General features: G+C 37.9%; 4 protein-coding genes and 1 non-coding gene across 9 annotated transcripts in view; all 5 read left to right on the forward strand.

The window, feature by feature from the left end:
* Nucleotides 1-1,135, forward strand: part of LOC145062107 (uncharacterized) — a 3,071-nt gene extending 1,936 nt beyond the window's left edge. The window contains exons 8-12 of the mRNA XM_079009742.1: nt 1-75; nt 254-373; nt 520-564; nt 698-796; nt 909-1,135. Coding sequence (XP_078865868.1) covers nt 1-75; nt 254-373; nt 520-564; nt 698-796; nt 909-932 — 363 coding nt within the window. The 3' untranslated portion in view covers nt 933-1,135. The remainder of the gene's footprint in view (nt 76-253; nt 374-519; nt 565-697; nt 797-908) is intronic.
* Nucleotides 1,136-3,993: 2,858 nt separating this feature from the next.
* TRNAQ-UUG (transfer RNA glutamine (anticodon UUG)) lies at nt 3,994-4,065 on the forward strand. Its single transcript has one exon. It is a non-coding gene; the product is annotated as a tRNA-Gln (tRNA).
* A 6,515-nt stretch (nt 4,066-10,580) lies between these two features.
* LOC145062985 (CBS domain-containing protein CBSX5-like) lies at nt 10,581-12,982 on the forward strand. Its single transcript, XM_079010580.1, has 2 exons — nt 10,581-10,976; nt 12,000-12,982. Exons 1-2 carry the CDS (start codon nt 10,633-10,635, stop codon nt 12,820-12,822), a joined length of 1,167 nt encoding a protein of 388 aa, XP_078866706.1. The 5' UTR covers nt 10,581-10,632; the 3' UTR covers nt 12,823-12,982.
* Nucleotides 12,983-18,326: 5,344 nt separating this feature from the next.
* Nucleotides 18,327-20,493, forward strand: LOC145063492 (E3 ubiquitin-protein ligase AIRP2-like). Its single transcript, XM_079011083.1, has 5 exons — nt 18,327-18,605; nt 19,063-19,213; nt 19,341-19,407; nt 19,629-19,866; nt 20,099-20,493. Exons 1-5 carry the CDS (start codon nt 18,523-18,525, stop codon nt 20,307-20,309), a joined length of 750 nt encoding a protein of 249 aa, XP_078867209.1. The 5' UTR covers nt 18,327-18,522; the 3' UTR covers nt 20,310-20,493.
* Nucleotides 20,494-24,295: 3,802 nt separating this feature from the next.
* Nucleotides 24,296-55,505, forward strand: ALN (allantoinase). 5 transcript variants are annotated; one of them, XR_013687091.1, is made up of 16 exons: nt 24,296-24,570; nt 25,940-26,033; nt 26,543-26,663; nt 26,796-26,869; nt 26,995-27,071; nt 27,228-27,264; nt 27,708-27,793; nt 27,917-27,976; nt 28,144-28,280; nt 28,479-28,605; nt 28,684-28,839; nt 28,924-29,034; nt 29,163-29,273; nt 29,372-29,470; nt 29,588-29,796; nt 55,339-55,505. XR_013687091.1 is itself a non-coding variant. In XM_079008381.1 (15 exons), exons 1-15 carry the CDS (start codon nt 24,478-24,480, stop codon nt 29,711-29,713), a joined length of 1,509 nt encoding a protein of 502 aa, XP_078864507.1. In that variant the 5' UTR covers nt 24,296-24,477; the 3' UTR covers nt 29,714-29,956. The 5 variants fall into 5 exon arrangements, 1 of the variants encoding a protein (XP_078864507.1); XR_013687093.1 differs by having other exon boundaries at nt 29,588-29,771; XR_013687092.1 differs by lacking the exon at nt 55,339-55,505 and adding an exon at nt 30,253-30,404 and having other exon boundaries at nt 29,588-29,771.
* The last annotated feature ends 16,584 nt before the right edge of the window (nt 55,506-72,089 follow it).

Below are 72,089 nucleotides of genomic sequence, written 5' to 3' on the forward strand. Positions count from 1 at the left end.
GCCACCATGCGCAAAGAGATCGATTTAAGAGCAGTTCAAGTGCCACCTGTCATCATGTTAGAAAAACCCTTTACTGTAAGTGTTAATTTTTATTCATTTCAATCCAGAAGTTGACGATGTTTTTGCCATTTTAAACTTCCGATTAGAACATCTGTCAAAGTCAAACCATCATTTTTCATCAAACAATAATGAGAGAGAGAGAGAGGGTAAAATGGTCATTTACCACCATTCAGACGTTTTAATTCATTTATAGGTACACTTGAGCCTCACAAACCTGATTGGGAAGAAGCTTGGGCCCTTTGAAGTTTCAATATTATCACTAAATGGTTCAAAAGAAGAAAAGGATGTTATGATTAGCGGACTTCAAATGATGGTTACATAGCTACACCTTGACTTTACCTTTATTGCAACTAAACCCTTTTACTTTTTCCCAACTTCTTATACTTAAACTGCTACACATATATTAGGCATCATTCTTGATCTCATCGACTAATAATCATATTTTAATTCATCATGCAGAATTTACCTGAGGTGGAGGCATTTGAATCCCTCGAGTTTCAACTGGTAAATATCATTTAAACATTATTTATTTATACAGACTAATAAAAAAAAGAAAAAGAAACAGAGTCTCGAGTTTATGATACATATGCACCATTTTGTTAAATCTGATTCTTGGAGTCACTTGTTTTTTGTGCAGAATCTGATATGTGCCAAACATGGAGTGCAGAAAATTAGTGGCATTACAGTATTTGATACGATTGAGAAGAAAACTCATGAACCAATGGCGGATGTAGAGGTCAGTTTAATAGTTAATGTATTATCAATAAAATATCTATGCACATTGTCGATTTGATTTGACAATGACATATGACAATCCTTCTGATTACACCTTTTTTAATGTGTTTCAGATATTCGTTGATTCGGATCTTTAAGATGGGTTATGACGCGTAAGATTATTAACCACTATGAAATAAATGTCGAAGCTTTGTATTGTGCAACCTTATGACATTGACGTTCATAAAACTTTTGGTAGTACTTTCATTTTTTTTTTGGAAAAAAGATGAACACTATCAATATTGGTAATATTTGTATTGGGTTAAATGCTCGTGCTTATCACCACCTTTCTTTCTTTTTACCTAATGTATGCAATTAAGTGTTTTTTAGACGAAATATGCAACCATGTTGTACTCTAGAAGATTTTAAATATAACTGGTTTAGCAGGTTAAAATGTGGTTGCATAATTTGTATCAGTTGTATAAATCGTTAAAGTCTCTAAAACATTGTTGTATATGAATACACAATATAATTATTTATAAATTGTTAAAGTATCTAAAACATTGAGATTTATATTTTGTAGTCGATCTATATCCTATTTTTTGGGCTTTTCTCTGGCAATACAAAGAAAGTCAGTTGTGATTTTTGACATCTAATTATAACACAAGACAGAAAATAACAATCAACTTACTCAATACTAATGAAATAAAACTTGAAGAGAAAAATTACATTTTGACATCATATTTATTATTATCATGCCTCTTATGGTAATTTTAGTTTGGTTATATGAATGTGCCCTTCCATTTTTTTATGGGTGAATTTCTTGTACGGGCAAACAACGATACTTTATATCGGAGACCAACATATATGGTCTGCCACTGGGGTGCAGTAAGGTGGCCCCTTGGGCCCTCTTCTTTTTGCTCTCGTTTTGCACCCGCTTGTGCACAAGATTAGAGACAATTATAAGCTCATTCTCCATGCTTGGTATCTAGATGATGGGACTGTTATTCGGGATTCAGAGGAGGTGGCTAGAGTGTTGAACATTATTCGGTTGCATGGTCCATGTTTGGGTCTTGAGTTGAACATCAAGAAAACAGAGATTTTTTGGCCCTCCTGTGATGGTAGGAAGCTTTGTGCCGATTTATTCCCAACGGATATAAGGAGACCTTCTTTGGGGGTGAAGCTCCTTGGGGGGCTGTTAACAGAGACGCATGGTTTATTAGCGGGCTGGCCATGAAGAGAGCGGCCAATGTTGTTGATTTGATGGGCCTTCTTCCACAACTATGTGACCTGCCGAGTGAGCTCCTTTTGGTTCAATTATGTATGAGCATTGCAAAACTTTTCTTTGGTTTAAGGACATGCTAGCTGGTACACATAAAAGAGGTAGCTTTGTTCTTTGACAAAAGATTGCGCAGGTCTATTGAGGATATAGTGGTATGTGGAGGCTCCTCTTTGGAGACATTAAGTGGCGCCTAGCTTCCTTACCTATTCGTTTCGGTGGTTTGGGTTTGTACTCGGCATAAGAGGTTTCCTCCTACGGATTTGTAGCCTCGAGGGCCCAATCTTGGGCATTACAAGACCACATTTTACGTGATAGTGACGTATGTGGTATGGACTCGGATTACCTATGTGCTAGACTCGTCTTCAGGATACGATTCCGGGATTTGACTGTAGCGGTTTCACTAATAAGGACACCGCCCCTCCTAAATCCCAAAAAGCTTTGGCGTGTGCCCTTTTTAGCAACACCGTCCAAGATATTGAAGTCGACTTCGACATGACTGTCAGACAGAAAGCAGTCTTTGAGTGTCTGCGGGCACCTCATGCTCAAGATTTTCTACTAACTGGAGTACCAAACTATCCTTCTCATGATTCTCATATTCCTAATTGATGAGATATGTCCAGTTTGCCGAAAGGCATGTTTGGATACCTTTAGGGAACACGCGGTTCATTGTAAAGAGTTACCTGGTTTCAAGTACATACATGATGTGGTTCAAGATGTTCTCTTTGATGCTTGCCGGCGTGCTGGTATTTTTGTGAAGAAAGAAGCGTCGATGAACTTTTTGACGGACCCGCAGGATGGATGGTCCACACTTAGACTGACTGACATTTTGGTCTTTGGATGGATAGGAGGGAAGCATGTGTGCGTGGATCTTACTGGGGTCTCTCCTCTCGTTGGTTTGGGGAGCGGGGATTTCACAGTTGGGCATGCCGCTTTAAAAGTCGCTGCGTGTAAAGTGGTAAAGCATGAGAATGATGTATAGAAAACCAACATGTGTTTGTACCTTTTGCATTCAATACATTTGGATTTCTCGCACCAAGGCGGTGGAGCTCCTCAATAGAGTCCAATGGGTCATACATTCTAATGTCATATCTCCTAGATCCACAAATGTTGTTTTCAAAAAAATTGATTTTGCCATCCAGAAAGGGCTAACGTCGCAGCTTGTTGCCCGTTTGCCTACAATCGATATGTATTAATCTTAATCGTAGTTCTAAACACGAAGAACTAGTCTATAATACAATGAACTACCCGAAGTACTACTTCCATAATTATTTATGATAACATTTTTTTTTCCTTTTAACTTATTTACAAGAAGTTATATGAATTCATCATTAAAAAAAAAATTAGTTAAACTAATTGCACAAGGCTTATAATAATTTAGCAACGAAAGTGTATGTCTAATTCTTGACGGTTAGGGGAGTAAATTTTAATTTCGGTAAAATAAAAACAGATTAACTTAGATTTTATATATATATATATATATATATATATATATATATATATATATATATATATATATATATATATATATATATATATATATATATATATTAGGTTTAATCCAATTGATTCAAACAAGGTTAAGTACCTTAATTATTTCTTTCTCATGTATTCTTATGATCAATTACACTATTAGCTACATATATGTACACCTGTGCTTTAGAAACTACCCCGTTTTACACCCTAACATGCACATTTATTAATCCATGAAAACACTTTGAATCAAACTTCTTTTACCTCCCTCCATTTTGACATAACAATTTCTCATGCGGTTAAACTGATTATATATAATCTGAAAAAATAACTCTTTATATTTTTTAGATAAAAAACATATTTTTCGTAAATTGGGATTTGATAATAATAAATTGAAATCGAAGTTCATACTACATTTTCAACAAGTATTATATATATATGTTATATTTACAGTTATTGCAAGCCAAGGTTCTATGGTGTAGTGGTTAGCACTCTGGACTTTGAATCCAGCGACCTGGGTTCGACTCCCGGTAGGACCTCCTTTTTACTAAATAAGTAAATTACACGAATGGTGCCTATAGTTTGGGGTAATTTAGGTGTTTTGTCCCTGACTTATTTCTTTTAACTCGGAAGGGTCTCTAATATTTGTTTTTGTTATGCGATTGGTTATTGTCTTATCTAAATACACTATTATGCCCTTATTTAAATCAATTAAAAGTCTTTTTAGGTAGGATAAGGTGAGGGGGTGGGGTTGAGGTATGTTGATTTAAATAAATTAAAGGCAAAATAGTATTTTTAGGTAAAATAGAGACGCGCAACAAAAATAAACAATGAGACCTTACGAATTAAAAAATAAGTTAGAGAGCAGTTGTGCACATTACCCCAAACCATAGGGACCGTTCATGTAATTTACTCTCTAAATAAAAACTACGTCCGCTCCATAATACCAACCAAGTATCAACCACTCTTTTACTATGATCGGGTCAACCCCCCGTGACCCACTTTAATTTTGGTCCCTTTTTCCGTGAGATTGGCAATATTACAATTAACTACCCTTTACAAGATAAAGCGCAATATTTACCCTCACTGTTACATAAATGCTCAAATTTCTCCCTTTTATATATATATATATATATATATATATATATATATATATATATATATATATATATATATATATATAAAAGGGAGAAATTTGAGCATTTATGTAACAGTGAGGGTATATATATATATATATATATATATATATATATATATATATATATATATATATATATACACTCCATTATTCACCCCAACTATATTATAGTAAAACGTAAAAGCTAGTCAATTTAGAGACGATAAACGTAAAAAAAATGAATTTCTGATGGAAGATTATTTAGAATGAATAATCTTAAATAAGTTGTAGTATATGTTACAAGGATTTCGTACATATAAAGAATGTCGGAATCCGAGTTATAACGAAGAAGTTATTACCTGTCGAAGTTTCATGACAAAACCGGCACGACACAACGCAACGTAAAAAGTGAATTTACGTTAGAATGATATTTAGCCTTAGTGATCTAAACAAAAGTCGTAGAATACGTTAAACCGTGAGCATGCATAAAAAGAACGTCCAAATTTGACTTCGTATGAGGAAGTTATGATTTTTCTAAGTTTCGACTTAGCGGTTTGCAACTCGAATACTCGATTTGAGATCGAGCGGTTTTTAGCCGAAACAATATAAACAAGAATCGAAGATCTCGTTATTATTAGTGAAACGATAAAAAGATAGGCGAAAACGGACGTCGGATGAAAAAGTTATGAATTTATAACGGAGTTTTCTTGTCCCGATCTACTAAAAATAAATAATAAAAATAAAGTCAAAATTAGCCGACGGATTCTAAATGAAAGTTGTAGAGTATGGTCTGACCTATGCGTGGATATAAAGAACGTCGAAAACGAAACTCGTATGCGAAAGTTACGCAATTTAGAAGTTTGACGAGTCAAATTACGTCGAGCGTACTTTGAGTACGCCCAGCGTACTCAGAGGGGTGCAAGTTGTCTGATCAATACTCGAGTGCCACCAAGTGACGCATGCAGTGACATTTAGTACGCCCATCGTAAGGCTTGGTACGCCCAGCGTAATCCCAGACCCAGCAGCCTATAAATAGAACCCGAGATCAGCCATTTTCCTTGCTAATTTTCTTCCTTTCTCTCTAAGTTTTGCATCGTTTTACGTGCCAAATATATCCCGAATCCCAATATCATTACTGAGTCCCGAAGCAAGTTCCGAAGTCCCGAAGATCCCGATGAGCGTTATTCCCGAGCTGAATGTAACACCCCAAATTCTGGTATGTTATTTAAATATTTATTTTTCAAGTTTTCAAGAGGAACTCGACGAGTCAGTAGCCAGACTCGTCGAGTAGAGTCGGGATTTTGAGCACGTTTAAGTTGGCTACTCGACAAGTCTGCCAATCTAGATGAAACCAAAATTTCAAGGGCTTGCACCCTATTTAAACAACTTTTTGGGACCCCAAGTCAGCCCCCATCACCCCCAGAGCATCCTTCTCGAAACCCTAGAACTCTCTTCGTTTTTTGTGTGTTTTGGTGTGATTCTTTGAAGATCTTGTGAGAAGAAGGAAGGTAGATCAAGGGGAGAAGAAGGAGATCCAAGATCTTTATGGCATTTCAGAGTATAGTGAGGTATAACTCGACCCTTTTCTGTTTCTATGCTTTAATCTCCTTTGGAAAGTCGTTAAACCTATTCTTGAACCATTTCTTGGCTTGGTAGTAGCATAGAGGACTCATTGAGATGAATAGCCTTCAGATCTAACTAGGTTTGAGTTCCAGAAGCTTAGATCTAGTACCTTTATGGAGCCATTTTGCATGAAAGCTCTAGATATACTCTTATAGTGCGCTTTGAGCCTTAAAACCTTCATTTGATGTTATTTACACGTAAAGTTGGGAACTTTACGTGTTAATCAAGCCCCAAGAACCCAGATCTATGAATGGAATGAACTGGTTCAAGCAGAATCGAGTATATAGTGATTGCATGTATACGACTCGGCGAGTTGAGTCGCGAGTCCCCTGTTTTCCCCTTTTCGAGTTATGCTGAGTGGAACCAGTGAGTGACAGATGGACTCAGTGAGCTAGAGGTTAGACTCATTCGTGGAAGAACTTGGCGAGTCAATGCCCTGACTCGGCGAGTCCAAGGCAATCTTCATGCCTCAAGAACAGACTCGACGAGTTGTTCGTACAACTCGGCGAGTCATAGTCAGAGTGTTCATATGTTGAAGGAGAACTCGACGAGTTGTTCATACAACTTGGCGAGTCGGATGCAGATTGAGTGAGTGTTAGTTCGAAGAGGAACTCGTCGAGTCTATGCCGAACTCGACGAGTAGTATCGGGCTGAGGAAAGAAAGTGAGCGTAAGGACTCGACGAGTTGGTGACCTAACTCGACGAGTCAGGTCAACTGAATGTTGACTTTGACTGATAGGTTGACTTTGACCAAGGGTAAGATAGTCTTTTTACCCTCAGTATTATTATCAGTATTTGATTGAGGGTACTTATGGAAATTGTAGCCGGGGTGAAGCCGGAGCCGCAACAGACAGATTTCGGAGCATTTCTTTCAGCAACTAGGCTACGAGGTGAGTTTCCTTCCAGTAGGAACGGGTCTAAGGCCACAATGCCGACCCGTTTAATTAGTAGTAGTTTCCGGACTTTGGTCCGTTGCAGTAGTTAGAATGTTTGATGACTTCGTGGCTCAGACAGGTTTTGCGTGTTATGTGTTTCGGGTATGGACCAACTCAGTATGCAGTCTATGTTGTTATGCTAGTTGATATGTGCATGCTATGTTATGTTCAGTAGTTCCGGACTTCGGTCCGATGCAGTCAGTTCCGGGCTTAGGCTTGATGCAGTTAGTTCCGGACTTCGATCCGATGCAGTTGGTTCCGGACTTGGTCCGAGGCAGTTGGTTCCGGACTTCGGTTTGATGCAGAGGGCATGGCCCTGGTTAGTTCCGGACTTCGGTCCGATGCAGTTTCCGGGCTTCGGTCCGATGTAGTGGGCGGTGGCCCAGTAGTTGTTTATATGTTTGTTTGTTATGAGGTAGTTTGGGGGAGCTCACTATGCTTCGTGCTTACAGTTTTAGTTTTGGTTCCAGGTACTTCTGCAAGTAAAGGGAAGAGCTCGGGATGATGGCATCGCACACACCACAGCTTCAGCTTTATTCCTGGGAGTTTTGTTCAGATACTTAGACATGATTTGATACAGTTTTTGACATGACATTTTATTATGTCTTTTGAGACACCCGACATATGATTTTTATTATATGACACTTAGCGTTATGACGTTTATTATATGTAAAAACAAAAAATTTTGGGTCGTGTTTTTGGGATGTTTCACCGAAGCCCTGTCCGCGAGGAGCCCGGTTTTTGTGAAGATCTTCCAGATCTACCGAAGAATACTACTTCTACAAGTCGTAGTGCTGTCCGAGCATCGTCTAATCAGGTGAGTGTGTAGTTACTTTCTTCTAACACATAAATATGAAGTATTTGCTTTGAAATACGTGCTATGTGTTTTAATATTATTTTTCTATTTGAGATGGGCGTGGAATTGATGTTTTATACAGGTGTTAATGATTTAAACTGTGTAAGTATTTATATCTACGAAAATATTAGATAGAACATGGGTAGATGGGATAGTTGGTGACTATGGAGTTAGCGCCTATTGTATAAACCTTGGTGACGATGTAACTTCGTGCCTATTTGATGAACCTTGGCGACTATGGAGTTAGCGCTTGTTGAGTAAACCTTGACGACTATGGAGTTGGCGCGTGTTAAGTGAACCTTGGTGACTATGGAGTTAGCGCCTGATAGTTATGGATTTAGTACCTGATAAATAAACTTTGGCAGCAATGGACTTCGTGCCAATTCCTTAGGTAAAACCTTAGGAATAAATGAATGAAGGATGGTTGGTTCTTAGGGTAAAACTTTAAGAAATAAAGAAGATAATGAGGATGGGTAATTGGGTTGATTGTTTGCTGATTAAATATAATAATTATATTATTGTTGGTTGAAAACCCTATATGCTCACCAGGCTCCCAAGCCTGACCCACTCAGTTTTCTTTGTATCACAGGTATCAATACGAAGACATATTTCACTGAGAGATTAAAGGAGACGTAAATCATTAATGTAAATAAATGTGAGTTCTATTTATGCTTATGTGTTTGTATTGGAACATGACATCCCGAGATTTTTTTATATAATGAAAATACTTTTCTTTAAGAAATGCTTTGATAAATTCTTATCATATTTTGCTTTGGGAACAAATTCCGCAACAATTTTCTTTAAACGATTACTCTGATTTTAAAAACAAAGCATAAACAAATCAGTCTTTTCTGGCCGAGAAATTGGGGATGTCACAAGTATGTTCTTTTACCGGTTGAAGATGAACGGTGGTGGCTGATGGTGTTTGGTGGCGGCTGATGATGTTGTCGGCAAAGGGGCAAGCTTCAGCCCTGTTGTCTTCTTCAATCCTCGACAACTAGGGTTAATAAATAAGAATGATGTGTGAATTAAAATTAATTTTTCATTTAAAGGGGTTATTAATTTATTTAACAATTACCATATATAACTATAGCTAACATTACCAAATTATCTTTTTGGAATGATTGACCCACAATCATTTGAATGTTCACACAATACTTAGTTAGAATACTTGAACCTATATATATATATATATATATATATATATATATATATATATATATATATATATATATATATATATATATATAGTCATCAAAGCGGGGGTGGGGCGAGTTGGGGATTGTTATACCTGGCCCCGATCCTATCCCCGATTTTAGCATAATAGGGATCTCCAGCCCCGTACCTGGTACCCGTTTTGGCAGGGAATACCCGACCCCGATTGGGGAGGGTCAACCGGGTTCCCCACCAGGTCGGGTGAAATTTCCATCACTACCTATAATTTTGAAAGAGAAATTAAATATCCTCTTACTTTTTGTTCCTATATATTCTCCTACTCAATAAAATGATGACATGTGTAACATTTAATGCTCATTTAATGAAATTTAATGATATTTTATGATACTAATATGACACATGTCATCATTTGAACGGATAGGAGGATTGGTAGGAACAAAATGTAGATTTTTAATATATCCTATAAATCAAATAAAGTAAATATGGTTTTAATTATGTCAGATTTTTAATATATCCTATAAATCAAGAATACTGATCACACTTACTTTAATAAATATAATCTTTCTATATTTTATAATCCGTTTGTTAACGACGAATCATATATCTTTTTTACGGATTATATAATTAAATAGTTGTTTATTTTATCCTTATTTTAATAAATGAAGAGTTTTATTCTCCTTTTGCCAAGTGTTACTCTAATACAATTCATCATTAGTATTATGTCATGTGTCATGTAGATATATTAAGCAACTCATTTCAAAATGCAAATTTACATTTTTAATTATATATTAAATTTGAACTTATAATTACTATAAAAAATTGATATATCTCTTAATTATTAATTTATTTAAAATGATTTATTTAAAATAACTGATTAATGATTATAACTTTTTATTAGAAAAGTTTAATTAATTTTATAACCGTGATTCCCACAGGTTATAAACTAGTTACATAAATAGATTTGTTATCATCGGTGGTGGAATGAGTTATAACCTAGTTAAAAAAATATATAAAATACAAAAAAATACGATAGACAAAAAGATCGATACTACATAAATAAACATTACATGTTCTTGAAAACAAGATCTTACGAAGTTGATTTCCAATAAAGTTATTTATTTGTGAGAGAGTGAGCTCCACTTCGACCGATGATGATAATGATAATAAGTTTCGGTTGGATTACAATAAATCTATACCAAATTTATCATTAAACTTAATTCATGGTAGAAACTGCACATATTTAAATAACAAAGGATCGGATCCGTAAAATCGTCCAATCTTTTTTGCGATTCTCCCTCCACCTATAAATACCGAAGCTTCATGCCCTTTGATCAGAAAAACGAATATTCCATAAACCGCTAAAGGCTCGTCCATAATTTCAACTCCATTGTAATATTGTATGGCAATTAGCTTCTTGGCGAGCGAAATCTCCGACTTGTGCCTAGGAAAGCCGCCGTTGAGGCCGTTACCGACCACCGCTACCATCGCGGACGCGGTGCTTGCCCTAAAAACGTCAGGAGAGATCTATGTAAGCGTATGGAGCTCGGAACATTCCAATTCTGTGGTGGCTTGTAATGACACCGGGTGTTGTCGATGTGTGGGGAAGATCTGTATGGTTGATGTGATTGTTCATCTCTGTAAAGAGGAGAATCTGTCGCATCCATTGGATGCGCTTCAATCGAACGTTTCGGATCTAATTACGAAGGTGAAAGGGCAAATTAGACATCTGGAACCGAATTCGAGGTTCGTTTTACGATTCTTTTGTTTTTCCTTTGATTGTTTATTGATTTTTAACAATCAAAATCGTTAGAATTTAACGCAAATTGTTTGCTAGGTCAAAGTTGAAATGGGTGAATTACATGAATTCATCTAAAATTGTTCCTGGAATGAAATTGTTGACGTAATTTAATTCATTAGTTAATGTAGGTTAAAGTTTAGCTTCTTAAAGATCTAATTTCTCGCATGAAAAGGACCCTAAATAAGTAAGTTTTATCAAGAGGGTTATGTAAAACCTAGATTGAAAGCTGATTAATTTTATCAGATAAATTTGCAAGATACATGAAAGGTATTAGGTATGAATTAGATCTCCGAAATGAAATTAGTTCATTAATATGTTGTAAGTTCCGTTTACGTAGGGTATTATTTCTCCCATAAAAAGGGACTCTGTACTACATTATTTCCCTGAAAACAACAGTGTATTTAAAACCAAAATAGGACATTAATGAATTCAGTCGGATATCTTTTAATACATGAAGAAAATGGCGAATCACTCCTTATGAAAGTGAAAGGGTTGGTGTGATGTGATTTGAATTACATTAAATTTTTTATGCTCAATATCCCACCTGTTCAAAAAGAACAAAAAGGGATCTCAGTTATAGATAATATAATATTATAATATAATATGGTTCATTGAATTTCGATTCAAACTATTATAAAATACTTCAGATTATCTAGAAGCAATCAGACCTTAATAAAATATTTTTCACTTTACATGTTGTTCAAATAATCAATTGTTACTTTTAAGATCCAAAAGTGCAAGTAAAAATATATTACGGAGGTTAGGTATGATTGACCTCAAATTGATAAAGCAGATCCCACCATTCATGTGAAAATATCATCATAAATAACAAAAACGAGTAATGTTAAAATAAATATATAAAATTTCTTCTTGTGCATAGACATGAAACATATTCAAATTCCATACTCATGTGACATCCATGAAACCATCATTTATTATATCTCTTTTTATGTTTTTTATTTTTCTAGTCTCTTGGAAGCAATAGATTGCATACTTGAAGGAGCTCAAAACTTGGTTATACCAATACATAACAATGCAAGAACCAATTTAAGGAAAAGCCAACTTACACAATCGCCCCTTCATGCTCCTACTCTTCATTACACTCAAGAATTTTGTTGGCTAACCCGAGAAGACGTCTTTCGTTTCCTCCTAAACGCAATCGGCGTGTTTTCTCCCATACCTACATTCACCATAGAAGATCTAAACATAATCACTAAGCAAACACTCACAATCCACTACGAAGACCCCGCCATTTCTACCCTACCCTTAATTTCACACTCACTCTCAGCTCAAACCTCAATCGCAGTTATCAACAAAGATAACCGTTTACTAGGAGAAATTTCCCCTTTTACCCTCGCGTGTTGCGACCAAACCGTAGCCGCGGCAATCTCAACCCTCTCGGCGGGGGATCTCATGGCGTATATCGACCATAGTGGTCCGTCTGATAATTTGGTCCACTTGGTCAAGATGCGTTTACAAGAGAGGAATTTGAGTGTGATGTTGGACCTTATGGATGACTACTACAACCCGTCATCATCTTCCTCTTCGTGTTGCTCGTCAGATGAGGAATTCGGGAGTACCAAAAATGGTGCGGTGGGGCGGTTGATTTACCCGGGGAGGCGGTCGACTGCGATTGTGTGTCATCCGTGGAATAGTTTAATGGCGGTTATGGTTCAAATGATTGCGCTTCGTGTTAGTTATGCGTGGGTGGTTCAAGAGGACTATACGTTGGTTGGAATTGTGACGTCCTCCGAGATTTTGAAGCAGTTTAGGAGTGTCGTAGCCTCGTAGGTGCCCGTGATAATGGATCGGGTTAGTGGTAAAGATTTTGAGCAATTTTGTAAGATTATGTATTGTTATGGATCCATGGTGTTCAAACTTATGGTTGTATGAAACTTTGACATTTTTGTTAGGATAAATTGCTTGTTAAAATGAAACATATTTTTATTCATGTTTTTTTAGGGGATGTTTTATGAGAATTGTTATTTAAAGAGCTATGTTTATGACAAATCATGAAAAGGAATATCAAGATGGTTAGAACTTGGATGGAGACAAACTTTTAAAATGATAAATATTTTTAAAATTATCATGTATCAATAAAGTGCAATAAATAGTTATGGAGTCATTTTTCAATGGACCCATCCTTGAAGCATAACTACCAATACGCTATGCTATGTAACTATGTAAGAGCTCATCTATAGTCGACCTTCTTTTTTAGTTGTTCATTGTCTGGCTAGTGGCACGTATCAGATGAAATGTTAAAAAAATAAATCTATAATAAGTGGATCTCTTCTTGGTGTACTTACACCTAAGAGTAAATGACACGCATGCTTATCGTGGTTTGGTGTAATATGTGGATTTCGTATCTATTTTTTTTCTTCACTCAGGACAGTTATCATTGATGCACAAGTTTATGTTTGTTTACCTTTTTGTGTAAATTCAAATGTTATTGTAAATTAGGGGATGACTAGTGTATTTTTACTATTTGATGTATTTGAAGTTTATATAGGTGTCAAATAAAGCTTAGATTATGATATAATATAAGTCAGAAAGTGCAGGGTGAACATTTGTATAAAGCCGGGTTGCTTTTATCATATGCAAGCATTTATGATGGTCTAGTTACTGTTCCATATCTGATGGAAAATATACGTAATGGCCTACGAAATGATGCACTTTTGCTTTCAAAGAATTAATGTCTTAAATCTTGACTTTGCTTCCTCTTCCTCTTTTCCTTGGCAAAAAAGTAAAGTCTGTGATTTTGGGATCTCCTTTGAATGGCCTTTGGTTTCGACATATCAATAAAAATCGTCTGCCTACATATACATTAATAATGTGGTTTTGATTCTTTCTTTGAAGCTACAGGTCGGCTTGTCTCTATGAACTTATTCACATAAAAAAAGTTGCCAAGCAATAATATAGTGATCTTAAATTGATAAAGTTCTGTTTTGCCCAAAGAAATTCTACTCTATTATATTTTTATTCTATTTATACAAAACAAGAATTTAAATTATATAATCATTTGGGTTGTGGTGACTTGGTAAGACATATGAAAGATATGATAGATAACTTATTGATCCATTTTCAAATCCTTGCATTACTCAACCTCTATGGCTATGGAAGTTCATCTGCAATGACTCCAGGATATGAGACATAGTCTCATGTTTACAGCAGGGGGATTAATCGGTAAACGAAAGCTGACCCGAAAACCATTGTTAGAAAACTTTTCTAAAGAAAAACAACAATAACATATTTCAAAATACCATAATACCATATCAATGTGATAAAAAAAAGAAAGTCAACGATCAAAAAGGAGTCCTGACATTAGGAAAAAAAATGTGAACCTTGTTTAAGGAGTTAGCAAATAGACAAATATTTTTCCAAATGTAACATTTATTTATGGGGAAAATGACTTATTAAGGTAATTAATTTTTCGGTATGTTTACATCTGGGTAACTATTTTTTTTTTTTTTTTATACACATCTAAGTAACCAATTTATTGGAAGTGTTCACATATGACCATTATGACCTGCTATAACATGTTAAATCCTAGATGTGAACGCTTTCTACAAATTCATTACCTAGATGTGTACAAAAAAAATAGTTACCTAAATATGAACAAAACGAAACATAAAAGTAAATTACATGAATGGTCCCTGTGGTTTGAGGGAATTTGTGTTTTTGGTCCCTAACTTATTTTTTTAACTCGTATGGTCCTTACTATTTATTTTTTTACGCATTTGGTCTCTGTCTTACCTAAAAAGACTATTTTGCCCTTATTAATTTATTTTTTAATTAATTTTCTTATTTATGTATTTATTTTTATATATTTAAAAAACTTAATAGACCCCACATATCTGTATCTCCTCAGTTGTTGTAATTTACTTTTACTTTTACTTTTATTTATATTTAGGTTACCCAGATGTGAACATACCGAAAAATTAATTACCTTAATAAGTCATTTTCCATACATCTATTTATAACGCAAATAGACAAATATTTAACGAGTTTTTAACGAGTTAGCAAATAGACAAATATTTTTCTAAATGTAACATTTTTTTTTGCACAAATATTTATAACGCAAATAGACAAATACGTATGCAAATGGATAATTGGATAAGGGATTCTAGTGGTATCTTTATCTTATCAATAGTTGTAATTTTAGTCCCTACATTTTTTTTTTAAAGTATCACTTTTGGAACCCAAAACGAAATTTATAATTTCATGAGTAAATTACATCAATAGTCCTTGTGGTTTAGTATAATTTGTTTGTTTGGTTCTTATTTTCTATTTTTCACTCAGGACACTTTATGTGTTTTGGTTTTATTGTAATTTTCGTCCAGACATTAAATGACTATAATAATTTTATCTATTTTTTATTGTTTTTTATAAGTTAAAAACATATGCGCCACTCTAGCGACACCGCCGCCTGACCTTTCGACAATTCTTGCCTCACATTCCTTTATGACATAGAACCAATCTTGACTCATTCATTTGATTTTTCCGATGAGTCTGGTTTCGGAGGAACCAATCTACACCGCCATCGATATGTTTTTCCTACTAGTATGGGTTGTGGTTGCGCGGAGAAGACTAAGGAGGAAGAGGTAGTATTTTTCTTATTTTTTGTAATTCGAAAGCAAGAGTTTATTTGGGTTACAATGACGGGGAGAAGACGAAAAAGGAGGTTGGAAGGGGGAGGGGAGGGGGAGGGGTCGAAAATCATTGGTTTCAAAGCCGTCAGGGTTCTAGAACTCGATTTGGTGGTTGTCATGGTCACGGAACATGAAGTAGCGGTGGTCGCTAGCCACAAATGAGTCATTGTCGCCGAACATGAAGGAGAGGGAGCGGGAGAGACAAAGAATCGTACATTTTTCATTGCTCGTGCACAACATTAATTTCTTTTTTATCCGGTTATAAATAATAACAAAAAATAATAAGGAAGGAGGTTAAGGAATATATATATATATATATATATATATATATATATACATATATATATATATATATATATATATATATATATATATATATATATATATATATATATATATTCACTTGGAATGTCCGCCGGATGTTGATGATTAGATGATTAAAAAAATACAAAGACAAAAAAGTTAGAGAAAAAAGGTGGTTGATGGTTTTATTTGATTTAATAGGTTAGTTTTAATATTTTTTATTCATAAATCACAACATATAACTTATTTTTTTATATGTCCGTTTTCTATTATTATATGTTTACCAAACAAATATGTATATAAATGATATTTAGATTGTATATGGCGCATCATAATTAGATGACAAACTAGTTTATTATTATTTTATTTTTTTATTTATTTAAATTGTTATGTTTGTCAAACTAAAAAGTAACTGATAAATCAGCTTTTTAAAAGTTACTTAGGCTAGTTTTTCATGAACTTTTTTAAAAATTTCCGAATATACCCTTAATTAATTATAAAAATATATTCTTCTAAATGTCCTTTTATGTTATTTTATATCTTCTAGTTAGCTTATCGACTAGTTTTTATGAAAAGTTATTTTTTGCAACTAGTTTTTTTAGCTACCAGCTAGCTTTTTAGCCAATAACTAACTTTTCAGTTATCAGCTAACTTTTCAGTTAGTTTGTCAAACATAACCTTTAAAGATGAATGGACAAGGACTCCGTCAACAAGAGGAACACGCAGCTTGGGAGAAACAACCAAAAGGAAGATGGTTCCCGTGATAGTGTGAAACCCAAGGAGCTCATATCTATATTCACAGAGACAGGCCTGTTCCACAAGATGGACGATAGGGGCGATAGTTCCGGACCCATCTTTTAGAAGGGCCCAAATTCTATATAGACTTTATTATATATGCATATATTATTTAGGGATCATGTATGTATAAATTTTTTGTAATCGAAAATGTTATATTTAGATGCAAATACAAATAATTTTCTTTCAACTGTTGATTTATTATAAAAAAGTTAATGAAATTTGTGTATTTTAAGGGCCTTTTATTCCCTCTCGCTCATGACCTAAAATATATTTGGAACGGCCTCCAAGGAGGAAATGGAGTTCCCATAGCTCTTTCGCGAGTTTAATGCGACAAGAGTGTCCACACTAACAACCTTTTCCTATCCTCACAACTTATTTTCAAGGTTTAGTATTCATATCTTAAAAATATATGATACAGATGGTTATCATTATCAAATAAGTTGAGCTATCATGAGTTTTAATTGTCAGAACGCAAAATATGACTCATATAGCTTCAAATCCAACACTCTCATTACATATTTTATTTCCTTCATGGATATTAGGACGCCAACAAGTTCTATTGCATAAAAGATGTTTGTTTGAATACTCGAACATCATAATGCCACATATTGCGTTACACCACCATATAATAATCATTAGACACTTAGAGCCCACATATGACATAACCCTATCCTGCAATAAATTCGAGGCTCATTAGACTTTCAACTTTCAATTCGAATCACCATATTAGATTAATACTTGAAAATAAATCATTAAATGGCAACCTTTTTGCAAATAAAACATGTGTAGGTGTCGACGAAAATTTTAGAGTTGTCCATCCATGTACTGGGATAATTTTACAAGGTTAGAACCATGGTTCTAAAAGGCGCGCCATGTGTGCCATGACGTGAGGCGTGGTGTAGCCGTTACGAAAACGTCCAAAACGGGTTTATGAAGCGTGACGTCCAAATAACGTGTCAAGACGTGCCTTATCGCGTTATGGCGCAGGTTTTTTTCAAGGCGCAGGTTTTTTTGTTTTGTTTTTTTTTTTCTGTTGTTTTATTTATCGTGCCTAAAATAAATGAGTTTTTGTTAATTTTTTTTCTATTAGATATTAATATAACATTTCTAAAAGCTTCATATATCTTATAAAATTCAATAATTATATGATTTATATCTTTTAATGTATATAATATAGTCACGCCTTGAAAAACGTCATGACTCGTTAAGGCTTGTCATGGCTTAACGTTTACCTTACCGTCAAGCCACATCTTACGTTATTTAGAACCAAAAATTTTAAATAGGAGAGTGTGGTAATTGTTTGTTACTATAATACAACAATACCAACTAAAATAATCAGATTTCTAAAAATAAATAAAAAGTTTCTTCAACTATATTGAATTTTGAGATCACTTAACTATAAAGAAATATGAAATGGTCTCTATTGTCATAATCCGAAAAACAAGGGTCTTTACTGAAACAAATAATATCGAGGTAAGGATCTAGCCACATTTTTCCCCATTAAACCACTACACACATTACTACAAATAGCAATCATTTCAAGAAAACTTCAAAGGCCTACGTGTTACACTACCCTCAACTCCACGTTGCATCTTGACAGTGACACAGTTCTTCCATGCTTTCGTGAACAAGATAGAGACAGACAAACCCCATCACCACAGTCTCATTCAAGTCTGTTTCTAGATAGAGGAAATTAATACAATTCTAGGGTTTATGTAAAATTAGATAGAGGGAGCAATAGATGTATGTAGGAGGATCAATGAGAAAATCCTTCAAGGATTCTCTCAAAGTTCTTGAAGCAGATATTCAACATGCTAATACTCTGTAAGAATTCTACCACTTCACTCTGTTTTTATGTCGACATGAGGATTTTTTTTTCTCTTTTAAATGATTTAGAGCAATCGTTGATCTGGGGTTGTTCTAACTCGGCTTTCGATTTCTGGTTTACTTAATTATTGCTTCTAAAATGGATAAAGGTGTCGCCTTTTTGGGTTATCAAGCAAGTTTATAGCGATAGAGTTATCTTTTTTAACCCAAGGTGTACTTAGATTTAAATTTTTTTTTCTAAGTAAAGTATTTTCGTGTCCTTAAATAAGAAAGAAACACCTATACTTGTGAAGTTAATCTCTATTCCAATTTCCATCCATGAACAATGCTTTCTTTTCTTAATTCGTTGAAAAATGGGATATAAATTTTGACTTTTAATCAAATTTGCTACAATTTAAGTTCAAAACCAATATGAATTTTGATGTTTTTGTTACCATATGTTATGGATTTGCAGAGCTTCGGATTTACAAAGGGAGTACGATGGGGCAAATGTACAGATGCGAATGTCTTATAGCGCATCAGCACAGTTTTTGCTTTTCTTTGTTCAATGGTCAGATTGCCACCTTGCAGGTGCTCTAGGGTTGTTAAGAATCTTGATTTACAAGGTCAAAAATCCCAACATTTTTCATTATATATGTAATCTTTTAATCATATATCCCTTTAATTCATATTATCTTTTTGTTTTCCAGCTTTTCCTTAAAGTTACTTATTTCTTGATTGTATATGCTACAGGTTTACGTTGATGGCTCCACATCCATGTCTACACATGAAAGAAAGGCGAGTATTAGAGAATTCTATGGTATGGTCTTAATTTTCTTTCACCATCTTTGAAAAAAATCGTGTTCTTATTTCAACAAGTCTTTGTCCGGATGAATATTGAATGATGTTTATAGCTTACTGGATTAAAGGGTTGTTTAATGATGTCTATTTGGATAACCTGTTGTACACGTAACATTTGTTTTCTTTTCTTAGACTGAATAAACTGTTTGAATGGGACTAAATAACCATTTTACAATGAAGGTATTATATATCCATCTTTAATGCAACTTCAAAGTGGAGTCATGAGTTCAGAAGATAGAAAGCAGAAAAGGACATGTGTGGAACGATATTCTAAACGAGAAGACAACAATGAAAGTCGAAATTGTTCAGATATTGATATTGAATCAGAAGAAGAATGTGGTATTTGCATGGAAACAAAAGACAAACTTGTTTTACCAAAATGTAGCCATGAAATGTGCTGCGGTTGCTATGATGACTGGTATGTATATATATATATATATATATATATATATATATATATATATATATATATATATATATATATATATATATATATATGCTTCTCTACCTCGTCACTATGGGGCAAGAAATAGCAATGTACTTGGTTGATTTGTTAATAAGAAACAGTTTGAAATAAATAAATAAGTCAAAGTACATTGCTATTTCTTGCATACAAAAACCTGACGATTCACTCTTGGAACAAATTGCAGGCGAAGAAGATCAATGTCTTGCCCGTTTTGTCGAGTAAGCCTAAAAAGAATAGACTCGGGTGAGCTGTGGGTGTATGTGGACAAGAAAGAGGCAATCGACATGGCCACATTAACAAGGGAAAATCTTAAAAGGTTCTTCATATACATTGACAAGCTCCAACTCGTTCAGCCTGACTCAAGCTCTGACTCTTATGATTCTCATGTGAAGTAGACAAACGGAAAAAAGACACATGGTTTATTTCTACATTTGTATAAAAGTAGGTTTATGACAACCACCAAATCCTTTGTTTTTTGGGGATTTTGAATGTCTTGTATGTCGTTCATAAAGGTATTCATCAACTTGTGATCTGATTTGGGGTTTCGTGGATTTTCCATCAAAATGGGTCTTTGTTTGAGGAGAAGCAGTCAATGGGGAGGACAGGGGCCGTTTATAGAAAAGGGGTTCAATGATTTGCTTAAACTAAATCCGAAATCCCTTTTCTTTGCTTTATATTGCTTTCTATTAGGCTTGCTGTCATTTTTGCTACATCATTTTTATGGAAAAGGGGCCACCTAGGATTTGCCAAACACCTTCGAAAGTTTGTCATTTAGAGGATGTGGTTTGTCACTTTTACCGTGTAACATATTTTTTTGAAACAAAAAATATTTTATATAAAAAACTAATATATAGAACTAAAATTTTCATTAAAAATACTAAGAACAAGTACACTTGAAATTAAAAAACAACTAACTTAAAATTAGAAAACACACGACACACTTGAAATTGAAAACATGAGAAATATTAAAACTCAAATTAAAATAAAACAAAAAACAAGTTCATTCGATATACTGACGTCATTTGTCTCATTTGTCAAAACTCAACAAACCAGTAAGATTTGTAAGTTTCTTCACGGAAAGTCTCAACAACATTGAGCAACATAATTCCTTCATTTTCACCATTTACTGCTTCACGCCTCATCCTAAGAAATATAGAAATATAGAGTGAAACTGCACTGCAGTGTCGATGTTGATTGACTCTTCAGTTACATCAATCCATGCACGAGCTAATATAATCTCTTCATCCGTGGTCCGAATATGAGAAATTTCTATTTCGAGATGAAGGTTTGAAGACGATGAAAAATAAAAAAAGTTATTAGAGTTGAATGAAAAATGTTTAAATAAGATGAAAAATAAAGAAGGATGTTGGTATTTATAGTAGTTGATGAATGATGCGACAAAGAACTCCGTCTCTTTTAGATAGATGCTATGACGGAGATCTGAGAATCACAGAGCAAAGTCATTAGAACCGCTCCATGGACTGTGCCCTAGGAGCAGGCTCCGACGATCATGTTAGATCGATTGGTAGAGATAAGATGATTCTCACTAGCTAGATAAAACCATCTTGGTGTTGGGGTAGTGTATAGGCATGGAGGCTGAATGTGGAGAGTGGCAGTTGAGTCACTGGGAAAAGTCCCTCTCCATGGAGGAGGTACTGATCGGTTTATAAGGGACCACTAGGTCAAGGGGAATTAGTTTAGGCCTTGGGCCAACCCAATTTAGTCCCAACTAGTAAGGAGATGGACATGGTCACCTTGGTGCGCCGAGCGAGGCTAACGAGTGCGCACCCGACAAGGCTTGCGGGAGCGCTCCAGGCGAGGTTAGAAAGGGAGCGCTAGGAAGGGCTGACCGAAGAGTGTCAGGTAAGGCCGACAAGGGAGCGCTAGTCAGGGCTGGCAGGAGAGTGTTAGGCAGGGCTGGCAAGGGTGCACTGGGCAGGGCTGGCAGGAGAGCGCTAGACAAAGTTGGCGCGCTAGAGTCGTCTAGGCCATGCTAATGAACCTAATATCATCAAGCAAAAATCCAACAAGTAAACCTCTTTATTACCTTCTTGCACATCTTCTGGACCTTTGTAAGTCCCCAAGTTCCTACATTTATGTGATATTCTTCTAGATCTTGGCTTATAAGCCTGTTCATCATGATTCAAGGTGGTTTGAGTGAATCCATTCAATAAAGTTGGAAACTTTATAGATCCTTGAGATCCCTTTATGGTTATATGTTCCAATCTAATGATCTAATGAACTTAATAGGACATTTTGATTTACAATTACCATCTAGTCTGTACTTAACATTAAACAATATGTGTTTGATTACCTCTATTACTAGAAATATTGTATCTGTTTCCTGTTTAAGAAAATCTAGTTTTATTTTTCAATTTGTTGATGATAATATTCATTCCTTTTTGGATGGTGATGCTATATGGTCCATTAGCATGGCCTAGACAGCTCTGGTGCACCAGCCTCGCCTGGCGCTCCCTTGACAGCCTTGCTGGGGACTCTCATGTTGGCCCGGACTGGGGACTCCCTTGCTAGCCTTGCTGGGGACTCTCCTGCTGGCCCAACCTGACGCTCCCTTGCCTGGGGCGCGCCCGGTAGCATGCCCGCTAGCTCCGCCCGGCGCCTCCGGACGATCTTGCACAACTCTTTACTAGTTAGGCCTGAATTGGGCTGGCCCAAGACTTGACCTAATTCCCCTTGACCTAGTAGTCCACTATAAATAGAATAATGCCTCTTACGTGAGACAATCATTAATGAAGAGTTTGAGGTTGTTGATGATTATGACCACCGTAACCTCAGTTGCTTGGCTGCTTAGGTCTTGTGTTCTTAACGTCATAACTTTCTCATACGATTTTAGATTTTAACGATCTTTATATCCATACGTTCGTATTTGAGTCTACTACAACTTTTGTTTAGATTATTCACGTTAAAAAGTAATATAACTTTACTTACGATCTTTATATACATGTGTTCTTTATAACTGTATGTATGAACATTTCTTTATAAAATCGTAAGTAAAAATATAGTTCTTTTTAGCGGGAGTAATCTAAACGTTAATTATAGTAGATTCAAATACGAACGTGTGAATATAAAGATTGTTAAATCTGAGATCGTATAAAGAAGTTATGACGTTCGAAACACAACACCTAAGTACAAAGCAATTGAGGTCGCAGTGGCCGTAAGCATGAACAACTTAGGATATCTCATTAATGATTGTCCTACGTATGATGCTGTGATAAAAACTTAAATAAATCGGTCATAAATACTGAATGTTTGCAAGAACAAAGATTTATTTTGCAACAAATAAATATTAAAGACTAAATATACAAAAAATATTAAGGAATAAATGTATACAAAGTGAGAAATATATTTACTTATTAAGTCATTTTCTCTGTCTCATTTGAAGTAGCCGGTTATAAGGACTAAATGTGTACGGTTAAACAAATTGAAATGATAGATATAAACGGAAAAAAACTTAACAACCAAATATATAAATAAAAAAATATATTGCCATTTTAACCTATTATCTTTATGCTTATATTGATTGCCATTATCCTTTTTGCTTATATTGATTGCCATTATCCTTTTTGCTTATATTGATTGAGATCGAACTTTACACACTTGTCTTAAAAATATATAAGACAATTGAGGGGGTGTTTGGATATGGAAAAAATAGGCTACTTATTGCTTATTGTTTAATCCCACCGTAATAAGCAAATTTAAGTGTTTGGATAAGAGTCTTTAAAAATCAGCTTATTGCGGTAGGAATAAGCAAAATAAGCTGATTTTAATAAGCAAGGGATGAATGCTTATTGCTTATTGGTTATTTTACTCATATAAGTTGTTTTATTTTGCCAAACACTTAAATATTTATTGCTTATTATTTATTTCTACCGTAATAAACTAATCCAAATACATTTAAAAAAAAATACTTAGTTTCACCACAATAAACAAATAAACAATAAACACTAATATTCTAAAAACTATTTACACCCAATCACTCCGCTCACTCCACTTGAAATAACGTGATCCAAGATATGTAGAGAACGCATCTTGAATACCCTTTTAAAAAAGGGATTTTCTAATATGTGCCCTAAGGACACATATAAGAAATATTAATTAAAACAATTATTACTATAATTAAATGTTAAACATATTAATTATAAAAAATATTACCATAATTAAATATAAAATTCATTAATAATCTCCATAATTAATGCATTTCACATTTAATTATGATAATAATTGTGATTAATTATTTTAGACACATATTAAAAAATCCTTTTAAAAAATAGATTTAAAAGCTTGGAAACATAAGAAAATCTTTGTCGTTTTTCTTATACAAAGGCAGATGGGCCCACTGCACTCACCCCACAACCACTTGTGCATTGCACACACGATCCATTGATCTCTGATAGATCACCTTCGTCCATAAAACCGCAGCCAGATGAACCACAGACCACCGGAAAACACCTACTGTGATCGATATCATACTTTCAGGCCAAAGACTCCACCTTTTTCCGGCTAAGATCACAGTTTCCGGCCAAACTCTTGCCGCTGATTGAGATGGAATCAGGAACTTGGAGGCTGCTTTTGTCTATGGTACCACTGCTTTTGTATTTGCTATTCATCGTCTACTTCGATTACAACTCTCCAAAGGTTAGATTTCCCCCTTTTTTTGTTCTTCTGATAAACCCTAGTTCTGTTTAGTGATGTATTGTCTATGTGCTAATCTTTCGGTTAACTTATTCTTATTAAACTGAATTCAGTTTAATTTGGCAATTATGGATGCTAGTATCTTCTATAAGCTTTGACAATCTAATATCTCGAAAATGATTATTATGAATCAAACTCAGATAATAAAATTGTGATGGGTTTGATCACACAACTGACTAAAATTGGAGGATGAATAGATAAATTGATCATCTTTTGGACAAATTTCACAATTCATTAAATAATCATCAACTTGGCAATATGGGGCTTTGTGTAACTTTTTGTTTTTTTGCGGAATGTTTTTTTTGTTTTGTTGCATAGTAACATGGTTCTTAAAATTAAACTTTCAAGTGTACATATTTGATCCTTCAAGATTTAGTTAACACATTTCTAGTTAATTTAATTGTATAACTATCATTATAATGTAATACTTGTTCCTTGTAATATTATGTTATATGTTAAATTGATATTAATTATCATATATAATAAATTTAATCTTTATGTTTCAAAAATTAAATACTTTTGGAAATTCACATATATTACAATACTAGTAACAAAGAGATGTAAGACAAATTTGTAAAAAGCTAAGAAATATAAAGGGGTACTTTTGAAATTTAATAGTGCAGGTGTGTTCATCTTCTAATCTCATCAAAGATTCAACTTTTACACTCTTTTGATTGAATCTTTCAGAATCCATAAAAAATTTCCCCAAAATATTTGATTTTTCTGCTTTTCTTGATGAACTTTTGAGGCATATTTACACACATAAGCACCTACACCAGAAAAAACAAACCAACTATTTGTTTTGTGTCTTTTTGTGTCACGTGCATTTGGACACATGTATAAGGACTAAAGAAACACATACTCTGACATAATTAAGTTATTGCCCTATTTGAGTTTATTTTCTTTCTTGCAGTGTTCAGAAAATCCCATTTTGATTAAGATTTTCTGATCATCTAAAGCTAGTTTAATTATATTTTGAGAATGTAAAGGAGAAGTTACAACAAAACAGAGTTCTGAGGGTAAATGTAAAGTTTAAGATCTTTACTTTTTCTAAACTTTCTATATCAGTTACCATGTGAAATTTATTGCTTTCAGTAGTGCTATGTTTTTCTTTAACCTTTTGCAATCATAAATGATGATCATTAACAATTAAAAATATAATGCCTTTATGAACGAAAGACGTATAAAGATGCGTTCATAATACGAAAAAAAATCATACAACTGTTGTAATAAATAACTTTTATGTTGTAAGTTACAAATTTCATAACTTTTTTCATATTGATTTAAATAAACTAAAATGCTAATGCAACAGCCTACAACAAGTGGCTGCAGTCTTTTTCCTCATGATCATTACTGGATTACTAGCAAACGCATTGTGACACCCCATGAGATCATTTCTGGTGCAGGTTTGTTTAGCTGATCTGGATTTTCCAACTTGGATATGCATTATTAAAAATAAAATCTTTTTAGGGATGCACTACAATATAAAGAAATTATTTTTTATGGGTAGATGCGCATTTTTGCAACAATGCTTCATATGTTTTGCAATTTATGCAACAATGTTTCACACTTTTTTGCAATTTATGTAACAAAGTGTTTCTTTTAGATGAAATGCAACGATGTTTGATTTTATTACCAAAACATGTAATATTTTCACCGGTTTGTATAAATATGTAAAAAAGTGAAAGGTAAAAGGGTGAAACATGGTTGCATAAATTGGTAGAAAAGTGAAGCACATAAGTTGGCAAAAAAATAGATTCTAACTACTAAATTCATAGCAATCTACTACAAATAAAACATGTAGAGTTTGTAAGAAAATTCTAATCAACTTTGAAACTGAAAAAGTAATAGAACTTTAAAAGGTCAACTGATTTTCCAGTATGAGGTTATATTGATTAAATATGCAAATGAACAGTTGAGATTAATGGAGGAAGCATCATATCTTTGGTTAAAGAAAAGGATTGGCAAGGACAAGTCAAGAATGAACCAGTGATTGATTATGGAGAAGCTGTTTTGATGCCTGGTTTAATTGATGTGTAAGAAATTTCCCCCATAAATTATCTTGATTTTCTATCTAGATCTTCATGTTCTAGAATCTAGATTCAATACTTTATCAAAGATTAAACCTTTTATGTGTAATGTGATTTTGTTTGTGTTGTTGACAATAGGCATGCACATCTTGATGATCCAGGAAGGGCAGAATGGGAAGGATTTCCTTCAGGAACCAAGGCTGCTGCTGCTGGTATGTCAATTAGACAATATTCTAATATGTTTATGATTATTAAAATAATACTTACTGGTTAATGGATATTTTTTTATATGATATAAAAATAAAAACTGTTTTTTGTATTTTCTTTGTTTATACAGGTGGAATAACAACATTGATAGATATGCCTCTTAATAACTTTCCATCTACTGTTTCTGAGGAAACCTTAAAACTTAAGGTGAAGATGACTAATATACATTTCAAAGTTCAAACATCTACTATTTTTATTTTTTAAATAGTTTTATCTTGGTTCCACCATTTTTGGTTCTTCTTTTGGTTATTTCGTGTGGAATACTAAATCATTCTCTTATGATCATGAACAATCGGATGATAGAAAGAGGCTGCAAAAGGAAGGATTTATGTTAATGTTGGTAAGCTCCTCAAACTAATAAAAAGAAAAAAAAAATGTAATTTTATCTTCTCATTTTAGGCCCCGTTTGTTTCGCAAGACAGAACATGATGGTCTTGTACTGTATTTTGACATGCATTGAACTGAGACAGTGAGGGGCTATTTGATATGCCTGTTACTGGGTTTGGTAAGAGGCTGGGTCTGAATTGGTCAAATTCAGACTGTTTGATATCACATTTGGAAGCATTTGACTCGGTCCTAGCTCCTCTAATATGCCTCTCACCGGTCGGTCAGATTCAGGGTTGTGTCTATGACTCAGACCTTGACTCAGTCAGATCTGACTCAATTAACAACTATCAAAAAGCCCTAAGACTTATTAGACTGATGTTAATGGGACAAAAAATTACAATATCTTATAATATTATATTCAAGTTGATGAATCTAACATTTACTTTTATTACTTAGGGTTTTGGGGAGGTCTAGTACCCGAAAATGCATTTAATGCAAGTATTCTAGAAGGTCTCCTAAACGCCGGTGCTCTTGGTCTCAAGGTACAAAAATGTAAAAAAACTGTACATATTTTTAGGACACTCAAGATTTAAACTTCAGTTTTTCTTTTTCCTTTATATCGCATTATATCTTACACTTGTTTCCTGCATATGTTCCATTTTCAGTCTTTCATGTGTCCTTCAGGAATTAACGACTTCCCCATGACAGATGCTACCCATATCAAGGTACTTCAGTATTTTTAATACTTATGTCAATTGGACAAAAACTGAACCAAAAAGGTATGTCTTGTATGTGCAAAAGACAAGAAAGCCCTCCTATGTGAATGGAAATACATTCCAGTTATGTGCCGAAAATACCCTTCTCATCCTCCTTTCTTTTTGTATACATATAGGAAGGGCTATCTGTATTGGCCAAGTACAAGAGACCTTTGCTTGTCCATGCTGAAAAACAGCAAGAATTGGAACTGACAGATGGTGGTGATGATCCGAGATCCTATTCTACATATCTTAAAACCCGACCCGCCTCATGGTACTTCTAGACTTTGTGTAAATTATGTTGAGAAATTGGAAAATGACCATTATGCCCTTTGATTCGATCTTGAATTTCAAACCAACCGAAAGGTTCAAATTAAGTTTAGGTTCTATGTTATGACCACCAAAAGTTTCAGGATAACTACATGAAAAAGTTTACATTAGTATGGTAACCAGGGTTATTTTCGTCATTTAGGGAAGAGACGGCCATTAGAGAGTTGCTGACAGTAGCGAAAGACACTAGAATCGGTGGTCCAGCTGAAGGAGCTCATGTTCACATTGTTCATCTCTCCGATTCGCGATCCTCTCTGGAATTGATCAAAGTAATTAGGGTTTCTCTTCGTATCTTTGCATACCCTTTCATTTGGTACTTTTACTTATTAAAAACTGTTTATGTGTAGGAAGCAAAAAACAATGGTGATAGCGTAACTGTTGAAACTTGCCCGCATTACTTAGCCTTTTCTGCAGAAAAGATCCCAGATGGCGATACTCGTTTCAAGTGCTCACCACCCATTCGCGATGCATCCAACAAAGAAAAACTCTGGGAGGCTTTGATGGTAAGTAAAATTTTGGCTTTTGCATCAAAAATTCAAAATTCAAAATCGATTATCATATCTTAAGCTCTCACGATTAAATTTTAGGGCGGAGATATCGACATGTTAAGCTCTGATCATTCACCATCTGCACCGGAGCTTAAACTATTTGAGGAAGGCGACTTTTTGAGGGCGTGGGGAGGTATATCTTCGTTACAGGTTAGTTCTTGGATCTTTTTGTAATAAATTGTTTGTTAGGGGACTAGATGTGCTGTCATAATGTTTGTAGGGGGTAATAAGTGAAATTTATTATTTATTTATTTATTATTATTATTTTTTTTTTTCAGTTTGTTCTTCCTGTTACATGGTCCTATGGACTTAGATATGGTGTCACTTTAGAGAAATTAGTTTCATGGTGGAGTGAGAAGCCTGCTAAACTTGCTGGCCAAGATCTAAAGGTAGACAAGTGATTTGTAATTTTTGTCCTGTTCAGATCATTCTGAGTATATCAATATACGTCAAGCACAGGACAATCTGTTTTGTTTTGTTCTGTCAGGGGGAGATCGCAATCGGGAAGCATGCGGATATTGTGGTTTGGGAACCGGAAAAGGAGTTTGACCTTGATGAAAATCATACCGTACATGTGAAACATCCGGTACAATGTCTTGATAAGAAAATAAAATAAAAAATAAAAGTAGACTAATGTAATACATAAATTAATGAAATTATGTTGTTTCTTGCATTTTAAAGTAATCACATTTTTTTTTTGTAGAGCATATCGGCATACATGGGTTCAAGACTCGCTGGAAAAGTTCTGGCAACTTTTGTTAACGGAAACTTAGTGTTTGATGACGGAAAACACGCTCCCGATGCATGCGGTACAACTATCCTAGCATGATTGATGGTGAAACTTGCCGGAAATTTTTGGGGGAGATTTATATAATTCATGTGTATACGTAAGTGTGTTACTTATAGTTGAAGGTTAGTGCTTATAATGTGCATTGTGTAGGAACCAGAACACAAAAATACAAAATAATCGAACCGAAAACTAGATATTGATTGCACACTAGCGAAAAATTGAATCATAAGTACGTTATTTAAAAACTTTCTATAAAAATGAATATAAGCTGTTCAGATTTAATTTTTCGCCTTTTTGAATTTACGGTTTGATCCAAGTTTTTCACAACCCTATTTAGAACAACTCTAAAAAAACAACAAAATCGTAATTATTTAGCACCAAATTTATTTTTTTTCCAATCATATTAAATTACATCATTAAATATATATTTAATATTTTTAAAATGAAATAGCATATGTTTTATTATTGTATTATATTATATTATTAGAATAACAATTAAAATATATAACTGGTAATTTGTTTTAAATTCTAAAATATTTTAGCATATCAAAACTTGTGAAAATTCTAAATGACAATAGGTGTGGGCAGTTGGCTCCGTTAGAACGATCCGATCCAAGACCGATAATAATATAGCAGGCTGGGTATCGTTTCTCAAGATTGACCGTTTTTTGTTTAAGATTTTAGCCGGTTTAGTGCCACTGGTTTTGGGTAAATAAACCAACCCGAAACCCGAAACACGGTGTATCAAAGTTGAATTGTTTTGTCTTTCAACATTATGTATAGTCTATCACGATCTCTAGGTCCTTGAACTCTGACTGTAATATCCTTATACAGTCCTCAACACCGGTCCAGACTACTCCCGAGTCTGTTAACCTGCTGTCTCACCTTCCTCTGTCCCTATCCCCAATCTGGAACCAGTATCCTCCTCCTCTTCCAAGGAGACTGAAAACATGCCTGTGCATCATCCAACATTGCCACAACTTCAACGGGCATCCAACACGTATGTGCTTCCATATGTCTGGTACAATCCCAGTGCTTACTACCAACAACTGAAGCACTTTCGATTACCCATTTATTCTGCCGCTTTCCTTTCAGAGGACCCAAACTCCTTCCGGAGCTACATACCTTTCCTTTCCAGGAAGTCTACTCAACAACCCTTACCGCACCTATAAGTGCCACCGAGCTAAACTCCACTCTATACTAACCATGTAAAGCAACTGCTATTCTCGAACTATGCCCACACACGACCTCCCACCAACTCTATCATCATGATCAATACTTGGGGCCAGACCATATCGATTACCATTTCATGGCGACATATCCCCTCATTATCCTCATACCGACCCACAAACACATACAAAGTCTTCAGCATGACTGGACCACCTTACCAGACCTTCAGCCTATCTGGACCACTCCCAGAACCTTCAGCATGTCTGGACCGCCCTCCTGGGCCTTCAGCCTGTTTGGACCGTTCCCCGAGCCTTCGGTCTGACTGGTACGCCTTCCGGCCTTCAGTCTATCCGGACCGCTCAAAACTGTCTTATGTCACCCTGAACCATCCTTTCCGGGAATCTCTCCCATGCACTCCGTTCTAGCCCTCTTGGGGTTCCAAACTCCCGTTCCGTTCCCGGAATCCTTTCCATCGTCTTTAAGTTGTCACAAATTTCATTTAGATAGTGGATTTTACCTGAAGCATAGCCATACTCTTTGATTCTCCCATCTTCTGGACTCTTCAGGCTCTTAGGGTAGACTCGTATCCAACGCCCTTTCTCTTGGCAGCAAACGCAGGTTGGTTCTCCTAGAACGTTCTCGGAAACATGGTTGGTTGACTTTCCTAACAAATATGCTCCATTGCTTTGCCAAATCATTTCTGATTCAGCAGCAATGAGCATGTAAGTTAGGTCAATGAGGTTTGCGTCATGATCCATCATATAATACTTTCTTTTGAACTCATTATATGATTCAGGGAGTGACTGTAGAACCTAGCCTATAGCCAACTCATCAGGGAATGATGCACCCAACATTATCAACCTATCGATGTGTGATTTCATTCCTAGAACATGGGCACACACGGGTTTACCATCTTCATGTTTCATTTCCAATAGGGCTTTAGTGATATTGAACCTTTCAATTCTTCGATCTTGTGGGTTAGGGAGAACAACGGGAGGAGGAGGAGGAAGTGAAGCATGATTTCTTGTTCCTCGATCGAATCGTGGAATATCATCTTCATGTGGAATGCTTGTTCCACGGGATTTGGGAAGACCATAGTTGTCGAACTTTGACATCTACAAAACGGGAGAAAACAAATTCAAGTTAGTTGATTTATTGAGTCCTCAGTTAATCACCCAAATGATATACCAAGGCTAGGACCCAACACAATATTTTACAACTCGGGAAAGGGATGCCGTAACCCTAATTGCAGAATATTTGAAGGTACGTGAATGACGATTCACTAATTTTCCACCATAGAAAACGAAAAAGAAAATTTAAGTTTTAAATCTATGAAAACTCCTAGAACCTTTGAGATTCATTGAACATTTCAATGGCATGTTTAAATCTCGATATGCCCCTCTAGTTTGTGACTGGGATGCCGATGATCACAAAGCGGGTGTGAATAACCATGCAAATCTACATGGTGCCCTCACATGTTACAGTCACCTATTCGATGTGCCGGTAAACCACACACGCTCCACCGAACTATGACAAACATTGAGTCACCCTTTGCTACCTTTGCTTAGAACCATTTAGTGTGCCGGTTAACCACACACGCTCCACTAACGTCTTCGCAAGGGTACGAAGTGTAATTTCATGGAAGTGCATCAATTCACTTTTGCCTAAAGTAACTAAGATTGAGAATTTTATGAAAACATTTAGTTACTTTTATATTTCATTATACTTATAACGGAAGGTTTCTGTCCTATCCTACCCGTTCGGCTAACGACCCTCCACTAGTCAAGAGTGCGATGGGGTAAGAGTGGATACCCATTCAATCGTAGGCAATTTCCTTAAACACCCCTTATAGACCAACTTCGTGAATGAGGCCTACTAACGGTAAGACTGACTTTTACTCATATATATATATATATATATATATATATATATATATATAGATATATATATAATGTTAGACTTTTAATGTTATATATAATATAGGGTGTATTTTACACTTTTGAAATACTAGGTGTTCTAATTGAATAATTATACTTTTAATTTAATTAAAATGTACACCAAAACTATATGGATTTATTAAATCTCTTTTAATTATACACCTTAATTAATTAATAAAACCATAAGGGTGTGATTTGAACTTTTCAAAACTATACTAGGTTTTTAGAATTTAACATTCCTAAATTAAACCTTTTAATCAACTCTTAAATTTCAAAACTTGAGGGCAAGTATTTGAAACATTTCAAAACATTAGGGTTTAGAATTTAAATATTTCAAAATCAAACTTTTTAATCAATATTTAAATTCCAAAACTTGAGGGCAAGTTTTGAAACTATTCAAAACATTAGGGTTTCAACTATTTAAATTTCAAAACAAAACTATTAAGTTCAAATTTAAACTATAAAACCTAAAGGGGAAAAATTGAAACTTTTCATAACACAAGGATCAAATAACAAATAATATAAATTAAACAATTAATTTCATCATTTATCTATATTTGACCTAATTCCAATTTCTTGCAAAATAAGTTACCCAATTAATACAAATAATCAAACTTTATCATATAAGGAAGTAATTATCTAATTAATTGGTAAATATCTTTTGTTTAATCAAGGATATATCCAAAATATGATTAAAATTCGAATTTTAATGATCCATAACAGTTAAGGTAAGTATCCAAGACAAAAACAGCAAGAAATCCCGAACATGCCTCTTTCTGACGCTCGAACTCGCCGAGTACCACACTGTACTCGCCGAGTTGAGGCCTACTCGCCAAGTACATCAGGCAGGGAGGCCAAAATTCGATTTTTGCAACACATAAAGCATCAATACAATAGAAACCAATCTAGGCTCTGATACCACTGATGGGTTTTAGCCAAACGACATCCTATGTGCTTATGCAAACCCTAAAGCTTGGATCTAGGTTTCTCTATTGTACATGCTTTTAATCCAAGACTTAAAACCCTAATTCTAGCATACAAGTAATCATATTAGCATAAGAAATAGGTTTAAATGTTACCTTGATTGTTATGTAGTAATAACAATCACAAATCCTTCTTGTATTGACTTTAGAAAGCTTAGAGTCACAAATGTCACTCCTCTAATGGCTCACAAACACCAAGAGCAAGAGGATGAAGAGGAGAAGAGAAGGAGCTGCCCAAAACCGTGTGGAAACCCTAGAGTATTTGTTCACCACGTTTTTGAGGCTTAAGGGCACTATTTATACATGTAGGCTATTAGGGTTTTGAACTAGGAAACCCTAATTTAGATGCTTAGGCCCTAAGCAACCCATGTACCCTTTATTAACAAGCCTTGGACGATTTCTAATTGGTTTCCCCATAGAATTCGTCCAACCTTAAATAATAAGGTAATCCATAGCCCAATTGTAATTATCTTATAATTATAATTCCAGTCCCTTAAGTTTAATTAATCTCTTTTAGCCACAAACTTAATTCTTATTAATTCTTGACTAATATTAATTAAACAATATGATTTCTCCTTTAATATATTATTCTCATAATATATTAATAAATCATATTTAATCCTTTCTCTCCATAATTCATCCTATCAAGTTGCTTTGGTGAAGGCAACCCAAAAGGACCATGCACCATCGGGTCAAGTACATACCAAAATGGTTATGGACTTAGACACTAATCCAACATATACCGAGTACCGACCTTAACCAGGTCACTAACATAGCATTACCCTAAATACCGGGATGCAGATCTAGCAAAGCAATAACATAACAAACTATACCCGAATTTCCATCCGATAAAGGGCTGGCCTTGGTGTCGTAGACCCTGTCGATATAGTGAGGATAACTCACCTGCAATTACCGACTGAAGAGATAAGACCAAGCCGCTCCGTCCACCGAAACGAGCTCCACCACAGAACATTACCAAAGAACCAATTCCATAAATACCAGAATTACCTAAATACCCTTGGAAGTCAAACTGGTCAACTCTTGGTCAAAGTCAAAGTCCTCAGTCAAAGTCAACCTTCCTGGTTGATTCTACTCGCTGAGTCAACCTGTCGACTCGCCGAGTTCCCATTCCCAAAAAACTCTCATAACACAACTTAACTCGCCGAGTCGCCCCAAGACTCGCCGAGTCCAACGATCTCTGAGTCCCATCCTGCCCAACTCACTGAGTTGCCGACCGACTCACTTAATCCAAGGCTTTAACCAAAAGAGGTTGGGGTCTGCGACCAGACTCGCCGAGTCCAAGAACAGACTCGCCGAGTCCAAGGCAATCTTCAATAGACTCGCCAAATTGTTCTTCCAACTCGCCGAGTCCATGCACATGTTCATACAACTCGTCAAGTACACCCATGTGACTCGCCGAGTATCTTCAGTTCTCAATCCATTCAGAGGCTTTTTGAGCCATGCAGGGGCTCCAATCCATAGATCAACTCTTCTACAATCTAACCCTCACATAAAGTTGCAAACTTTACGTGAAACCATGGAGATATAGGCCCAAAACACACTAGGGATTGGGTTTTAGACAAAGGGGCTTCACCAACAACTCAATGACTGAAACTTTATGACATTATGGACCATCACAAGCCTAGATCTGAAGTAGCAACCTCAGATCTAAGCCTCTAACGCGAAATAGCTCTTAATCATACCAAAAATGCCCCAAATCTCACATGATAATAGATCTAGATGCAAAAAAACTCAAGCAACATATTAGTACCACCAATATAAGCTCCAACTAAAGTAGATCCCAGATCTACACCCCTCCTTTGCAGCAAACCTCTTGATCTTCAAGCCCCTTTCCACCAAAATCACTTATTAAGGCTCCAAATTGCTTCCAAGAGTTCTCACTCACGATTTAGGGTTTCTAGATCTCAAAAGGGTAGCAAAGAGGCTGAGGGTGGGTTATAATGTGCTTTGTATAGGGCACAACCCCCGGGATTAGGGTTTTCTCTCTTCAACACCAACTCGTCGAGTCCAAGTCGCCGACTCGACATGTTGGCCACTTAAACTGCGACAGAATCCCGCTCCGACTCGGCGAGTAAGCGGACCTACTCGTCGAGTCCCTTTCCTAAATTTACACTTTTGGCCCTTCATTTAACATTAGAAATTTGGGGTGTTACAATGTTAAGGGGTGTTTTATATATGTTCTTGTCTGGAGAATCAGAAGGCAAAGTTTACACTCAACCTTCTTCGCCTAGGCGTGAAGGGTTGGTGGAAGTTTGTCACTAAGAGTCTTTCTATTGCATAGCGGTCCACGATGACATGCGAGCAGTTCACTGAGATGTCCTGTGCTTGTAACATCCATTAAAATCATGAAAAATTTAAACTTTTAAAACCAACCCAAAATCAACATTGTTTACAATATAGTTTTCAAAACATGTTTAATATCAGAGTTTTCCCAAAATCATAAATCAAAACACGAGGAGGGGCACGATCACGTCTTTGCCTTTCCACGATCATTTGAGGTACCTGAAACATAACCCAAAATTGTACGCCCAAAGCTTAGTGAGTTCCCCCAAAATACCAACACACAACAAAATAACACATATACAATAACAACATGCAATGGGTCCACAACTAACAAACTGGATTACCCCTGAGCTCACAGCATAAGTTTGGCTCGCCCTTGGGGCCGACAACTTATGTCTGGCTTGCTCCTCGACTAGATTAGTCCTGTAACACCCCGAATCCCAGGTATAAATTTTACAACTTTATATTCATATTCAAAGGCCTACTCGACGAGTTGGATGCCCCAACTCGCCGTGTAGAAACGAAAATGGCCGCGTGACTTAAGGGACCTACTTGACGAGTTGGAGGACCCAAATCGACGAGTTGGAGATGGAATATGAAACCCTAATTTTTAGGGTTTCCACCCTATTTAAAGGATGTTAAGTCCTACCTCCCATCCCCCTTACCACCCTTTCACGTCCAGAAGAAAACCTTAAGCGATCTAACCCTATTTTTGAGTGTTTGTGAGGCTAAAAGAGTGTTTTTGGTGCATTGGTTGAAGAAACTTGAAGGTTGAGAAGCTTGGAACGACAAGGAGCTAGTAGATCCCGCATCTACATTGTTTTAGCTTCCATTTGAAGGTAACAAGTTGTTACCTTGATAATTCTGGTGTTAGATCTCCTTATTCATGGGTTTAAGGCCATTTTTAGCATATTTGTGGGTCATTTCAGGTATTGGGCATGATCTGAAGTTGTAACTTCAGACCTGGACTCATCTAAATCCTCATAGACATAAAGTTATTGAATTTATCAAGCTTTGGCCCTTCTCTTTGGCTTAAACCTCTTCCTTAGCTTGGTTTTGGCATTTAAGGCCTTACATGCACATAAAGTTTGCAACTTTGTCACACCCCAAAACCACGAACAACGGAAACGTTCAGGGGTGGAGGACGTCATGTACAGTATCACAACAGTGTAATATAATAAACAAGCAACAACATCATCCATTGCATTATAAGTAAAGTTTAATACATGTGTGTTCTTTCATTGTAATAAGACACCAAAAATATACAATCAAAATAAAAGACGAGACTTGTCTGCTCTGTCTTCTCAAAACCTGGCCATCGTACCTGTCTACTGTTGACCTGAGAATACAAGTTATTTTGAAAGAGAGTATCAGCTTTAAAGATGGTGAATTCATAAGTATTTAAGTGTCATTGTCTTGCTTATGAAAATCTGTTATGAAGGCCATGTAAACCTTTAAATGAAAATGTTGATGTAAGTATGAAATCCCTAGAAAATCCCTTATTTTCTATAAGTATGAAATGTAGTCTTCTACCAAGACCCGAATGTTTTGTTATGACAATGTAGTCTTCTACCAAGACCTGAATGTTTTGTAAGTAAAATGATAGTTTTCCTTTAATTGTTTAGTACTAAAGTACTTAGTCTAACTCATCGTTTATGTGAAAGTATCACAAAATAAAGTAAACAGGAAACTGTACTACTGTAAGTGTTGTCACTGGGTAGTAGGACTAACACAACATCACATTACGCGAAATATGTAACCTAATGAACATCCGAAGATTGTCCAGAAAAAGTAATAATGTAAGTGTCATCGCTGGGTACTAGGAGTAACACAACATCGCAATAAGCGAAAGGTATAACCTAATGAACAATAGAAGATTGTCCACTTGTCCTCTGTAGCAGCAGCAGGTGGGTGGAGGGGTTAGCCCCGGTTATCGATCTACCTAGTATAAGTAGTAACCTTAGACCTCCGTAGATGGTCATCGACCACTGGTGCTAATCAGTGGGGTTCGGAATGGTAAGTCCCGCCGAGCTATCCCATTGAACCGGGATAGGAAAGATAATTTACACAGTAAGTACTAATAAATCATCCACGTAGTTCTAAGTACAAGTATCCAGGTAAGTGAATACAGGATAATGCACCTATGTAAAAGTGTTCCTGTATGGTATTCATGTATGTGTGTCCATGTAACAGGTAAGTATATGTAAACATATTCATGTATCAGGTAAACATCTGTAAGTACTCATGTATCAGGTAATGTACTAGTATAGACTCATGAATGAACTGACTCTTGTGTGATTCCTTGTAATAGAAGTAATGTTTGATATCTTCAAATTATCCCTATGATAATTTACTATAATATAACTGGTTGATCATGTAGGTTTATACACTCTTACTACTCAAGGGTGTGGGAAAACTAAATGAAAGATGTAAACTATAACATCAATACATATATAAGAATATAAGTGTATATGCATACTTTAGTTCAAGAATGTAAAATGGTTTTGTAAGACATCTTATGGGTTTTGAACAATAATTAACAATGACTTGATGTCATTTTAATAAACATTTCAAAAGTAAAACATTTGGTAACAATGTGTTTTTAAGATTTAAAAACCATTTCATGCATCACACTTTGTAGCATGTGAAATCTGTTAAATGACAAACATAGTTATAAAATACATATTAATGATTTAATAACATGTTTGTTTCTACTTGTATTCCCCCCATTTAAAGCATTTAAAATCATTTAAAACATTGATTAGGGGTATGAACTCACCTGTAGTTGGTGATTGGGATGAACTGAACGGTATAGGATTGCTAGGTGTCAAGCGAGGACTTGTACACACACTATGATCCTAATGAACATATAATCACACATATATGCACTCAATTAGTCTCAAATCACTAATTGATAAAGCTAAGACATCCTAGACATAATAAACACTTTATATAAGTGTTTTAAGCCCTAAGGATTGCATCTAAGCTATTGTGGGACAAGGCACTTGTGTTTAGGGTTCCAAAGGAGCCCATATATGAGTTTACTTCTCATATACTAACACACATGGAGTTTACGGTTGTAAACTCTTGAGTTTACGGCCGTAAACTCCCAACCATGGGTGTTTTGTGTGTTTTGAAGTTCCAAAGGATTCCTAGAATTATTCTAACTTGGTGGTTTAATTCTTGAAAGGGTTTAAGGTCTAGAAACACTCCAATTAGGAGTTTACGGCCCTAAGGCCATTTCCTTTGGAGTTTACGGCCGTAAACTCCATTGGAATGGTGTTCTTGTTGTTTTCAAGTCTCAAGCATAGGTGGTATAAGTTCTAGACTTTTATTCCAAGCATATGAAGACATTAGGCACACTTTGGTGCCATTCTTTCATGTTTACGGCCCAAGAACAAAGTCTTGGCCGTAAACTCACTTTGATAAATGATTTTGATGTGCTTAAGGCCTTAGATTAAATGGGAACTAGTCTTGATAAAAGTCCTAAGCTTTAGGTGCCTTAAAAGCACCATTTTGAGTTTGAAAAGGGAGTTTACGGCCTAAGAAACTCTTGGGCCGTGAACTCCCAAACTTGGGTGATTCTAGGTTGTTTTCTTGTCCCTAACACACATACATATGAGTCTAAGGCAGTTGCATAACACAAGGGTTGGTCTCGGCTTTGTTTCGGGAGTTTACCGCCCAAGAACACCTTGGGGAGTAAACTCCTAGATCTAGTGATTTAGTCTTCTAAATCATGTTATAAACACATATAAAGCTTTCTAACATTACTAGAAAGAGGTACTCACGATTTGGGATAAAAACCCGAAGATCCGTGAGAGAGAAAATGGCTTTTCTCTAGTTGGAAATGCGAATAATGAATAAATTTGGTTCAGAATTCTATTTATAGTCCTGAGATATTTTGGCAGAAAATATTTTTATTCCTGTAATGATCTCTAATATAACAGAGTGTTGGAATAACAGTGTTGCACAAGGCCCTAGTGCACCCACTCTCCTGATATTTCCTGAAGTGTAAACCCTGAATTACTCAAACTTACGTGAAAAGTCTGAAAATTAACTGTGACTGCTATAACTTCTATTGAAGTGATATAGTTTGTACAGAATGGAAATTCCGGGTTGTCACAAACTTTACGAGGTAACCATGCCCTAGGAGGATAGATCTACAATTTGGAGCCTTGGTCTTGCTTAAAAGCGACTGAATAAGAAAAGGATTGAACGAACTCGATGAGTTGCAGGGTCAAATCGACGAGTCGAATGAAGATTGCCTGTTTTTGGTTCTGCATGGACTCGGTGAGTCAGTGAGATGACTCGACGAGTTGGTTAGGGTTTTCCCGACAATCTGGACACTGCATGGACTCGACGTGTTGTCTAGGAACTCGGCGAGGGGAATAGGATTTTCACGACTTATTGAGTTCTGAAGGAACTCGACGAGTTAGTGAGTTATACTCGACGAGTTGGGTCAACATGGACTGTTGACCTTGACCGTTGACTTTGACTTTGACTAAGGGTTGACCAGTTGGACTTCTTGGGGTATTTTAGTACTTTGGAAATTTGTGGAAGTGGATCATTGGTGGATATAGGTGTTTGAGTTTGGAGCTGTATTTGGGAAGTTTGACATCATCATCCCGGGCTATTTGTGAGGTGAGTTCTCCTCACCATATCAACAAGGTCTAAGGCACCAAGGCCGACCTTTTTTGGATTGTTATCCTTGTTACTGCATGATGCTATGTTAGTGACCTGTTAGGTCGGTATCCTGGTATATAGGATGATGCTATGTTAGTGATTGGTTAGGTCAGTATCCTGGTATGTAGGATGATGTTATGTTAATTACTTGTTAGGGCGGTATCCTGGTATATAGGATGATGCTATGATTGTGATCTGTTAGATTGGTTTGACTGTTTATACATGCTTGCTAGCGTATAATATTTATGTGCGCATGATTGTTTGATTGGGGGTTGGGTTGAGGCGGTCATGCTTTGTGCTTGTGCTAACATACCCTGGGCGGAACAGATAGACTGCAGACCCGGTTAGCGCATACTAGTTTGGCCGAAGGCTCGATGAGCGGCCCGGATAGGCTGAAGGCCATCAGAGGTGGTCCGGACATGCTGATGGTTCCGAATGCTCAGGTCCGTCTACGTGTGATTCCTCATTTTCTTCCTAAAACGTGAGGTGAGCTGCTGATTCTACTCTTGGAGTTACTCAATATAATGCTTCCTGAAAAGGATTTGAACCAAGAAAAGAAGAAAATACCATAGTAGATCTATGATTAGCCCTCGGTCGGGATGGTCTTGTCGAAGAACTTTATTCATGCAGAGAAAGACACTTAGGATAGGAGACTTATGGATGCAGGGTCTGCAAGTGAAACCCCAAAACCTAAAATTCCCTAATGCCTATCAAATAAGAGTCCTACCGGAGATCAGGTGTCAAAGGTGTCTAGGATTTATCCCAAAAGTAAGTAGGAGTGCTCTTCCATTCAAGCCTTCAGCCTTACAGTCTATAGACCTTACCTCACAAATCTTTTCTCTCGGGATTGAGTTGCTGTATCTGTAGTAGCATTCCCTCTAGTCACCTAGAAAGAGGAAAATTGCCAGTTTAGTTCCATCTCCTTGAGTTTCAATTGGAATGCTAGGGTAAGTCCCAAAGTCCTAAGTTCTTCATTTCAATAAAAGTAGTAGGGCTAACGATATTTCTTTAGCTTAATGCTAGGCGTATAGATAGGTTTCTGGATCTCGACATTAGTTTCATTTCTCTGGCTAGGAATAAGCAAAAAAACAAGGAAAGCGGATTCTCTTCTCGGGTAAGCGGTGCTCTCTTTTGCATAAGCCCTTTCTTAAGTAAGGTGATGGCGCTCTTTATCGGCTGCTTTCCTGGCATGTTACTTAATAGATCGTTGTATCGAGTAGTTGGATCATAGTCTCTTACCATAAAAATGGCTGCATGCGCAGCAGCACCAACTATGAGAAATCCACCAATCCACATATGATGTGTGAACAATGACAGTTGTGTACCATAGTCAGTAGCTAGATATGGATAAGGGGGGCATGGCATACATATGGTGAGCTACAACAATGGTTAAAGAGCCTAACATAGCTAGGTTAAGAGATAATTGAGCATGCTATCGAAATAAACCGCCTCTCCCTCTGTCCTAGTCAATTCATTCAGCGGTCCAGATATACTGATGGCCCTGCGAGACGGTCCAGTCAGACTGATGGCTCATTATGCATGTTGTTTGCTATGATATGGTTATATTTGTATGGCGTTGGTATTTTGGGGGTAACTCGCTAAGCCTTCTAGCTTACATTTATCGATTATTGTTTCAGGTACTTCTGAGGATCGTGGGAAAGTGAAGGCATGATTATGCACCTCCTTATGTTTTTATGATTTGATTTTTGGGATAATCTAACATGAAACTATTTTCAAAACAATTTGTAATAACTAATGGTTTTGAATGTTTTAAAAATTTTAAAATTGGCATGATTTTTATGTATGTTACAAGTTGGTATCAGAGCCTTGGTTTGTGTGAATTGGAGGAAATACTCATGTGTATCCAATCTCAAACTGAGGACAAGATTTTTAAAATTATTTTCAAAATACTAAAGGAGGAGGCAAGTGTACGATCAGCCGGAGCCAATAAGTAGACCCAAAAATACTTGACGGATTATTTGATTTTGTGATATGTTAGAACATCGTGTTAGTACTAGGCTTGGGATCTTCAGGAATTGCATGATAGAATTGCCTAATTATATGATGCCTGATAGCCTAGGGTTTTTCCTTATATGAAATTGACATCATCACTGTAGTTGCTTAATGTATGCATCACAGTTGTACATGATTAAGATCTTATAGCCTGAGAATGTTTGGTTTGGCTTTATTTTCTGTTCTTGTTTGATGAAGAGCTTAAGGTAGGATTGGGTATTCGAAAGTCTATAGATCACCAGCGTTGTGTATGGCTAGCATACACGAGTACTGCAGGGTTGGTGGAAGTTTCATGGATAGGTTGTTTGGAATCAGTCGGCCAGTTATGAGATATTTAGCCTTCCTCTAGGAGTGAGGATTGACGTATGCCATGCTTACATATAGTGCTAGGGTGTTGTGATGATACTTGAGACAAATATGGGTAGGTGTGGTAGGTAGTATGGGCCCGTACTACTAAAAGCACATGACCCATACACGTAGCAAGGAAGTCACAACCCCTAGGGTTTTGTTGGGAGTTGATTCCCGGGTTATTATATGGAATGACTAATATCTTCCTGGTATAGTTTCAACATGGTGGTTACTAGACGATTTGTGTATGGATCCAGATCAGGATCAGGAGATGGCGGTCAGGAAGGACTAGCAGTGCCCGAGGTCATTGGTTAGATGAGGCCAGATGAGTTGGGCGCCAATATTCGAGAGATCCTGCATGATGAGGTTGCTACTCTGTTTCGGGCACAGTTGACGGAGATGTTTGGGTCTATCAAGACCGCCATGGTTGAGTATTGCGATGAGCGCTACACAACCCTTACTGAGATGACTTCTACGACAGCTACTGCAGCTGTAACAGCGGCAGGGGGTGGAGCCAGTCGGACTTTCTAGTACCGGGACTTCGATAACACGAAGCCCTCAACTTTTGATGGGGGTTTCGGACCCAATTGTAGCCATGAGGTGGATATCAGATGTGGAGGGATGTTTCGTCACATGTTCATGTTCGACTAACCAGAAGGTTAGATGTGCCCTAAACCTGCTGAGGTCCAGGGCAAAGGACTGGTGGATGTTGATGACGGGGTCGTATACAGATGATAAGAGAGCTGCTGTTACTTGGGAGCAGTTTAAGGATATGTTCCGCACTCGCAACATTCCGCGGGTTGAGCAAGAACGGTTAGCTCATGAGTTCTTGGAGTTGAGACAGGATGTTGAGACGGTGACAGAGATCACCCGTATGTTTACTGAGAGGGCGATGTTTTGCTTGGAGTTTGCTTCTGAGCAGGCACAGATGACACGTTATCTGAGCATGCTCAAGACTGACACCCGTCAGTTTGTTGCCACCCAGTGTTGTGATACACTACTGGAGTTACAGGAGGCTACTAGGGGGTGTGAGCTTGAGATCGAGTTATAGTTACGGGAGTATAGGCAGGCCCTGACGCAGTTACAACCGACGCCAAAGCGGTCTAAGACTGCGATTCTATGCCGGGAGGCCACCATGGCCGCACTTATGGAAAGTGCAAGAAGGGTCACTCAGGGGTTTGTAGATCTGGTAGTGCGTGCCGCAATTGTAGAAATGAGGGGCACTTTACGAAGGATTGCCTCCATCCAGACCCGATTCAGGATATGAGGATTCGCTACCACTACCATCAGGTTGGTCACGTGAAGACCAACTGTCCACAGTTCGCTGTCAGACCGTCGCAGGACCCAACGCTGGCTACACTGAGGATTACTGATGGGGGTCAGGGTAAAGCAGAGCCTACGAAGGCTCGGGTACGCGCCTTCAAACTTACAGCCGAGGACGCCAGGACAACACTGGATGTGGTTGCTCGTATCTTTATACCCTTTATCTTACTGATTATATATGTTTTGTACCTATGTTAGGTACGTTCTTAATGAGCTCCTTACTTGCATTGGTATTATTTGACTCTGGGGCGAGTCGGTCTTTTGTCTGTCGGTCGTTCAGTAGGGAGTTCAACTTGCCTGTAGGAGAGCTTGAGTGTTCGTTGCGAGTCTCTATCGCCAATGAACATGAGATTTTCGCTTCTTCAGTCTATCAGGGTTGCGTGTTGGAGATCTTCGGGGTGTCTTTCCCGATAGACTTGATTCTGATTCCCATGGGGGGAGGTATGTGTGATTTTGGGTATGCACTGGATTAATCACTTCGGTGCCATGATCGACTGCGAGGGTCAGCGGGTGGTAGTTCGAACCCCAAGTGGAGGAGAACTGATTATCTACGGCGAGAGCACCAGAGTGGGTCCGAGGTTTTGCTCAGTTGCCAGGGCTCAACAGTATATTCAGCACGGGTGTGCGAGTTATCTAGCGTATGTGGTGGGTACACGAGTTGGGGATCAGACCTCAGTTTCAGAGGTTATTGTAGTTAGCGATTTCGCTGACGTGTGTCCGAAGAAGCTACTCGGAGTGCCTCCGGAGAGGCAGGTCGAGTTCAGGATCGACCTTGTGCCAGGTGTAGCCCCTATCGCCAAGGCACCGTACCGGTTAGCACCACCAGAGATGCAGGAGCTATCGTCACAACTATAGGAACTGCTGGGCAATCAGTTCATTCGTCTGAGCAGTTCTCGGTGGGGATCGCCGATCCTCTTCTTCAGGAAGAAGGATAGTTCACACCGGATGTGCATTGACTACCGGGAGTTGAACAAGCTGACAGTGAAGAACTGCTATCCACTCCTGAGGATAGATGATCTTTCCGATCAGTTGTAGGGAGCATCTTGGTTCTCCAAGATAGACCTGAGGTCCGATTACCATCAGGTCAGGGTTACGGAGGAGGAAGTGGAGAAGATCGCATTCCGGACTCGTTATGGACATTATGAGTTCGTGGTGATGCCGTTTGGGCTCGCCAACATGTCAGCAGTGTTTATGGACCTGATGAATCGGGTCTGCAAACCAAGGCTTGATTGCGCGGTCATCGTGTTCATAGATTATATCTTGGACTATTCCAAGACCAGAGAGTAGCATGAGGAGCACCTCCGTGAGCTACTGGGTGTTCTGAGATGAGAGTGGTTGTATGCCAAGTTCTCAAAGTCCGAGTTTTGGTTACTAGAGGTTTAGTTCCTTGGACATCTCGTCAACAAGGAGGGGATTTTGGTCGATCCGGCCAAGATCGAGGTAGTTAGGCAGTGGGAGGTTCCGAAATCTCCTTCAGACATCAGGAGCTTCTTGAGATTGTCAGGGTATTACCAGAGATTCATTTAAGATTTCTCCAAGATTGTAGTACCTCTTACTTGCCTGACGAGGAAGGGAGTGGATTTCCGGTGGGGCCCTGAGCAGCATAATGCATTGGAGACACTGAGACAACGATTTTGCGAGGCACCAGTGTTAACACTTCCGGAGGGAGTGGAGGATTTTGTAGCGTTCTGTGATGCATCCATCATGGGACTAGGAGCGCTCCTCATCCAGAGAGGGCGGGTGATAGCCTATGCATCGCGGCAGTTGAAGCCGCATGAGATGAGATACCCCACACACGATTTTGGAGTTTAGAGCGGTGGTATTCGCTCTCAAGATTTAGAGACATTATCTATACGGGGTCCGCTGTACCATTTACATGAACCACAAGAGTCTGAGACACATCATGGATCGGCCGAACCTGAACATGAGGCAGCGCAGGTGGCTGGACGTAGTCAAGGATTATGACTGCGAGATCCTTTACCATCCGGGTAAAGCGAACGTGGTTGCGGACGCTTTGAGCCACAAGTCACCTGGTTCTTCTACTCCAGTGACATGTATGAGGATATCAGTGGATTCTCCACTTGTGAGCTTCATCAGGGAAGCTCAGGCTGAGGGTGTACAACAGGAGAATTGGAAGCATGAAAGGATTAAATGCGAGATCACCCGATTTGTGTAGGACAGTCGGGGGTTATTGACCCGCTGCGGTCGGGTCTTGGTTCCGATGTCTGGTGGGGTCAGACAGATTGTACTGGAAGAGGCTCACAAGTCTCGTTTATCTATTCACCCGGGAGCCACCAAGATGTACCGAGATCTGAGCTTTAGTTATAGGTGTCCGTGGATGAAGCAGGAGATCGCTTGGTACATTGAGAGTTGCTTGACCTGCAGGATGGTCAAGGCCGAGCACTAGAGGCCGCATGGCAAGCTGTAGCCTCTAGAGGTTCCCATGTGGAAATAGGAGCAGATCAGGATGGACTTCATCACCAAATTTCCAAGAACGACAAAGGGTTTAGACGCTATATGGATCATTGTCGATGGATTGACCAAGAGTGCCCATTTTCTACCCATTCGGGAGAACTCATCGGCCAAGAAGCTGCCCGATGTGTATATACGCGAGATTTTCGCTCTCCATGAGGTTCCGGTCTCCATTGTTTTAGACCGTGATTTTCGGTTCACCTCCTATTTCTGGCAGAAGTTCCACGAGGAACTAGGCATGCGGCTGCATTTCAGTACCGCATACCATCTGCAGAAAGATAGCCAGAGCGAGCGGACACTTCAGACCCTCGAGGATATGTTGAGGGCATACGTCATTGACTTCGCTTACAGTTGGGACTCCTACCTACAACAACAACTATCATTCCAACATTGGTGCTCCATTTTTTGAGCTGTTGTATGGACGGTGATGCCGCACCCCAGTCTGTTGGAACGAGGTTGGTCACAGGGTGATGGGTCGGATCGAGGTAGTCCTGCACGCTACCAAGATGATTCAGCAGATCAGACAGTGGTTGCAAATCGCACAGATTCGGCAGAAGAGTTACGCCGACCGACGCCAATCTGAGTTGGAGTTTCAGGTCGATGAGATGGTACTCCTGAAGGTCTCACCATAGAAGGATGCAATCCACTTCAGGAAGAGGGGGAAATTAGGTCCCCGATACATCGGGCCATTCATGATCATTGCCAGGGTTGGAAAAGTGGCGTGTAGACTAGATCTCCCAGAGGAGCTTAGTCATATCTACCACACTTTGCATGCTTTACAGTTGCGGAAGTGGATATTAGATGAGGAGGCAGTGGTGTCATTGGATGATATATAGGTCGTCGAGCGCCTGAATTACATGGAGAGGCCACTGACCATTCTGGAGAGGAAAGCGAAGGTTCTACGGAATAAGGAAGTACCTTTGGTAAAGTTACAATGGGAGCATCAGAGGGGATTCGAGTGGACTTGGGAGCTGGAGGCAGAGATACGGGAACATTACCCGGAGCTGTTCACTGTAGCAGACTTCGAGGATGAAGTCTAGTTCAAGTGGGGGAGAATTGTAACACCCCGACTCCCATGTATAAATTTTACAGTTTTATATTCATATTCAAAGGCGTACTCGACGACCTGGATGCCCCAACTTGTCGTTTAGAAATGGAAATGGCCGCGCGACTTAAAGGACCTACTCGACGAGTTGGAGGACGCAACTTGACGAGTTGGAGCTGGAATATGAAACCTTAATTTTTAGGGTTTGCACTTTATTTAAAGGACCTTAAATCCTTCCTCCCTGCCCCCTTACCACCCTTTCACAGCCCGAAGAAAACCCTAAGCGATCTAACCCCATTTTTGAGTGTTTGTGAGGCTAAAAGAGTGTTTTTGGTGCATTGGTTGAAGAAGCTTGAAGGTTGAGAAGCTTGGAATGGGAAGGAGCTTGTAGATCCAACATCTATATCGTTTTGGCTTCCATTTGAAGGTAACAAGTTGTTAGCTTGATCATTCTAGAGTTAGATCTCCTTATTCATGGGTTTAAGGCCATTTTTAGCATATTTGTGGGTCATTTCAGGTATTGGGCATGATCTGAAGTTGTAACTTCTGATCTGGACTCCTCTAAGTCCTCATAGACATAAAGTTATTGAATTTATCAAGCTTTGGCCCTTCTCTTTGGCTTAAACCTCTTCCTTAGCTTGGTTTTGGCATTTAAGGCCTTACATGCATGTAAAGTTTGCAACTTTACGTAGTAACCATGCCCTAGGAGGATAGATCTAAAATTTGGAGCCTTGGTCTTGCTTAAAAGCGTTTGAATAAGAAAAGGATTGAAGGGACTCGATGAGTTGCAGGGTCAACTCTATGAGTAAGATGAAGATTTCTGTTTTTGGTTCTGCATGGACTCGGCGAGTTAGTGAGATGACTTGATGAGTTGGTTAAGGTTTTCCTAACAATCTGGACACTACATGGACTCGACGAGTTGTCTAGAAACTCGGGAGTCGACTAGGGTTTTCACGGTTTCTTGATTTCTGAAGGAACTCGACGAGTCAGTGAGTTACACTCGACGAGTTGGGTCAACATGGACTATTGACCTTGACCGTTGACTTTGGCTTTGACTAAGGGTTGACCAGTTGGACTTCTGGGGGTATTTTAGTAGTTTGGAAATTTATGGAAGTGGATCATTGGTGGTGTAGGTGTTTGAGTATGGAGCTGCATTTGGGAAGTTTGACATCATCATCCCGGGCTACTTGTGAGGTGAGTTCTCCTCACTATATCAACAGGGTCTATGGCACCAAGGCCGACCCTTTTTTGGATTGTTATCTTGGTTATTGCATGATGTTATGTTAATGACCTGTTAGGTCGGTATCCTGGTATATAAGATGATGCCATGTTAGTGACCGGTTAGGTCAGTATCCTGGTATGTAGGATGATGCCATGTTAGTGACCTGTTAGGTCGGTATCCTGGTATATATAGGATGATGCTATGATTGTGATCTGTGAGATTGTTTTGACTGTTTATACATGCTAGCTAACGTATAATATTTATGTGCACGTGGTTGTTTGCTTGGGGGTTGGGTTGAGGCGGTCATGCTTTGTGCTTGTGCCAACATACCCAAAGTGGATCGGATAGACTGTAGACCTGGTTAGGGCGTACTTCTCAGGCCGAAGGGCCGACGAGCGGTCTGGATAGGCTAAAGGATCTGAGAGGCGGTGTGGACGTGCTGATGGTTCGGAGAGCGGTCCAGATAAACTGATGGCCCTGTGAGATGGTCCAGTCAGACTGATGGCTCATTATGCATGGTGTTTGCTATGATATGGTTATATTTGGATGGTGTTGGTATTTTGGGGGTAACTCACTAAGCCTTCGAGCTTACATTTGTCGATTATTGTTTCAGGTACTTCTGAGGATTGCAGGAAGTCGAAGGCGTGATCGTGCATCTCCTTATGTTTTCATGATTTGATTTATGGGATACTCTAACATGACACTATTTTGAAAATAATTTGTAATAACTAATGGTTTTGAATGTTATAAAAAGTTTAAAATTGGCATGATTTTTATGTATGTTACAAGTTGGTATTAGATCCTTGGTTTGAGTGAATTGGAGGAAACACTCGTGTGTATCCAATCTCAAACTGAGGACAAGACTTTTAAAATGATTTTCAAAATACTAAAGGAGGATGCAAGTGTACGATCATCCGGAGCCAGTAAGTAGACCCCAAAATACCTTACAGATTATTTGATTTTGTGATATGTTAGAACAACATGCTAGTACTAGGCTAGGGATCTTTAGGAATTGCATGATAAAATAGTCTGATTATATGATGCCTGATAGTCTAGAGTTTTTCCTTATATGAAATTGACATCATTACTATAGTTTCTTAGTGTATGTATCACAACTGTACATAATTAAGATCTCATAACCTGAGAATGTTTAGTTTGGCTTTATTTCCTGTTCTTGTTTGATGAAGGGCTTAGGGTAGGATCAGGTATTCGCAAGTCTATAGGGTCCAACATTATGTATGGCTAGCATACACGAGTATTGTAGGGTTGGTGGAAGTTTCATGGATAGGTTGTGTGGGATCAGTCGGCCAGTTATGAGATATTTATCCTTCCTCTAGGAGTGAGGATTGAGCGCATTCCATGCTTACGTATAGTGTTATTGCGTTGTGATGATACTTGAGACAAATATGGGTAGGTGTGGAAGGTAGTATGGGCCCGCACTACTGAAAGCACAGGACCCATACACGTAGCAAGGAGGTCACAATCCCTAGTGTTTTGTTGGGAGTTGATTCCCAGGTTATTATATGAAATGGATGATATCTTCCTGTTATATTTTCCACATGGTTGAGTACTTCGATGAGTGCTACACAGCCCTTACTGAGGCGGCTGTCGCGGCAGCTACTGCAGCTGTAACGGCGGCAGGGGGTGGATCCAGTCGCGCTTTCCAGTACCGGGATGTAACATCCCGAATTCCAGGAATGAAGTTTTAGAGATTTTAAGCAATTAAGAAAGACTACTCGACGATTTGGAGGCCCCAACTCGTCGTGTAGAGGCTAGTCTGGGCACGTAGGTTTTGGCACCTAATCGACGAGTTGAAGGACCTAACTCGACGAGTTGGAGCTGGAATGAGAAACCCTAATTTCCAGGGTTTTGCACCCTATTTAAGGAACCTTAAGCCATTTTCTCCAGCCCCCTTACCACCTTTTGACGTCCAGAAGCAACCCTAATTGATCTAAACCCTAATCTTGAGTGTGTGGGAGGCTAAAGTGTGTTTTGGTGCATATTATTAAAGAGAGCTTGAAGTCTAAGGAGCTTGGAGCAAGTAGAAACTTGTAGATCTAATTTCTACTTCATCTTAGGATCATCCTGAAGGTAACAAGTCGTTACCTTGACTTCTCTTTAGCTAGATGTTTCCATGTAAAGGTTTAGGGCTATTTCTAGGTTGTTCTGGAGTTATTCTGGTTTTGGGCATGATCTGAAGTTGTAACTTTAGATCTAGACTCCTCTAGCCCCTTATAGTCATAAAGTTCTAGTCTTTAGCAATTTATGGCCTCCTCCTTACTTAAAACTTTTTCCTTAGCTTGATTTTGGCCTTTAAGACCTTGCATGCACGTAAAGTTTGCAACTTTACATGGTAACTATGCCCTAGGAGGCTAGATCTACAATTTGGAGCTTTGAGGTAGCTTAAAAACGTCAGAATGAGAAATGGACTGAAGGGACTCCACGGGTTGCATGACCAACTCGACGAGTCGGATGAAGATTGCATGTTTTTGGATATGCATGGACGCAGCGATTCAGTGAGGTGACTCGACGAGTTGATTAGTGTTTTCTCGAGATATGGACACTGCATGGACTCAACGAGTTGTCTGGAAACTCGGCGAGTCAACTGGGATTTTCACGATTCTCTGAGTTCTGAAGGAACTTGACGAGTCAGTAAGCTATACTTGACGAGTTGGCTCAACATGGACTGTTGACCTTGACCGTTGACTTTGACTTTGACCAAGGGTTGACTAGTTGGACTTTTGAGGGTATTTTGGTAATTTAGGATTTTGATGGACTTGGTCCTATGGTGTCCATAGGTGGTGGAGTTCGTGACGGTGATTCGGGAGTTTGATCTTATTGCTACGGTTTGACATTGCGAGGCGAGTTCTCCTCACTATACCGAGAGGGTCAATGGCACCAAGGCCGACCCTTTTTGGATTGTTATCCTGGTTATTGAATGATGCTATGTTAGTGACCTGTTAGGTCGATATCCTTGTATATAGGATGATGCTATGTTAGTGACCGATCAGGTTAGTATCCTGGTATGTAGGATGATGTTATGTTAGTGACCTGTTAGGTCGGTATCCTGGTACATAGTATGATGCTATGATTTTGATCTGTTAGATCGGTTTGACTGTTTATACATGCTAGCTAGCATATGATATTTATGTGTTGATTGTGTGATTGGGGGTGGATTAAGGTGGACGTGCTTTGTGCTGTAGGCCAACATACCCAGGGCGGCCCAGATTGACTGTAGACCCGGTAGGGCATACTAGTCAGGCCGAAGGCCTGACGAACGGTCCAAACATGCTAAAGTCCCGGTAGAGCACACCAGACATGCTGAAGGTTCGGAGAACGGTGCAGATAGGCTGAAGGCCCGGGAGGTTGGACCAGACAGGCTGAAGGTTCTGAGAGTGGACCAGTAGACTGAAGGCCCGGTGAGGGCAGACCATTCATACTACAGAATCTATATGCATGCTGTTTGTTGTGATATTGATATGGTTAATATGGTGTTGGTATTCTGGGGGTTACTCATTAAGCCTTCAAGCTTAGATTTATCGATTATTGTTTCAGGTACGAAGGATGACCGCGAGAAGGAGAAGGCATGGCCGTACACATCCTCACATGTTATGACTTTGATTTCTGGGATACTCTGATATGAAACTATTTTGAAAACATTTTGTAATGATTAATGGTTTTTGAGTGATTTAAAAAGTTTTAAATTTGCCAGATTTTTATGGATGTTACACGGGACTTCGATAACACGAAGCCCCTAACTTTTGATAGGGTTTAGGACCCGATTGTAGCAATGAGGTGGCTGTCAGATGTGGAGGGATGTTTCTTCACATGTTCATGTCCTACTGACCAAAAGTTCAGCTGTGCCCTGAACCTGTTGAGGTCCGAGGCAAAGAACTGATGGAGGTTGATGAGGGGGTCTTATACAGATGATCAGAGAGCTGCTGTTACTTGGGAGCATTTCGATCGATCCGGCCAAGATCGATGCAATTATGTAGTGGGAGGTTCTGAAATCTCCCTCAGACATCAGGAGCTTCTTGGGATTGGCAGGGCATTACCTGAGATTCATTCAGGTTTTCTCCAAGATTGCAGTACCTCTTACTCGCCTGACGAGGAAGAATGTGGAGTTCTGGTCTTTATCGTTTCAGAACATGATGTTCGGTTCACCTCCCGTTTCTGGCAGAAGTTCCACGTGGAATGGGGCATGCGGCTGCATTTCAGTATCGCATACCATCCGTAGACAGACGACCAGAGTGAGCGGACCATTCAGACCCTCGAGGATATGTTGAGGCCCTGCGTCATTGAATTTGGTAGGAGTTGGGACTCCTAACTACCCTTTACAGAGTTTTCCTACAACAACAACTATAACTCCAGCATTGGTGCTTACCCCAGTCTGTTGGGGCGAGGTTGGTCACATGGTGATAGGTCAGACCGAGGTAGTCTTGAAGACTACCGAGATGATTCAACAGATCAGAAAGCGGTTGCAAACCGCAAAGAGTCGGCAGAAGAGTTACGCCGACCGATGCCGATCTGAGTTGGAGTTTCAAGTCGAATACATAGTACTCCTAAAGGTCTCACCTTGTAAGGGTGTGATCCGGTTCAGGAAAAGGGGGAAATTGGGTCCCCGATATATCGGGCCATTCAGGATCATTGCCAGGGTTGGAAAAGTGGCATGTAGACTAGATCTCCCGGAGGAGCTTAGTCAGATCTACAACACTTTCCATGTGTCACAGTTGCGGAAATTCATATTAGATGAGGAGGTAGTGGTATCATTTGATGATACACAGGTCGTCGAGCGCCTGAATTACGTGGAAAGGCCAGTGACCGTTCTGGAGAGGAAAGTGAATGTTCTACGGAATAAGGAAGTACCTTTGGTAAAGGTACAATAGGAGCTTCAGAGGGGATCCGAGTGGACTTGGGAGGCGGAGGCAGAGATGCAGGAGCCTTACCCGGTGTTGTTCACCGCAGCAGACTTCGAGGACGAAGTCTAGTTCAAGTGGGGGAGAAGTGTAACACCTCGACTCCAAGGTATAAGTTTTACAACTTTATATTCATATTCAAAGGCCTACCCGACGATTTGGATGTCCCAACTCGTCGTGTAGAAACGGAAATGGCCGCGCGACTTAAGGGACCTACTTGACGAGTTGGAGGACCCAAATCGACGAGTTGGATCTGGAATATGAAACCCTAATTTTTAGGGTGGGTACCCTCTTTAAAGGAACCTAAGTCCTTCCGAGTTGCATGGACTCGACGAGTTGTCTGGAAATTCGGCGTGTGGACTAAGGTTTTCACGCCTTCTTGAGTTCTAAAGGAACTCAACGAGTCAATGAGTTACACTCGAAGAGTTAGTTCAACATGGACTGTTGACCTTGACCGTTGACTTTGACTTTGACTAAGGGTTGACCAGTTAGACTTCTGGGGGTATTTTAGTAGTTTGGAAATTTATGGAAGTGGATCATTTGTGGATGTAGGTGTTTGAGTTTGGAGCTGTATTTGGGAAGTTTGACATCGTCATCCCGAGCTACTTGTGAGGTGAGTTCTCCTCACTATAACGATAGGGTCTACGACACCAAGGACGACCCTTCTTGGATTGTTATCCTGGTTATTGCATGATGCTATGTTAGTGAATTGTTAGGTCGGTATCATAGTATATAGGATGATGCTATGTTAATGACCGGTTAGGTCAGTATCCTGGTATGTTGGATGATGCTATGTTAGTGACCTCTTAGGTTGGTATCTTGGTATATAGGATGATGCTATGATTGTGATCTGTTAGATCGTTTTGACTGTTTATACATGCTAACTAGCGTATGATATTTATGTGCACATGATTGTTTGATTGGGGGTTGGGTTGAGGCAGTCATTCTTTGTGCTTGTGCGAACATACCCAAGGCTGAACGGATAGACTATAGACCCGGTTAGGGCGTACTAGTCAGGCCGAAGGCCTGCCGAGAGGTCTAGATTGGCTGAAGGACTTGTGAGGCGGTCCAGACGTGCCGATGGCTCGGAGAGCGGTCCAGATAGACTGATGGCCATGCGAGGCGGTTTAGTCAGGCTGATGGCTCATTATGCATGCTTGCTATGATATGGTTATATTTGTATGGCGTTGGTATTTTGGGGGTAACTCATTAAAATTTCGAGCTTATATTTATCGATTATTGTTTCAGGTACTTCTGAGGATCACGGGAAGACGAAGGCGTGATTGTGCACCTCCCTATGTTTTTATGTTTTCATTTCTTGGATACGCTGAAATTAAACTAATTTGAAAACAATTTGTAATAACTAATGGTTGTGAATGTTCTTAAAAGTTTAAAATTGATCTGATTTTTATGTATGTTACATTTTTGTTTATTTATTAAGTTATTAATAATAAACAAATAAAAAATATACCAAAAAGGATGAAAAGGATAAAATAGTTATTTTATGTTAGTCAGTGATTATCCAAGTGAAAAAAAAACATTATAGGTATGATACGAGTTAATTTTTGAAAATAGGGATTCAACAAGAAATTTAGCACTTCAGCTAGGGACGAATCGTGTAATTTACTCTAGTAAATATTGCTAAAAAAGAATCATTCAAGTGCAAATGAAGGCCTAAAAACAACCTTATTTCACAAAGCGCGTTACTAAAAAGTCTTTAAACACAAAGTAGATCGCTAAAAAAACATTATTCTATAAATCCATTCCAAAATAACAAAGGAATATGATAATGTATTATTTCATTTATTTAATACACTAATTTTTTATAATTAAATTTTATTAAAACGTTGTACTTTGAAAGTCAAATGCTATATTTGGGCATAATTTGAAAATAACCACCCAATTATAACATCATTGTACTTTAAAATACAATGTTTTAAGAAGCAAGAAACAAATTATAGCATTGTTGACAATGCTATAATTAGGTTTTCTTATTGTTTACGGTTTTTTGGCAGCGTACTTATGGAGCACACATAGGAAAGGTATTAATTTTGCCAAGGATACTATATTTAATATTTTAAATTTAGAGTCAAAGACAAGCCATATCAACTAACTATCATTGATAATGTAACGCCCGGTTCCTGATACACATTTATTTTTAAATTATTCATATTTATAGAGCTACTCAACGAGTTGGAAGCCCCAGGCTTGTCGAGTAGAAATGAGAGTGGACGCGAGGTTTAAGCCATCTACTCGACGAGTCAATAGCTCTCGACTCGGCGAGTAGGTCTGCCAGAGTGAAACCCTAATTTCGGGGTTTTGTACCCTATTTAAGCATCATAATCCCCACCCCTTAGCCTTATTTCCAGCCTCCTTGTCCTGAACCCTAATCCATGAAACCCTAGAGCTTTCCTTGAGTGTGCGAGCCATTTTGAGTGGTCTTTTGTGTTCTTGAATCTTGAAGAAGAAGAAGGAGTTAAAAGGCTCAAGGGGAAGAGAGTAGATCCAGAAACTACACTTCTTTGACTACATTTTCTGGTAATCAAGTTTCTATCTTGACCTCTAGTTCATCAGATCTATTCCTTCCCCTTTTATGAAGGTTTTGGCCCAAGAAATGATAACCTTTGGAGAATGGACGACCCAAGTGGATAATCTTCCGAATCTAGGACCTAGAGAGGTTGTTATGACATAAAGGTGCAAACTTTATGCCATTGGAGCCCCATGCAAGCCATAGAGTATCATATTGGCCTTTTTAGCCCAAAAGGCCATGCATGTGGGGAAAAGGTGGGAACTTTTCGTGTCCAAGTAGTGTTAGGGGTTTAGATATGAAGTTGTATGCTTTAGTTTGATGTATGGAAGTGTTAAGGACCAAGTTCTAGGTCCCATGGAATTAGGGTTTGAGCTAAACCCTTTAAGAAGTGGTATTAAGGGGTAAAGTCAGAAACTTTACCCTTAAAAGAAAATTTTCAAGGTTATTGTGAAGTGTGAAGCTTGGATCTAAAGTGTAGGGGTTTAATCCATTAAGATAGCCCAAAACAGACAGGGGAACTCGACGAGTCCAGTAAGGGACTCGACGAGTTGAAGTCGAATTGTCCCGATTGTATGCCAGGTAGAACTCGACGAGTCTGTGAAGGGACTCGACGAGTTGACTCGGTTGACCATGAGTCTGAGTAGTACAGGAACTCGCCGAGTTGGGAGATAACTTGACGAGTTGGGTTGAATGGGAGTTGACTTTGAATTTAACAAGGATGCTGACTTTGACCAGGGGGTAAAGGGTCATTTTACCCTAAGAAGGATTATCAGATTTTGATTAAGTGTTATTGTGAAATTGATAGTCGGGGAGTCGTTGGAGCAGCCGTTAGAGATTCCTCACACGAGATTTCACAGCTAGCATTCGAGATGAGTTTCCTCTACTAGGAACGCGTCTAAGGCACCAAGGCCGACCCGTTTAGCTAGTAGTAGTTACGAACTATGGTCCGATGCCGGGCGGGGCCCGATGTAGGGTTATATGCTTTTTAGGATTTCGATATGATGTTCGGGCGGTCTCGAGGAATGCTTGTATGCTTGATGTCTTTGTGATTCTTTCATGTTTTTGTATTGTATGTTTCCGGACTTCGGTTCGATGCCGGGGCGGTCCCCAGGAATGTTAGTATGTTACCGGATTACGGACCGATGCCGGGCGGGGCCCGATGAATGTTTAAGTGTTAATGTCATGTGCTTAGGACCGATGCCGGGCGGGGCCCAATGAAACTTTACCCGATTATGCTTTTATGTATTTCGAGATTTGCTCGATGCCGGGAGAGGCTTGATGTTGGGCGGGGCCCGATGCTGAATAGGGTTCGATTCCGGGCGGGGCCCAATGTCGGGAAAGCCGATGCCGAGCTTGTCTCGATGTAGCAGGGGCGAGGCCCAAGATATGTTTACGTGTTATGTGTATGGTATGTGGTAGTTGAGGAGACACACTAAGCTTCGTGCTTACAGTTTTCAGTTTTGGTTTCAAGTACTTCCGCTAGAAAGGGGAAGAGTTCGGGATGATTGCATGACACACACCACTGTTTTTAGCCTGAGAGGATTCACTTTGGTATATGATATATGATTTTGATACTATGACAAATATGATGATGTTTTTGAGATACATGACTATGATTTTTATGTGATGGGTATTATTGCTGGTTTTTATTATTGATTTAAAACGAAAATTTTTGGTTTAAATAAATTGTGTAGTTTTAGTATGTGGGTGTGTTTGTGTGAATATGTAATATATAGTTATCATTGCTTTGCCATCTCTAGCAATGTACTTCCATTGGATTTGTAAGAAAATCTTTAAAAAGATCATTAATAGATATGTTTTTTCGTTATTAATAATGCACCTTCGACAAAAAAAAATATTGTTTAAACTTCCGCTGCAACGCGTGGCCATAAAACCCTTGTTTAAATCTATCAATGGTGTTGCCTCAAGGTGATGGTGCTCAAGATTTTCATTTTCCTAATAGTTACAACTAGAAGGCAACCATATATGTTCCTGTTGAACTTGAATCGAACTTAAAGATTCTGGAGAATCATTTAGATAATGTAAATACTATATTTATAGGATATAAATTGTTGATGAAATCATGCATGCATGATAGGATATAATCATGTTATTTTGTTTGTTAAGCTATCAATGGATGAATATCAAAATAGTTCAACTTTTCAATGTTATATATAAAAAATGTTATTGTTCCAAACAAATAATAAAAAGATAAAACAAAAATGAAAAATAGTAAATGAATACACATATTTTTAATCATTTTATAGTATATTTTATAAAAATGATAATTTTATAGACCTATTAGATTATATTGTAAAAAAGAAGAAGGATTACATTAATTAAATACGGTTTTCACCATTTATCCAAAAAAATAAGCAAGTTCTTCCTACAACAAAGGTAGGTTATAGTTTTTATTATCCTTTAACCGAGTAAACCAAAAATCCAATTAGATGTGAGAGAAAGACTGCATACAGTTAGCGAACCTTTCGCGTCAATCACATAATTAAGGATAAACCTTTCCTTTTATTCCTCTTCACACCACTATATATACATATATCTAAATAAATTTGCCCATTACTCATACTCATCATCGACTTTATTCTGACTTTTAAACCAGTACTTGTGCTTTAATTCCATCGATATCAACTCTTAACATCAATGGACGTCGAGCAAGAAATCATTCCATATTCATGTAACGGAGGTAAGCAAGTTGCCCTGGATTTTGCTGATCAGCTTCCCTCCGGATATCGATTCTGTCCCACGGATTCAGAGCTCATCGTAGACTGCCTTAACGCCAAGATTGAATCAAGAGAGCCCCCCAAGTGCCGGTTACACGAGGTCAACATTTACAACCACAGGCCGGAAGAACTCGCAGGTTAGTAATCAAGTAATTAATTGAAGATACATTCATGATTCATCTTGAATGATGGTTTCTTTCTTGAGTTAGTTCTGATTCTAAATAATTGACACTATTGTTTAGTATGTAAAGATACATTTATATATCTATCTTGGATGCATGCATGCATGATGGTTTCTTTATTAATTGTATGTTTGATGTTAACTGAACTCTTGTCATGTTTTAATTGGCTGCTTGCAGAACAATATCGGTCCCATGAGAACAAATGGTATTTTCTGACTTCTCGGGATCGCAAGTACCCAAAAGGAAATCGACCTGATAGAGCAGTACTCGGAAAACTTGGGACCTGGAAGACTACTCAAAAACATAGGCCGGTGTATGATGCCACGTCTGGACAAATGGTTGGCCACAAGGGAAGTCTTGCGTATTTTGAGAATGAAATCAAAACTATGTGGCTAATGCATGAATATACAATCAATGGACCCAATCTTCCTTTTGAAAACGGAGACAAGGTATGTAGAAATTAATTAATTGTAAGAAATTCTGTTGTTTATTAGTATTATATAAATTATAAGTAACATCGCTATATATATATTATTGTATGCTTAAGTAATATCTGGTCTTCTTGTAGTTGAACGAATGGGTGCTGTGCAAGATTTACAAGAAGGCGCAAACTGCAGGTAAAAGACGTCGAGGTGCAGATCAAGAAGTTAGGAATCAAGAACCCTTGCCCAAGAGACGAAGAGTATCAAAAAACAATGAAATCAATTTTTCAAATGATCACCAACCCGAACAAGTTGACGTTCAAGAAACTAATCGTTATTCGGATACCTGCTGTGTTCAGATGGTGGCGCCTGTGCACGAGTTTGATATGAGAGGACAGCTAACACCTCCTCCGATGGGGTCGACTGGTGATCACACATGGGTTAACAATGGCGACATCAGAATGAACTCCATACCCTATCCCAATCCAATGCAACAGCAACCGATGATTAGTAGTGTTGAAGGCCGGAGTTGTCTAATACAAGCACCACCACCATGCTATCAGAATCAGTTTACTTCCAACGCAAGCAACGGTTGTCAAAGTTCTTATAGTACTGCTTCAAGTTCTGTTTCTATTGAACCACCTGCCTCCTCCGCACAACCACATGATGACGACGATGCCTACACAAGGAATACTACTGACCATGGTTTGAATTCCATACAACCAGTGCAAAACAGAGAGGCATGTTATGATCAGACGAATATGGTTTCATCGAGTACTGCATGCAATGGTTTTGTATTTTCAAATGGTGTTTCGAATTCTTCTTCTATGGAACCACTAAGTGATTACAGTGGCTGCAAAGTACCGGTCTTGGTTCAAAATTCTAATGAAGATGCTCCAACCCTACTCGACGTGCAAAATGCTTGGGATCATGCTGCTGACAGTTTTCATTTTCCAGATGATGGTGACGAGGCAACTATAAGTGCCCATGTTGAAGGTGGATGGAGCTTGGAAAGTCTGGAAAGCTTTTTAAATCAATCCAAGGTGTTGCCTCAAGATGATGCTGCTGAAGATTTTCATTTTCCCGATGGTTATGAGGCAACGATATCTGCCCCAGCAGAAGGTGAATGGAGCTTGGAAAGTCTGCAAAGGTATTTAAATCAATCAATGGTGGTGCCTCAAGGCGATGCTTCTGAAGATTTTCATTTTCCAGATAGTTCCAAGGCAACCACGTCGGCTCTTATTGAACTTGAATGGGACTTAGAGATTCTAGAGAGTCATTTAGATAATGTAAATACTACTCCATTGGAGATCGACTGTTGATGAAATCATACATGCATGACAGGATATAATCATCTTATTTTGTTCGTTAACCTGTAAATACAAACGGTTGGATTAATATCATAATACAAACCGTTGGATTAATATCATAACACTTTAACTTTTCAATCTTATATACATAATTAAATAAGTATTTCGCTATAAATTATTTCTGTTATTATAAATTAATTAAAGGATTTAAATGTGAATAAAAGTCCACGTCGCTAAAGCAGTATGGAAAATGATAACTAAAATGAAATAGATAAGATCAAAAGTAGGGATCTCAATTTAAAGACACGACGCAACAAAAATACACAATTAAAAACGAAACTAGGACGAAGTCGAAATTTGAATTCATATTTGCATTGTGGTTGTGTCAAGTGTAAAAATCACGAAGTCGTTTCATGCCAAGTATAATCAATTATGAATTAAAAATAATAATAATAATAATAATAAAATATTATTATGGTATCTTTGTTGTATCGTGTTTTAATCGATCCGTTTTTGTGTTAATAAACATAAACATGACACCGTATCATGTTGCCTTTGTGTTATATAATATTTGCGATTAATTCATTTGTGTCTCCTGATTCGTTCATTGATTCTATCTTTTCTTGGACTTTAACACCAGAAGTGGAACCTAGGTGCTATAGTTCTCCCTCATTTGAACTGGATTTCGCCCTCGAAATCCACCTCGGCTAAATTACAAAAGACAGTCGTTGCACAATCCTTTATTACTTTTCCAATCACCCATAGTTCGACGTATTAAACAAATGGGGTTACTGAGGCCACTCGAAACCTAGATAATGTCGTCATTTCAAACATAACAATATGAACTTACACATCTTGCAACCACTATTTTTCTCATCACCGACGGTTCACTCAAACTCCTTGTGAAACCACCCAAAATCGGGAATTTCTACGAAAAAACCACCAACCAACCCAAAAACTTCAGAAGACCGAAAATCCATCAGTCTGAAACCTCAGAAAACTTATTAAGACTGACGATCACCTTCTTGATATACCCATCCCCCAGTGCCTTTGACTAGGAACACTGCCATAAAACACTAAAGTGACTACTCGAACCTTCCGACCATAACAACTCAACAAATCGTAAATTTGGAAGACCATGTCCAAAAAGACATTCTAACGCACACTTGACTTCCTGACAAGTCATCACTAACCCTTTGTTCCCATGTGCATATCAATGAACGAATCATAATCTCACCTCATATCGAAAATTCCCATTCAGTCTCAAACGCGCAACCACCTAATAGATCACATCACAACTGGGTACTACTGTGAACATAACGATTCGATAGTTTGAGGATCAATACCGTAATACTGGTAACTAAGCTCATAATAAACAACTCTCATAAATAGACAAGAGTTCACAAGTGCAGAAACTCAACATGGAAATTTTGATAAATAATCATGACTTTTCAAACCAACCAACATACTTCCAAACACTCGTCTCAAAACCTGTCGGACGCTTAGCCACCAATAGTTCTTCTAACAGGCTTTAAACACTCAAACTGTGACAAGAAGTACCTCCCAATCAGATCCCTCACTACATCTAGTCGAATGCTCAAATTTTCTTGCAACACTTAGCCGGAGCGTCATTTGGTTTTATCCCCGGGTCAAAATGACTGCAGAACATCAGACCACTAATGAAATCACTCTCTTAAACCACCGAAACAAGGTTCCAAATAATGAAAAATATGAACCTTGTTCCGTTCGACCCGATATACCATTCAGGTTAACATGACGTCCCAAACTGAACCTTACTAAAACCCAAAGCCTCACATCAAGAATTATTAACGAATCATCACTCCAAAATATGATCTTCTATTACCCAATGCCAGAAAACCCTCATCTAGCTGTAGAAGTCTAAGATAATCATAAAAATCCATCGATATATGATGGGTCAAACAAACACAATCCAAAAAACGCATATATACTATTCCTGCATAATCGATTCCCAATTGCATCACTACATCCCCTTTTGATAATAATCTACTTTGAAGGTTGTCCTCAAACACCCTCTTAGCCACACATAATGGCGATACCTGAAAAACTGTTTTAGTTGAAAGTGCACGTACTTTACTCTAAAAGTAATAAACAATATCTAGTCCTTGATAATAAACAAATGATCTTTTCTAGGACCTGACCAAGATCTCTAAATCCAACACAAAACCTGACTAGCCTAACTTCTTCTCACGAAAATACATTAGGCTCCCATGGGGAACAACTTTCCGTAGTGAGTCAGCTCCAAGGAAAACTCATGATTTTCTGAAGACATAAATCTATTGGACTACCTATTCTGCACCCCTAATCTGTCTAATTCTTAAGTTATTCTTCACTTGAGAAGGAAATTCGATAATTCCTTGAGAAACATAACAAGAAAAATTCATAGTCGCGAGCACTTTGGTAATAAACTAGTTTCCCTTCCTTCTCGCAACAATAAACATGAACCAATAACCCTGCATACTCGAACCAGAGATTCTTCTGATACATGACGTTGAAAGTGAAAGTCGAAATGTCCTTTGAACCTCCAATCAGAATACATAGTTCTTACTCATTTAGAGTTCGAACTATCATCGACCGTCGTCCAAAACCATCAAGATGATATTGCTAAAGATTTTCATGTTTCTGATGGTTACGAGGAAACAATATTTTCCCTTGTAAAAGGTGAATGGAGCTTGAAAAGTCTGCAAAAGTATTATAAACTCTAACATTTGACAATAAGTTTGCATTGTTTCTTAGAGAACATCATGCTACAGGGAAATATTAAGGGAATTTAAGGTATTCTATACGCTCATGAATGTTCTCAACATCTAATCAGAAGAAATAGTTCTCAGTATGGTTTAAAAGGCATACCATTCTTATCTCGTGTCTCAACCACTGCCACCAGACATTCACTACCATCCCACCATCCATCGCTTATAACATCCGGTTTGTATAGGAAATTTTTTATATATAATTCATGAGTTTTGGTTGACCACGACGTGGTGAAGGCTCACCACAACTTGGCCATGCTATAATGTTCGTGGGACTTTAATGAGCTCCCACGGCGTGACGTTGTTAGCCATGACGTGACGAGCCAAAAATTTCTCAGGTATTTAAAGATAAGAGAGGCTAAGGTTGCCCACCCTCAGCCTCCATCACTCTTAAACCTCTAAGTTCATAACCCTAATCTCCTTTGAAGCTTTTGAGCTCATTTAGGCCTTTGTGGGTGGTTTTTAGCTCCTTCTTGAAAAAGAAGTGCCCACGATGTGGCAATGTGAGGCCACGACATGGTGACCAGTCCAACTGACGCAGCCGGTTGACTTTGACCATGATTTTGACCAAGTATGACCTAGGGTATTTTGGGTATTTTGCACCAAAAGTTTGACACTAGGTCCTTGGTTGACGCATAGGTGATTTGTAGAGTCGGCAGTTGGAGTTGTGATCTTTTCAGCTGTATTTTCAGCGGATTGAGATGAGTCTCCTTACTGTACCCTTGGGTAGAAGGCACCAATGTCGGCATACTAGGATATGTTATGCTAGTTGTCTTTGTGACTCTTGCATGGTATGGTGATCTAGGCCCATTGTATAATGGTCTAGGCCTATTTGTATGTTGGGATAGACCCAAAGATCAGGAAGGGTTGGGGCTATTGCATGTTATGTAGGGTGCTAGCTATCTTTGTGACTCTTGCATATATATGTTGAGCTAGGCCCATTTTGTAACGCCCACGTTTCTGACTAAGCATTATTCTGATGATGTAATACTTAGGGTCAACAATTGTAACCTATTTTATGTAATAAAGAAGAATTATTTGAGTATTATGTGATTTATGTGATTTATGTGCAATATATGTGCTTATAACGATATAATAAAATAGGAATAAAATACGCGTCTAAAATAAAATAATAATTAGACCCAATATCTTTCAAGAAAGTTGAAGTATTCGTAACAAGAATTCCAGAGATATAAACAACGCTAAAATCCGACTTGTAATGAAGAAGTTATGACACAGTTGAAGTTTTGCAATTAAACCGGAATGGCTCCACGTATAATAAAAAGTAAAATTTTGATGAAATAACTTTTTAGAGCTCGTATGCGAAAGTTATGAATTTTTGAAGATAATTAATTTTCGGGTTAACCTCGGAGTGACATTTGGCATGATCTAGGCCACACTTTCTTCCCCACAGTTTGGCACCTGATCGCGAAACATAGCATGTGTACGCCCAACATAGCATGCATATGCCCAACGTACTGCTGAATGGCCATCGTAATGCTGGAGTACGCCGAACGTATGTAGCACCCTCCAGCCTATAAATAGATGGCGTTTTCACTCAAGTCTTCACAGCTCTTCAACCAATTCTCTCCCAAACACCCTCCCCCCCCCCCCCCCAAAGCCCCATACTTTTCTATAGCACTTCCTAGGTGTTAGTAGCGAAGCCCTGGAGCACCGAAAAGACCCGAGAAGAAGAACTTTCGGCTCATAGGTTCTGCACGCCCAAATCCCGGTTTCTCGCTAAACCCCCTGTAAGTGAGTTATGCTTACCATACTTTAAGTATAACTTATGTTTAAGTTCATTTTCGTTATTACGAACAATTAAAAAAGATTAATCAGTGATTCCAAGTCGTTATACTGATTGATCTACTTACGAGAGAGGTGTCTAGAATGGTCGTGTTAGCTTGGTTGTTGGATTTCAGAAAGGCTATACGCTGAAATGGTCATGCCTGCCAACTGCCCTGCCTGGCTGATCCTTACTTGATAGATCTCGAAGTAGACTTTGAATTAATGATGAATCTAGACTAATAATTAGTCGCAATAAATATTAGAGTAAGACTTAGTGTAATGATACTAGGTTTGATCAAAGAAAAAGACAGTTGCTAGGAGCGAAGCGCTGTCCGAATTTTGAGTCGTCACTTAAACAAGTGAGTGCATAGTTACTTTCATCTTACACATAGATATTAAGTATTTAATATGAATTGCATGCTATATGTGCATATTATTTTTATTCCTGATATCTATGCTAGATGAACAATTTATACATGTTTTACTTGATTTAAATTGTATATGTATTTTATACCTATAAATACATTAGGTAAAGATGGGAAGATGAAAGATGATATAGATGATGAAAGATGAAAGATAAAATAAATGATGATAGGCCTCGACTTTAAAGTTAATCCAGTCATCTAGCGGAGTATAGATGACAACCACAGGCTATTCTAGAGAGTCCAGTGGAATGTTGGCATGCTCGCAACCTGTAGGTGTATTTGAACTACGTGTTCACCAGGTGTACTCCATCCCCCTCATGGTTTCCTTACTGACATATATTTCTGAGGAATCCACTAGCATTATTTTCTAGCTCGAAGATAATCCTTAGGATATGCTCCTTAAATTAGATGCTTTAGGGACAAAAAGTGAGAATAACGGGAATAGGTAATCGGGTTGAATGATTTGATGAAAATAAAGAATTTAATTATTTAGGGTTGAAAACCCTATGTGCTTACCAGGCTTCCAAGTCTGACCCACTAAGTTTCTTGTATTACAGGTAGTGGCACAAGAGCACATGTGTTATGATCAAATGAGAGATTTATGGATTATAGGCCAGTGGAATAAAAGATGTTGTAAGGCCTATGTTATTTCCGTTTATGCTTATGTATTGTATTGTGGATGTCATCCTAACCTTTTTTATATAATTAGAATACATTTATTCAAAAATGATTTGATAATATCTTTATCATATTTGGGAACAAATTCCGCAATATTATTCTTGAAAATGATACTCTGGTTTTTAAATAAAGCATAAACGAATCGGTCTTTATGGCCGTGAAATTGGGGATGTCACAGTTGGTATCAGAGCATTAGTTTAAGAGAACTAGGAATTTGTAGGATTTCTAGACTTAAAGTTAGAATACTAAGTGATGATTGTGAGATGAGTGTCTGCTATATTTAGGAAATATACCTAAATAGACACGAGCACTAGCTTATTTTAGGAAAGAAACTTTGTAACAACCGGTTATTTTGGGTCAATAAAAGTCAAAATCAAAGTCGATTATATTCAAACAAAGTCTAATACTTAAATTAAAACATGATATTTCATAGTGTGTGTGTGTGTGTATATATATATATATATATATATATATATATGGTTTTCGGTTTTGCGAATCAAATACCCTACCAAAACCAAAATCACTTCCTTTATGGAAGCTTTGACCGAAATCTCTTCATGAAGGAATGTCATGACCAAAATCTCCTTAGGACATACCACTAGGACCAAAATCTCTAAGTTAAGCCCATTAAGGCCGAAATCCGAGTTATAACAAAGAAGTTATGGTCTGTCAAAGTTCGTGACAAAACCGGCACGATACCGGGAATCGTAAAAAGTGAGTCTATTATAGATTACTTTTTAGCCTTAGTGATCTAAATAAAGTTGTAGAGTACGTCTCCAGAATCGTGATGTGGAAATAAAGCCCACGACATGGAATCAAAATCATGACAGCTTCCGAAGCTAGGACCCAAATGGCAAGTCTACGAGGTGATGCAGCTCTATTTCCACGACGTGGACATTAAGCCCACAACGTGGACTTGTCTTGGATAGCCTATAAATAGCAAGTTCGACTCTAAGCATCCTTACACCTAAATCTATTCCTTCCCTCTCTTGTTTGTTGAAGGCATACCGCTTCCCGAGCCCGATGGTCACGAACCGCTGACCGTTTCTAGTTAGATTCTAACCGCAGTCACACTAAAGGTGAGTTCATAACCCCATATTTTTCCAAGATTTTACCTATGTTTTAGGTGGGAATACAAGTAAAACACAAGAAATCTTGTGTTTAAAAATATAAATCACTTATTATGTTTCATTTACTTTATATATGCTTTACGCCAAAAATGCTAAATAACGTTACCACCAAACTTATAAACTCGTGCATATAAAGTTGTTAAAATACAAAAGTTTTCAATTCAATAGAACATACATTATAAACTATAATAGGTATAGTTTATGGGTCATTTTACAATATTTATCATCATAAACATTTCTATGGAAAAGTTACATTTTCATTTACTAAAAGGTTTTTCATTTTATTACTCGTAAACTCGTTGAATCAATAAATTTGTGAGACACTTCTTCGCGTACTCACCTAAGTACCAACCAAATTCCTAACTTATAACCAGAGTCTCTTGTAGGAAGAGCGAGATATTTGTGTACAGATCTATATGGGATTGACAATCCCGCACCTAAATTGTTAGCAACAGTTAGGCCGGCAGGCCCAGTATGGTTATAAGAACTCACATGGATAAAACAATGACACATTTACGTAGTAATATATTTTCAAACAGTCTTATTGGAGTATTAACTTTACATTCGGTTTATGGGAAAACATACCTTCAGCTAGTTTTACTTAATAATAAAACTACATTACACGATTTTCCAATACAACACAGGTTACATTTCTAGAAACATACATTTAAAAGGATTACATATAAAAACAACTACAATACATTATTTTTCTAATACAGTACAACTTAAATTTCAGAAAGGACCATTATATCTATGATTACTTAGTGTATGCTTTTGGGTTATATATAATTGAGATCCTATAGGCACTAGAATGTGAGATTCCACCTTAGATCCTGTTCCTTGTTTGGTTGTGGGCTTAGGTCAGAATTACCCATTCGACTGTCTGTTCGATGTTGATTATATATAACGTGTATACTCTAAGTGATTATAGGAGGTAACAATATGGGTCACACCACTTACATAAATTTCAACTTTGTATTTTATAGCATAAGAAACTTATACATTTTGGTCTTAAGGTATTACGACTACAATTCATTTACAAAGAAAATATTGGATTTATTTGGAAGAACACACTCACGTTTTCAAAGAAAAAAGAACATACCTTTTCACTTAAAATGCTTATGAACTCACCAACTTAAATGTTGACACTTTTTCAAAACCAATTGTATTCTCAGGAAACCAGTAGACAGGTACACACATAGGTTTTTAGAAGACGGAGCATAGTATTGTCACGTCTTAGTTTTTGCTAAAGTTTTGTAGTCAAAAAAACGATGTCTCGATATTAGGGGTGTCGAACCCAACAAATAATAGGGGTACAACTGACTCAAAATACATTGCTTTAATGCACTAAAAAGTAGTACAAGGCAATCAGTGTTGAACCGCAGTGTAACGCCCCGACTCCTAGGTATTAATTTTACAACTTTATTATTCATTTTAGAAGGTCTACTCGTCGAGTTAGATGCCCTGAATCATCGAGTAGGAACTTTTAGGGCCACGTGTTTAAATGACCAACTCGTCGAGTCGGAGACATGACTCCATAAGTTGGAGCTAGAGGATGAAACCCTAATTTTCGAGGTTTTTGCACCCTATTTAAAGGGTCATTAGCCTCCCTTACAGCCCCTTGTGAGTCCAGAAACCCTAAATCACAATTTTCTCTCCATATTTGTGTGTTTTAAGCTTAAAAGGTGGATCTTGGTGAGAGGAGCTTGAAGATCAAGAAGTTTGAGGCAAGGAACGTGTGTGGATCTAAAGTCTACCCCAGTTTAGCATCATTTGAAGGTATCAAGTCGTTACCTTGATCTTCTTCTAGCTAGATCCTTCTATATTTGAGTTTTACAGCCATTTTAGCATTTTGGTGTTTCATTTCGAGTGACGAACCAAGATCTAAAGTTGTAACTTCATATCTACGCTCATCTTGGTCCTTATAATCATAAAGTTTCAGCCTTTAGCATGCTAGTGTAGTTCCCTTGCCTAGAATCTCTTCTTTAGCTTGATTTAAGTCATCATCACCTTGCAGGTATGTAAAGTTTGCAACTTTATGTAAGAAGTATACCTTAGAAGCTTAGATATGTGTTGTGGAGCTTTGGAATGGCTTAAAAAGCATTTGAATGAAGAAAGGACGGAAGGGACTTGACGAGTTGCATGGTCAACTAAGCAAGTCCGATGAAGATTGTCATGCATGGACTCGCCGAGTCAGTAGGATGACTCGGCGAGTCAAATAGGGTTTTCTTGACATTTGGACATGCATGAACTCGGCGAGTTGCAAGGAAACTCAACGAGTCAACGAGGGAGTTCACGACTTCTCGAGTTCAGGAAGAACTCGACGATTCGGTGAACTGCACTCGACGAGTCAGGTTAACATGGACTGTTGACCTTGAGCATTGACTCGAACTTTGACCAAGGGTTGACTAGTTGACTTCTGGGGTATTTTGGTAAATTGGAAATTTATGGAAATGTCCTTATGGTAAATATAGGTGGTGGAGTTCATGGCCGTGGTTCAAGAGCTTGAGTTATCATTTCGATTCGACAGTTGAGAGTTGAGTTATCCTCACTATAGTAAGGGGTCTAAGGCACCAATGTCGGCCCATTGGATATGATATCCTAGCAGTTGTATTATGTTGATTATGAGTTAGTTATGCATGCTAGTTGTTATACCAGTGGGTAGATCTGTAGGGCTACCTGTGTTATTACTTTATTATTTGTATACGCATTAGTTATGTTATATGTCGACATATTATGTGGGTTGGGTTGAGGTGATACTGCTTCGTACGGTAGCACACAAACCCTAAAGTATTCCAGATATGAGCTGAGGGTCGGGTAGGGCATGCCAGACTCATACTTTGGATTCGGGAGCATTCCAGATACGAGATGAGGGTCGGGTAGGGCATGACAGACTCGTATTCTAGGCTCGGTGGCAATCCAGATGTGAGTTGTGGGCCCGGAAGGCAATCTAGACTCACACTGTGGGCCTAGGGGTAATCCAGTCTGTAAAGCCGTGGACCCGGTCCACGCTGTTATTTGTATATGTGTTATGTGCAGTGTATCGGTATTTTAGAGGAACTCACTAAGCTTTGGGCTTACAGTTTCATTTTTTGTTTCAGGTACATCAGATGATCAAAGGAAGGCAAAGGTGTGATCGTACAGCTCCTCATGTTTATGACTTGTTTCTAGGATACTCTAATATTATACTATTTTGAAAACAAGTTTTGTAATGATTAACGGTTTTGAAATGTTTTGAAAAAGTTTAAATTTGGCATGATTTTTATGAGTGTTACATGCAGAGACACGGGGTAAACGTCTATACCTCTTTGCGTAAGGTACTTCAGTCACAAAGGGGGTTTTGTTATCAAAAGTCAAATAATGAAAATAACAATCAACTTTGAAACATGAAAAAAATGAAATGGATTTGTAAACAAGTTATGGAAGTGCTTCCAGTTCTAGTTCTCAATGTTGTCATTTAACCTGATTGTGACTTGATGTAATTTATGATTGCTATTCTAAGTTAGTACTGAAATATATTAACACGCTCTAATACCTCTCGCTTGCCAAATTATCTAACCAAAACACGCTTTTTGACTAGACCTAGCTTTACTAATTCAACCTAAACACGCTTTTAGATTGTATTGAAAAACTACATTAAGTTTTCTACCGGCTTCCCAACAATGTTCGTTTCTTCTCATACGCTCGGAAGTGTGAAAACATGTGATAAATGTTCTACAATAAGAAAACCAATTTTTGTTACCAATCATTAACTTTTTGGAACGATTAGGTGCCCTAAAAGTTAATTAACTACACAAAAATTCAACTCATGAAAGTGGTCAATCAAACACAAATCAAATTTAAGGATTCTAGTTTAAACAAGAACATAATCACTAGAATAGAATCACAAATCAAACATCAAATCACATGCTTAAAATCAAGCAATCAACATGTTTTGAACAAGAACTAGAAACTAGGGTTTCTTAGCCGCACATGGCTAAGAACAAATCAAACAAGAATAAAGACAA

Source organism: Lactuca serriola, chromosome 7 (genome assembly GCF_051521515.1).
Source record: "Lactuca serriola cultivar US96UC23 chromosome 7, Lser_US96UC23_V15, whole genome shotgun sequence".
In the NCBI taxonomy this organism is placed as follows: domain Eukaryota; kingdom Viridiplantae; phylum Streptophyta; class Magnoliopsida; order Asterales; family Asteraceae; genus Lactuca; species Lactuca serriola.

Coding starts and splice junctions, on each gene's coding strand:
- LOC145062985 (XM_079010580.1), top strand. CDS start 10,633: ATGGCAATTAGCTTCTTGGCGAGCGAAATCTCCGACTTGTGCCTAGGA. Junction 10,977..11,999: donor CATCTGGAACCGAATTCGAG/GTTCGTTTTACG, acceptor TTATTTTTCTAG/TCTCTTGGAAGCAATAGATT.
- LOC145063492 (XM_079011083.1), top strand. CDS start 18,523: ATGTATGTAGGAGGATCAATGAGAAAATCCTTCAAGGATTCTCTCAAA. Junction 18,606..19,062: donor ATTCAACATGCTAATACTCT/GTAAGAATTCTA, acceptor ATGGATTTGCAG/AGCTTCGGATTTACAAAGGG. Junction 19,867..20,098: donor TGCGGTTGCTATGATGACTG/GTATGTATATAT, acceptor AACAAATTGCAG/GCGAAGAAGATCAATGTCTT.
- ALN (XM_079008381.1), top strand. CDS start 24,478: ATGGAATCAGGAACTTGGAGGCTGCTTTTGTCTATGGTACCACTGCTT. Junction 26,664..26,795: donor ATGCCTGGTTTAATTGATGT/GTAAGAAATTTC, acceptor TGTTGACAATAG/GCATGCACATCTTGATGATC. Junction 26,870..26,994: donor AACCAAGGCTGCTGCTGCTG/GTATGTCAATTA, acceptor TTGTTTATACAG/GTGGAATAACAACATTGATA.